General features: G+C 58.1%; 3 protein-coding genes across 3 annotated transcripts in view; 2 read left to right on the top strand and 1 right to left on the bottom strand.

Moving 5' to 3' along the window:
* The window catches only part of SOX18 (SRY-box transcription factor 18), a 3,908-nt gene extending 1,503 nt beyond the window's left edge, over positions 1-2,405 (top strand). The window contains exon 2 of the mRNA XM_054173702.1: positions 1,171-2,405. Coding sequence (XP_054029677.1) covers positions 1,171-2,021 — 851 coding nt within the window. The 3' untranslated portion in view covers positions 2,022-2,405. The remainder of the gene's footprint in view (positions 1-1,170) is intronic.
* A 20,841-nt stretch (positions 2,406-23,246) lies between these two features.
* LOC104301396 (ammonium transporter Rh type A-like) lies at positions 23,247-24,624 on the top strand. The gene is given in 2 exon segments (XM_054173511.1): positions 23,247-24,487; positions 24,489-24,624. Coding segments are annotated over 2 exon segments (1,377 nt in total).
* Positions 24,625-40,518: 15,894 nt separating this feature from the next.
* PRPF6 (pre-mRNA processing factor 6) lies at positions 40,519-64,757 on the bottom strand. Its single transcript, XM_054173510.1, has 21 exons — positions 64,687-64,757; positions 63,453-63,621; positions 62,374-62,492; positions 61,209-61,287; positions 59,966-60,142; positions 59,083-59,238; positions 58,340-58,434; positions 57,507-57,663; positions 57,164-57,326; positions 55,507-55,625; positions 54,915-55,133; positions 52,925-53,047; positions 52,001-52,122; positions 50,733-50,871; positions 49,360-49,479; positions 48,178-48,354; positions 46,867-47,000; positions 46,151-46,242; positions 44,666-44,780; positions 42,273-42,399; positions 40,519-40,997 (listed from the first exon to the last, which is right to left on the bottom strand). The coding sequence occupies exons 1-21, from the start codon at positions 64,755-64,757 to the stop codon at positions 40,845-40,847; spliced, it is 2,826 nt and encodes a 941-aa protein (XP_054029485.1). The 3' UTR covers positions 40,519-40,844.
* Between the last annotated feature and the right edge of the window lie 4,182 nt (positions 64,758-68,939).

Below are 68,939 nucleotides of genomic sequence, written 5' to 3'. Positions count from 1 at the left end.
GGGTTCAGGGGTAAAGGGTATTGGGATTCAGGGATACAGGGCTAGGAGTGCAGGATGAAAGGATATGGGGCACTGGGATGTGTGGTGCAACGGTACAGGGCTGTGGGCTGCAAGGATGTGAGGCAGTGGGACATGGGATGCAAGGCTGTGGGGCTGTGCTAGCCAGGCTCATACAGGACTATGGGATGCAGATTGCAAGGATACAGGGGTGAGGGAGCTGGGATACAAGGATGGGGTGCTGTAGGATGCAGGGATAGTGTGTATGGTGATGAGGATGTAAAGTTAGAGGGCAGTGGGATGCCAGCTGTAGGGATATGGGATGAAGGGGCTGCAGCTGCAGGTCTGTGGGGACATGGGCTTCAAGGATGCAGAGTTATGGGATCAAGGATCAAGGATTGCGGGGTGCAATGCTACAGAGCTGTGGGATATGGTGGGATGGGGGAATATGAGGCTGTGGGTTGTGAGGATACAGAGCTGCTTGTACACAAAATGCCAGGAAACAGGGCTGTGGGATGCAGAGGTGCAGGGCTGTGGAGTGCACAGCTGCAGGGATGCAGGATATGGGAAGAGAGGGCTGCAGGATGCGGGATACACGACTGTAGGATGCGGGATGTGGGAACACGGGAAGCAGGATATGGGTAGAAGAAGCTGCAGGATGCGGGACAACGGGAAGCAGGATATGGCTGGATGGGGCAGCAGGATGCAGAGACACAGGGATGCGGGATGTGGGGACTGGGATTTGGAATGCAGGGCTGCAGGGACTTGGGATTCAGGATAGGAGTCTGCAGGCTGCGGGGTTTGGGGATGGACAGTTGGGGCTGTGGATGCAGGATGCAGGGAAGCAGCGCAGCAGGGACTGGGCTGTGCCAAGGGGCAGCGGGAGGCAGAATTCCCAGCCCTGGCCGAGGACATCTCCTGGCCCCACTGGGCTCTGAGCCCCCTTCTCCTGCTGGACCAAAGCACTGGGCACAGCCTGAGCCTGCTGCTGGGGCACAGGGACAGCCCTACTTGGTCTCCCATTCCCTGACCCTTCACCATCTCAACACTGGGACACCTCTATGCCACTGAGTTCTTCCCAGCCCACAGGCTCCCTCTCCCCGGGCGTCCCTGCCTCCTGTCCGTCCCCAGGCGGCCGAGCTGGTGTCACAGAGCTTCGCTCTCCCCTTGCAGGCCAGTCGTGGAAGGCGCTGAGCGCCAGCGACAAGCGTCCCTTCGTGGAAGAGGCGGAGCGGCTGCGGATCCAGCACCTCCAGGATCACCCCAACTACAAGTACCGCCCGAGGAGAAAGAAGCAAGCCAAGAAAATCAAGAGGATGGAACCCAATATCCTCCTGCATAACCTTTCCCAGCCTTGCAGTGACAACTTCAGCATGAGTCACCATGGCGGCAGCCAGCCGGGCCACCCCCAGCCTCCCCCACTTAACCACTTCAGAGAACTCCACTCCATGGGGTCGGATATTGAAAACTATGGCTTGCCAACTCCTGAGATGTCTCCCTTGGATGTCTTGGAACAGACCGAGCCGGCGTTTTTCCCCCCTCACATGCAGGATGACTGCAGCATGATGCCCTTTCGTGGCTACCACCACCATCACCAGATGGAGTTTCCCCAGGAGAAGTGCATGGGGCGGGACGTGGCCGTGCCCTATGCTCAGACCCCCTCACACTTGGCCGACGCCATGAGGACTCCCCATCCCTCCAGCATATACTACAACCAGATGTGCTCAGGAACTCAGAACGGGCTTTCTGCCCACCTGGGCCAGCTCTCACCCCCGCCTGAAGCCCACCACATGGAGAGCGTGGATCACTTGAACCAAACCGAGCTGTGGACAGACGTTGACCGCAACGAGTTTGACCAATATTTGAACATGAGCAGGACTCGTCCCGACGCCTCGGGACTCCCTTACCATGTCTCCCTGTCCAAAGTGACTCCTAGGAGCATCTCCTGTGAGGAGAGCAGCTTGATATCAGCCCTGTCCGATGCCAGCAGCGCTGTTTACTATAGCCCCTGCATCACCGGTTAGGTCGGTGCCACCACCCAGTGCCCTCACGTGGGAGAGCCCCAGCTCTCCCCTCCCAACAAAAAGCCATCCTCCTTTAACCACAAGCTCCATAATATTTAGAGTATCTCATTAAATGCCTTGCTTGCTTTCTCTGTTTGGTTTTGTTTGTTTGTTTGTTTTCTTTTGAAGGTTTCTGGGGGGGTTGCCTCTGCGGAGCCCCACGCTGAACTCACTGATACGCCATAGAACGATGTAACACAGATGATAGTCGCCTTGTCCCAGCGCTTCCCTGCCCTCCAGCCCTTGGCAGGGTCTACCCACAACTCCCACCACCTCCAGGGGGCATTTCGAAGCCAATCCCAGTAAATCCTGCCTGAAACAACTGCTTCCAGGATGAGCCAAAACCGAGCTGCCCCCCCCTCCCCCCTCCCCCCAGTATCTCAAACCCAAGGGCAGGAGAACTTGTGGGGAGAGGAGTGGAAGAAGGAAACCCAACCTTTGGAGAAGACTTTGCCGGGGCCACGGAAGCGCTGGTGCCTGTTGGGGTGGGCTTTAGGACAGGTTTTTTTTACTGTATTCTCAGCAATATATTTTAATTGGGCAACAAAAGTATATTTTTACTAAGCATTTTTATATATAAAATGGTATTTAATGTCTTTTGGGGGTGGTGGTTTGGTTTTTATTGGACTTTTTAAGGAGAAAAATCAAGGGATAGCCACGAGATCGAAAGCGTTTATGTAGCAAAACAAGAAATGAAAAGGGGGAGGGGAGGGGGAATGGGGAGGGGGAAAAAATGGAGAGGGGGAGAAATGGGGAGGGGAAAAATAAAATGGGGAAGGAAAAAATAAATGAGGAGGGAAAAACAGCAATGGGGAGGGGAAAATAATGGGGAGGAAAATAATGGGGAGAGGAAAAATGGGGAGAAAAAAAATGGGAAGGGAGCTAAAAGGGGGGAGTGGGAAGAAAAAAGGGAAAAAAGGGGAAAAAAGAGCTATTTTGTGCAAAAGGGAAGGACAATGTAAATATTGAGGAACAATTGACTGGAATGATTATTTTTTTGTACAAAAGGGGGGGGATAACGGCTGCAAACACTTTTATTGTCTAGAGCTGTATGGAGAGCAAACTGTTTTATACTGGTTAATTATTAAAACATCTTCATCTAATTGTTCCCATCTTGTGTGCTGCCTGTGTGAACACATTCTTTCCGCCAATGCATGCTGCCCCAGCCATTGCCAGACTTTGATTTGCTTCTTTCTTGGCCCTTTTTTGTTTGTTGTTGTTGTTGGGGGGTTGTATTTTTTGCCTCCCCCCCCCCCCTTTATTTTGAAGCCGCTGCTGAATGCTTTGACAACCTGGCAAATGAATTCGTTTCCAGGCTGCCTCCGGCCCGCCCGCCCTCGGGCTTCCCCCAGCAGCGCTGCTGGGACAAGCCGGCGGCTCCGGTAGCTGCGTGGGGAGGTTGGTGGCCCGCGCATCACCGTGTCGTGATGGCCTTTGGAGGAGAAGCAGCTGTTCAGGGAGTCAGATTTAATAAGCCATAGAATTGTTTGGGTTGGAAAAGACCTCTTAAGGCCGTTGAGTCCAACCATCAACCCAACGCCACCGCGGCCATCCTCCTCCTCCAAAAGGGGTCTTTGCGTGGTTGTTGCTTTGCCACTGTGGTCTCCATGGCTCACCCCATTTTCCCATGGAACCCCCCCCTAGAAAAAACCCCCAGAGCCTGGCTGCTCCAGCAGCTCCACCTGAGTGCTTGGAGCTGGACAAACCCCTCCTATTCAGGAGCTCTTCCACCTCCCAGGCTCTCTCAGAGCTCTGCTAAGCAGCGCATCTGGCTGAGCCATCGCCGGCCTTTGCTGGAGCTCCATCCCACGAAGCCCTTTCATGATTTACAGTCTTTTTGTGTTCAATTTGCAAAGGAGAAATGACAATCTGCTGCCTGAAACCCCGGTGGCATCCGTTCCTTGAGCGCTGGGTGATTTAAACCAGGCTGATAGCACCAAAAAAGGCGATTTGAGGAAAAAAACAACAGCCCCAACCCAAGAGCAACCCAAACCACCCCGACCCAGGCTGGATGGGAGAAGAGTCCTTTTGTTGTTGTTGTTGGCACAGAATTGCCTTTTAGGGGAAATGGATATTTAACAAATGACATTAATTTTCGAGCTTCTCCTAAATTAAATTCACATTAGTGTTAACAGGACTCAATCCTGACTCACTTCATTATTTCACTTCATTTTGGGGGGGGGTGTTGGGGGGTAAGGGGAGGGTTGGTGGTTGTTGTTGTTCGAGGCGAAGCGCTAACAAACGAGGAGCGCTCCGGGGGCCGGCGGCGTGTTCCCATGGAACGCCAGCAAGGCTCTTCATTGTCTTTCCATATACAGCATGTGAAAAAAAAGGAGAAATAAAACACGAAAGAAAGGAGGACTGCATGGAAAAATGACCTCACTACCTACACGGGAGGGCTGGCGGGCGCCCGGGCGGGTGCCAGAACCCCAGGGCCGCGGCAAACAAACACCACCCCAAATGAGAAGCATCCTGTGCCTGTGCCGCTGACGATGACTATGAAAGGAAGCAGCCGGCCGTGAGCTTCATCCCGCTCCAGCCGGGGAGGAAGGAGATGAGGAGGCGGGGGTAGGAGGGGGGCAAAGGAAAGCAAACCCTGACTTCATTTTCCAGCCCCCAGCTTCCAGGTACCTTCCAGGCGAGGATGCGATCACTTCCTGCGCTTCAAAGCGGCGACGCGCGCCGGCCCTCGCCCAGCTGCCCCGCGGGGCCGGATCCCACCGTGGAGGAAGAGTGAAGTCATTTTTCTCCAGCAGAAATTCCCTTCTTTCCCCATAGCTCGGGCTGTGCCAGCTCGCCTCTGAGCCCCGAGCACGGCTACAAATCCTCGGGGTGGGTTTTTGGCAGCGGTTCCTCGCTCTGGAGCAATGTGGGTCCAGTGCCGCCCGGTTTGGGGTGTTTGCAGACACGGGGAGCATGGCTGGGCATGGAGTGGAGGCTTCCCAAAGCTGTAAAACTGTTGAGAATGGCATTTTGATGTAGAAGTGGGGAGAGGGAGTAGAGAGTTGGCTCACTTTGTGGCCAAAGATGCTGCTGCTGTGGAGCTGGGGTGGGTTCCGGACTGCAAACCGCAGGGTGATGGATGGCGACTCCCATCCATAAACACCCCAGGGGTGCTTGTCACTAGTGTGGCCAGCAGGGCCAGAGGAGGGATTGTGCCCCTGTGCTCAGCACTGCTGAGCACACACCTTCAGCCAGCACTCAAGTGTTGAGACACTCCAAGAAGAACATTGAAGTGCTGGTGTGGGTCGGGAGAAGGGCAGGGAAGCTGGGGAAGGGTCTGGAGAACAGGGCTGGGGAGGAGCAGCTGAGGGAGCTGGGGGTGTTCAGCCTGGAGAAAAGGAGGCTGAGCAGAGACCTCATTGCTCTCTGCAGCTCCCTGAAAGGAAGCTGGAGCCAGGTGGGGCTTGGTCTCTTTTCCCTAGGAACAAGAGAGAGGATGAGAGGAAATGGCCTCAAGTTGCATCAAGGAAGGTTTAGGTTTGACTTTAGAAGAACCTTCTTCACTGAAAGAGCTCTCAGCCACTGGTACAGGCTGCCCAGGGAGGTGGTGGACTCACAATCCCTGGAGGTGTTTATAAGCCACAGAGATGCGGTGCTGAGGGCCATGGGTTAGCACCAGGTTTGGTACAGTTAGAGAATGGTTGGACTTGGTGATCTTAAAGGTCTTTTCCAATCAAACTGATTCTGTGATTCTATGCTGGAACCAGGGGGCTGCATCATTGCTATAGCACCAAGTGGGTGCTGTGCACCAGGGCTGACCCAGCTCCATCAGGAGAGCAGAGCCTGAAGAGCTGCTGGCTCCTTGCCAAGCTTTTGCCACCCCAGTTAGCGACCCATGTTCCATTGGATGCCAAATCCACCCTCTCCCAGCTTCACTGGGCTTTGGCTCTTTGGCTTTGCTCAGCTGGAGGATGGTTAAGGCAAACCACAGCTCAGAAAACCCAGCATGGGATTAGTTAGGGTTGGGGCATGGGATGAGCTGCTCCAGCCATGCCTGTGGAAGCTCAACAGTCTCAGCCCTCCCAGGACACATCCTGCACCTCCAGGGCACTGGGAGGACCTTTGTATTTTTAACATCAGCTCCTTTCCCTGCCCCCACCCTCATGCAGCCGTGCTGGGACCAGGAAACCATCCAGTGTTGTATTTCGTGCCGGTGGCTCAGGTGGGATGAGGGACTGGGAATGGATGGGGCTGGAATATTTGGGGGATGATTTCACTGCCGTTATGGCTCAGGCTGGGGCTGTTACCACGCAGCCCCTTCTGATTTTTATGACTTAATCTCTCCAAAACTTGAGGCCTGATGGTTCTGGACTGTGGGGGGGAGGAGCAAGAGGCTCTTAGCAGGTCGTTACAGCAGAAATGTGGAGAAGGCATTTGACAGGTAGATGGAAATGCTGACAGTCCACCCTGACAGCCTTCCCGGGGCTGCCGTGGAGCTGAGATGGGGGAGGCACCACCGAGAGCCTGCCTGGGATTCGTGGGCTGGTGGCATCTGCTCCACATTCTCTGGGCATGTGGGGTGGTGGATGCCACCCAGGGCTCACTGCCCCATGACTGCTTCTGCAGTGACGCATGTGGGTGCCAGCAGCCCCTGTCAGGGTGGCATGTGGTGTCTGTGCCCATGTGCATCCCTGCATGTGTGCAACCCTGCAGGCATCCAGGCCATCCCTGTGCATGCACTCATGTGTGTCAGTGTGTGCATCACTGCATGCACCCATGCATGTGTGTGTGCGTCCCTGGGTATCCATGTGCATGGATCTCAGTCTCTGTGGCCATGTGTGTGCAGCTCTGCATCTGCACAAGTCTGTGAGCATCCCTGTGTGCATTTCTCTGCACATCCAGATGTGTACATGCATGTGGATCCACTTCTCCATGTGTGCATCCATGTGCATGCACATGTCTGTGTGCATCTCCATGTGCACGCCCCTGTGTGTGTCCACGTGTGTATCCATCTGCACATCCACATGTGCCTCCCTCTCTGCTTCCACAAGTGTCTCCATGAGATTTCCCATGTCTGTGTATCCATGGACATATCCAGATGTTTACCCATGTGCACATGTGGGTTCTGCTGGAGGTTCTCCACCCAGGTTTCTGGAGGTTCTGGGTTTGAGGGCACCATAGGGGCAGGATGGCATCACCCAGACATCCCAGGAGCCTGTGCCAGTGGCCCCTCACAGCTCCAGGCTCATCACTCCTGAGGCCAAAGCTGCAGCAGGGACCCGCTGGGAGCTGGGACAGCTGGAGCCATCCTGGCTGGGAGCAGAGCAGAGAGGACACCCCCCCAGCACCACCACACCCCACAGCCACACAGCCTCGCTGAAGTCACCCTGGTGGGGATGTTAAGAGGGAATTAGAGCTTCTCAATCCATGTATTTTGGGAGTTCACCACCACAGCTCCCTGCGGTGGGGACATGGCTGGGAACGGGAAGATGCTGGGGGTGCTGCTTCCCCACCCCACGGCACCAGGCAGCTGCTGCAGGGCTGCTGATGGGATTTATTTTGCTTTCCCCTCTTCCATCAGAATAAAAACCATCCTGAAAATTTATCAAAACCAAACCTGTTGGTGGGAAACTGCTCCAAAAACATTTCCTGACTCGAGAAAGAGAGCTTTGGAAAAAGCCCAAAGTGAAGTTTCCAGGTTGGGGTTTTTTAATTATCACTTTTCAGGTGGGAAGCGAAGTGCTTGGAGATGTGAGCGGAGAGGCTACCCACAGGGAGAGGGCTGAGCTGCAGGGAAAGGCTTCAAAGGCTCCCAGCACAACCTCTCCCGACCGAGCAGAGGGAAAGCTCCCAAACCTTCCCCAGGTCTCTGCGCTGCAGCCCGGTTTGGGAAAGGCAATGGTTGGAGCTCTCCCTGCTGCTGGCAGGACAGGAAAGGCCACACGTCCCCCACGGCCGTGCCCGCGGCGGGCAGAGCAGCGCAGGGTGGGCACGGATGTTCTCCCAGCTCTGCTCCAGAGCAGTTTCCCAGCGCCATTCCCTGGATGCTGGCAGGGGGGCAGCTGCCTGCAGAGAGCTGGGGCCACAGTGTTGTAAATATGAGAGGGTTTGTGAAAGAAAAGGCAAAGAGGCCAGCGAGGAGCCGTGGTGTGCCCTGGGAAGGCTGCACAGCCTGCAAGTCATTTCTTCTGGGGTTCTCTCGCTCTGAGGCTCAGCTTCTCCAGCACCAGTAGAGCTCTGGTTGTGGCTCCCCAGCTCCTGGCATCACCCCCATCAGCTCTCACAGTCCTCCTCCTGCCTTGGGGCCGGCAGCAGCAGCCCCACAGTACTGATCTGCTCATCCAGCACCATGCCTGGCTCTCCTGCTGACCACGGGAAGGCAGGTTTGGTCCTCACTGCATCAGTCAGGGACCAGTCTAGAGACTTCTTCCCCCCAGTGCTTCCCCCCACCAGAGCTGCTTTGTGCCCCTCTTTGGAGCTGAACCAGCAGTGCTGGGGTGCACTCAGAAGCCAAAAGGCTGTGGAAGGCTGGAAGTGCTCTCCAGAGGCCACCTAACCCTGTCCCAGTACAACCAACACAACCAACACCATGCGACCTAATCCATCACAGCCACCACAGCACAGCATAACCTGACACAACCAACGTGACACAGTCAGAGCCAACCCAGCCCAGCACAACCCACCTTAGCCAACCCCACCCAAAATAACCTCACCAAGCTGAAGGCAACCTAATCCAACCAGAGGAAACCCAACCCAAGGGAAGGCAACCAACAACCCATCCAAACCAGCCTAACCCATCCTAACCAACCTCACCCCTCCTAACTCTACTCAACACAACCCAGCCAACCTCCCCCAACCTAACCCATCACAATTAAACCAATCAATCTAACCTAACCTAACCTAACCTAACCTAACCTAACCTAACCAATGAACCACAACCTAAGCAATGAACCTACTCCAACCTAACCCATCACAACCCAACCAATCAACCTAGCCTACCTAACCCAACCCAGCTTCCCCATCACCTCCCTCACAGTTGAGCTCAGCCCTTCTGGGACATCACAAGGGGTCTCAACAGAAATCTCTCCTTCCTCCTGCTTTCAGCAGCCCCTGGGGGGGTCTCTCCCAGCAGAGAGCTGAATCACACCCCCCCAGCAGCGCAGGAGCGTCAGAGGCTGTCTGAGGCTCGTGGGGAGAGTCAGGCCGGGCCGCGCGGGGCCGTTTCTGGGAAGCCATCCAGCCATCCGCTGGAGAGAGAGGAGTCTGCCTAAAAATGACTCTCCTGGCTCCCCTCCACGCTCCGACCATCCCATATGGAAGAAATGTACATTTTCCATCAATTGTTTGTATTTTTCAGTTAAAGAAAGAAGGAGGAGAGAGGGGGGAAGGAAAAAAAAGAAACCCAAAAAACCCAGGGGGAGAGAAGGCAAAGGGGGCTACAGATACACCCCAGTGCCGGTGACAGCAGATAGGCCCCATGGTGGAGAGGGAGAAACCCTGGCTGCAGTTCAAGAGACTCAAACGTGTGGTATGGAACAATAAATTTTCAGGGTGTTTTGACATATTTGGTGGTCGCTGCCTCGCGCTTAATGAGCCTCGGCCCACGGCGGAGGGGAGCCGCGCGGCCCGGGCTGCTTGGCAGCCGCCGCTGGGCTGGGGGTCGGAGGCCGGCGAGGCTGGAGGTAGGCATTGAGGTGGTCCTGCTGTGTGTGCCCCGGGGGGATGTGGTAGGAGGACGTGGTGCTAGGGACCAGGCCAGCACACTCGGAGGAAGGGATGCTGAGGGCACCGTGGCGCCGCGGCGCCCGCAGGGACGAGCGGCGATGCCAGCGCGCAGGAAGCGGCATCAGGAGGTGGGGTTGAGTTTGGTGGAAGTGGACGTGCAACGCAGTGGTGATGTCTCCGGGCAGCATCCCTCCCACCCTCAGAGCCCGGACAACCTGTGCTAACATCCCCAGGCTGGACCTCAGCCAGGCTGTGCTGCTTTGCCTGCAGGGAGACCACCGGCTCCACATCCCCACTGGCACGGGGAGACGGCTCGAGAGGATGGGAGAAGCAGAACCCTCCACGTCCCCTGCCTCTGTGCCAGGCTGCCCAGCTTCCCCCCTGCCCCTCCCCATCTGACAGGGCTCGATCAGAAAGATGGACATGAAAGTGGAGCTTGGCTCTGGTTTCTCTCTCATTCAGAACATTCAAAAACTATTAACTGCGGTGGGGGTAAGCCAGCAGCTGGTTTTAATCTCGTGCTCTTCCAATTGTGCTGGGCTTGGGGTGGGTTGGTGTTTTTTTTCTTTGCTCTCACTGCTATTTGTGAGCACTTTAAGTGACATGGTTACATGTATTTGATTAAAAAGCTGTAATTCAGCGAGTGCCTTTGCTTGTAGCCTACCAAACAGCTTAAAGACACAGCAGTTATTTACGGTGGTCTCCTGCTCCTCCAGCTCTGCTGAAAGAGAAGATGACAAGGAAACCGTGGAGGAGGAGGAGGGGGGATGGAGAGCAGCAGAGAGGGGACACACAATCCCTCCCGGCTCTCCCAGCATGGGGAGCACAACTGGATGCTTTCCTGCGCTATAAAACTCAGCCTGCTGGCACCAACCTGGTCTTTGGGACCATCTTATGGGTATGGAAAAGGAGCTGTTTGCCTCTGGGACCATGGTCCTTTGAAATAGCCTCAAGCTGCTGCAGGGGAGGTTTAGGTTGGAAGATTCTCTTTCCTACAAGAGCAGTCTGGGATTGGAACAGGCTGCCCAGGGAGGCAGTGGAGTCCCCCTGCATGGAGGTGTTCACAAAACAAGTAGATGTGGCACTTTGAGACATGGTCTAGTGGTCATGGAGGTGTTGGGTAGAAGGTTGGACCTGATGGTCTTGGAGGTCTTTTCCAACCTGAATGGTTCTGTAGTTCTAGGGTTAGGTCTCAGCCCTGGCAGAGAGGGGACAGTGAAGAAGGAAGACCTGGGTTGGTACAAACTGGTCCCCATCTCACCCACAGCCAGATGTTGCAGGACCTGGCTGGGACTGAGAGATACTCCCTGCCCACATCCAGCCCCTGCCCTCACAGGGCTGTTGCCAGCTCTGAGGAGCCTGTCCCAAGACAGCAGCTCCTTTTCCTAAGGAGGAAAAAGCCTTTATGAGATCCCAGCAAGGAGCCATGGCCCCATCCAGTGAGAGCCCTGGATTGTCTCCCATTAACCCCAGCATGTCCTGCAGCACAGCTCTTCGGCTCAGCTTCTTCACAAACTGTGCCTTTCACCTCCAAAAGCAGATATGAAGCTGCAGAGGAGGGAAGAGAGAGATGGGGGCTGCCCTGCACCCCCTCAGGAACCACAGCAGACACCTCTCCCTACTTTGCCAGGTCCGAGGAGCTGCGACACAGCAGTGGGGCATGGCCTCCGTGCCCCATCCCATCTTATCCCATCCCATCCCATCCCATCCAATCCCATCCCAGGCCGGCTGCATTCCTCTGCATGTGCCCAGGCTGGGCGGCAGGCATGCCCACGTGTGTGTGTATGCACATGTGTGTGTATGCACATGTGTGTGTATGCACATGTGTGTGTGTATGCACATGTGTGTGTGTCTGTGTATGCACATGTGTGTGTGTGTCTCATCCAGCCTGGCCTGGAACACCTCCAGGCAGGAAGCATCCACAGCCTCCCTGGGCAGCCTGTGCCAGTCTCTCCCCACCCTCACTGCAAAGAATTTCTTCCTCATCTCCAGTCTCAATCTGCCCTCTTCCAGCTCAAAGACATTCCCTCTCCTCCTGGCACTCCCAGCCCTTGTCAAAAGTCTCTCCCCAGCTCTCCTGGAGCCCTGCAGGTACTGGAAGGCTGCTCTGAGGTCTCCCTGGAGCCTTCCCTGCTCCAGGCTGAACAGCCCCAACTCTCCCAGCCTGTCCCCACAGGGGAGTTTCTGCAGACTCAGCTTTGTGGCCTCCTCTGGAGCCTCTCCAGCAGCTCCAGGTTCTTCTTGGGGCCCCAGAACTGGAGGCAGTGCTGCAGGTGGGGTCTCAGCAGAGCAGAGCAGAGGGGCAGAATCCCCTCCCTGTGCTGCTGCTCTCCCTGCTCTGGCTGCAGCTCAGCACTCAGCTGGCTCTGGGCTGCCAGGGACCGTTGCTGGCTCCTGGGGAGTTTGTCACCAGCTGGCACCCCCAAGTCCTTCTCCTCAAGACCATTCTCAAGACTGCTCAATAACAATGAACCCAAAAGCTCTTGCACCTCACCTGCCCCATAGCCCTCGATGTGCAGTCCTGGGCACACGGACACCCCCAGCATCACCCAGAACCCCTCTGAAGCACTCCAGTCCTCCCCTCCATCCCTGCCTGGGGTGGCAGGGGGAGCAGGATCTGCCAGGGCTCTTCCTCGCTGGCCGCTGCCCGGGGATCACCTGCAGTTCAGCTGATTTATGAACGGAGAATTTTTCGAGCTCCGTTTCCTTTCCATTGTTGTTTCAGTTGCTGCGCTCGCTTCCTCCCGCCGCTGAATGCCTCCTGCCACGCTGCGAGCGGTGAGAAAGGCGGCGAGTAAACACTCACACTCGGCCCGGCAGCTGGGGGGCAAGAGCCTTCTCCCCTCCCCGAAATCAGGGCAGGGCATGAGGCTGCCCACCGGCCGGTGGATGCTGTGCTCAGAGCGAGCGGAGCCCCAGAGCGGATCCCTCCTCTCCTGCAGCTGTGATTTGGGATGGCGAAGCGGCATCCCAGCCCCCCCGCCCCAGCAGCACAGCCCCTGGGAGGCGGCAGTTCCACGGGGATGCTGCTCTCCCACGCCTCGGTGGGTGGTGTGACTGGAGGGACCCAAAATAGTTGTGCTGAAGGGAGGTTTACCTCCCCATGGAGGGCAGGGTCCCCCCAGCCTTGGGCTTTGCTCCTCTGTAGCTGGGTTGAGTCATTGTACCCAGCTCCATCCTGGTTCTGGGGCTGAGCACTGGTGCCAGTCTCCATCCCCGTTCCCAGGCTGAGCAATGGTACCTGGCTCCACCCCAGTTCTTGGGCTGAGCACCGGTACCCAGCTCCATCCCTGCTTCCATGCCAGGGTGATGCTCAGGTGGACACAGGCTGTCCTGCAACCGCTGTCCCCTTCCTTGGCACAGAGAGGCTGCTCTGGAGGGACCCTGAATCTCTTGACAGCAAACCCCTCAAAGCAAAAGAAGAACCAACCAAAGGAAAGGGAACAAACCTCAGCTGCAATCTCAGCTCAACGCAGCACCCACATGCCCACCACAGCCACCTGCCAGCCCGTTCCGGGACCACCCAGGAACCCCCAGCCCGCCGCAGACCCCCCAGGCTGCGCGGCGGGCAGCTGCCCATCCCTGCCCGCGCCGTCGTCCTGCCCTTTCGTCCCCGCACCCCCCAGCCCTGCAGCCCCCAGCCCCAGCTCCCCGGGGCCAGGAGGGGGGAAAACAGGAAGCTGTCCCCAGCACGCGGCTGCGGAAATGAGACAAGCAGGCTGGAGCGGCGCGGCCGCGGGAGGAAGCGGACGGGATATTTGGATCCGACCCTGAATTCTTGGCCTTATCTCTGCGCCACAGAGACCCAGGAGTCCTTACAAAACAGAGCCCAGCTGGAGCCAGGCCCGTGGCTGGGGACGTGGCCTCGTCCCGCTGCCGCCGCTGGCACCGCGCTCGCCGCCAGGGCGCTGGGGGCCAGCCCGCTGGGGTGGGTGGGAGCTGCATCCCCACGGGTGGCTGGAGAAGGGACCTTGGAAGCACAGAACTGTTGGGGTTGGAAAAGCCCTCTAAGGTCATCCAGTCCAACCAGCAAGCCAACACCACCATGGCCACCAAACCGTGGCCCCAAGTGCCATGGCCACAGGGAACACCTCCAGGGACTGGGACTCCACCACCTCCCTGGGCAGCCTGTGCCAGTCCCTGACCACTCCTGCAGCAAGGAAATCGTTCCTAGCAGTAAGTAGGAGCAGAATCATAGATTATCGAGCCCAACCCTTCTCTAAGTCTACCAAGGCTGGTGCTAAACCCTGTCCCTCAGCATCACATCTCTGTGGCTTTGAAACACCTCCAAGGATGGGGATTCAGCCACCTCCCAGGGGAGGCTGCTCCACTGTTTGATAAGCCTTTGCTGCAGGGAGGGGATGGAAAGTCCTGGGTGGTCCCCATGTTGCACATCCCATCCTTCAGCAGGGATTTGGGGACTGAGGAACTCCCCAGCATCCCTAAATCTTGGGGAAAAAATCCTGTTGGTGTATGACCCTCCAGGGCATGAGTTCCTCCTTCTCCATGGGGAACAATTCAGTGTCCTGTCCATGTTCTGCACTGGGACATCTTCAGGTGGGGGTGTGATGGGGACACCTTCACCTCCCATTCTGCTCCTTCCTGCACTGGTGGTAGAGCTGGGGTGCAGGAAAAGTGGTGGAAGCTGCATGCCTGGAGACATTCAAGGTCAAACTTGATGTGGCCTGAGCATCCTGATCTAGTTGGAGATGCTGGAAGTGGGGAGATTTAGACCAGAAATTAGGAAGAAATTCTTTCCAGGGCGCAGGCTGCCCAGGGAGGCTGTGGCTACTTGATCCTTGGGGGTGTTCAAGGCCAGGCTGGATGAGGCCTTGAGCAACCTGGGCTGGTGGGAGATGTCCCTGCCCATGGCAGGGGGTTGGAACTGGATGATCTTGAAGATTTCTTCCAACCCAAACCATTCTGTGACTCTGTGCCCCTGCTCCCTGCAGGGGAGTTGGCCAAGATGACCTTTGAGGGTCCCTTCCAACCATGCATGCTGGGCTTCCATGATTCTACGGCACCAGACCCCTGCCCACGCTGCCTTCCTTGCCCGTGAAGGGTTACAGCGAGCCCAGCTTGCTCCATCTCCTCCTTCCAGCTGCTGCTGCTCTCCCCTTTGTTGGGTTTTAATTCTTCCTGGTAACAATGCCCTGTCACTTCATATCCAGCACATGGAACTCGGCTGGGGAATAGAGAACGGCTCCGAGCTGGCAGCGCCCGACCCAAAGGCAAAGGTTTCTGCAGAGCTTCCTAAGAGCAAGCAGGGGAACAGGGCAGGGGTGCTGGCATCATCTCATGGGAGCTAAGGCTGCCACCAGAGCCCAGGGATCCACAGCTGGGCTTTGGTAGGGTCAGCCTCTCATTTGTCAAGTGGTTGTGAAAATGAAGCAGGAGGCCTGGAGCAGGCGCAGGGACACCCGGGGGCAGTGCTGGGAGCAGCTTGAGGTAGGACAGCAGCTTGATGGAGTGAGCCCACACGCAGCCAAGGGCACCCAGGCGGTGGCAAGAAGGTGGCACCTCGGTGGCACCTCTGGAGCTGGAGAGTGCCGGTGGTGTGGGCGATGCCCACGGGCAGGACCTTCCGTGGAAGGCTGCTGCAGCCAGCAGAGCTGAGTTTGGTGGCTGAGAGGGAGGGGGGCAGGGTGTGACAGGTCACCCTGGCACAGGCTGAGACTCCTCCTCTGCGGGGAGGAGGACAAAGGATGGAAGCGGCTGCCCCGTTGCAACACATCCCCGGCGAGCACAATGGAAATGCCATCCCCTCTCTTGTGAAACAGGAACCTCATATGATCTCGCCGGGCGCGGGGCTCTCGGGCTGGGGACGCTCTGAACCACGCTGGGGACGCTGAGAGCTGGGGATGCTCTGAAGGCTGGGGACGCTCTCGTAGGTGTGATGCTCCCCAGGCTCCTTTCTCCGCTCATGGGGAGGAACAGGGCTGGTGGGGGCTGCCCCGGGGTACCCCTGCCCTGGTGCCACCCCCATCACTCGGAGACTCACTGTCAGGAGAAAGATCACAGAATCATCAAGGCTGCAAAGCCCTCTAAGATCATCAAGCCCAACCTTCTACCCGTCACCTCCAGCACCCACAGCCACTCACTGATGCCACACAACCCACACCAGGGGCAAAATACCTGCTGGCAGCCCCCCACCCCCCCAAAACACCACTCCATGGAGGCACTCACAGCCCTGCCAAGCTGACCCCTCCCACCCCTCCAGCCCTGCTCCAGGACTCTTAACCAAACCTGGTTCTCCCTTTATGTTCTTGACCCCAGATTTAATTAGCCCCCCAGCTTCCTGCCTCTATGAGAAATCACTTCCTCAAGCAGGTGGCTGAGACACCACCAGGGCTGTTGTTGTTTTCTTCGGAGGCTCGGGGTGGGGGGAGGTGGTAAATGGGGGCGGGGGGAGAGTTTGTTGTTTATTTTTATATTTACAAAGCACAGCTTTTTCCTGGTGCCGGGCATCGGAAGAGGGGCAGGATGTGACCTTCATCCATCTCCTCCTCGCTCACACAATGTGGCTGCGAGCACCGTGGGCCATCGCTGACATTGTGTCGTGTCCCCTCACCACGCTGCCGCTGAGGATGGGCACCTCCCGCCTCGCCCCGCCGGCACCCGACCCCTGCCGGCACCCAGCCCCCGCCGGCACCGAGCCCCTGCTGGCACCCAGCCCTCGCCGGCAACCGGCCCCCGCCGGCCCCCGGCCCCTGCCACCCTCCGCATGCACAGAGGGGGGAAAAGGGAAAAGAGAAAAAAAAGGGCAATAATAGGAAGGTTGCTGATTTCCTCTCTGCAAAACAAGCAGGAGCAGAGCGTGGGAAGGAGAGAGAGGGTCCCCTTGTGTCCCCTGGGAGCTTCCTCTTCTGTCGGGGGTGGCCAGGGCATGTTGGCCCCTCGTTTGTCCACGCTGACCCCTGCTTTGCCCTGTGCAGGGGGGAAATGAGCTCTTTTGTCCTGGTCCATGGAGCAAACGAGCTCTTGTCTCCCACGTGTGGGGCAAAGGAGACCTTGTCCCCCGTGCACAGAGCAGAAGAGAACTTTGATGGCATCACTGCCCCGGGGAGGGAGGAATTTGCTGCAGCGGGTTACAAAAGCAAAGGGGCTGTCTTCCAAGAGCATCTTCCCTGCCTGGCCCAGGGCTTGACAATCCTTTTGGGGAAGAAATTGTTCCTCATGCCCAATCTAAACCTCACTTGGTACAATTTGAGGTCATTTCCTCTCATTCTATCACTTCTCCATTGCAAGAAGAGACCAACACCAACCTGGCTGCAGCCTCCTCTCAGGGAGCTGTAGAGAGCCACAAGGTCTCCCCTCAGCCTCCTTCACCCCCAACTCCCCCAGCTGCTCCTCCCCAGCCCTGTTCTCCAGACCCCTCCCCAGCGTCCCTGCCCTTTTCTGGACCTGCTCCAGCCCCTCAATGTCCTTCTTGGAGTGAGTGGTCCAGAACTGAGCCAGGATTTGAGCTGTGGTTTCCCCAGTGCCAAGCCCGGGGGACAATCCCTGCCCTGCTCCTGCTGGCCACACCGCTGCTGATCCAGGCCACCTGGGCACACCCTGGCCAGCTGCTGTCACCCAGCACCCACAGGTTCTTTTCTGCTGGGCAGTTTCCAGCCCCTCTGCCCCAAGCCTGGAGCCTTCATGGGCTTGTTGTGACCCAGTCTCAGGGGCCAGCGCTCGTCCTGGTAGTTCACCCAGTCGGTTAATGTATTCTTCCATTCCCCAGCACCTCCTCGTCTCAGAAGCACACACGGGAGCAGGTGCGGCCCCACCGGGGTACAGCACCCAGAGCACCCACAGGACCCCCACCCAAGGGCCTTTATGGGTGCCCAGCTGGGTGCAGGGGAGCCACGGAGCAGCGGGGCAGGCTCCTGCCCAGGCTGCCCGGCGCAGTTGGCCATGGTTAGGTTTGGCAGCGGCCGCTGGCCTTGGGCTCACCAGGGGAGGCAGAGAGCAGAAGGAAAGCTGGGCTGAGGGCAATTTAATAAAGTTCAGCGTTACGAGCTGGGGAAAAGCTGTGGAACACACAAGTGGTGAGGCAGGATTAATCTTCCCTTTAGTCTTGGGAATTATGTTTTCATTAATCCTAATTTTTCCAGATGTTTCCCTCCTTCTACCCTGGCTCTTCAAAGCCTCTGCGGCTGCGGGTTCGAGCGGAGCCATGAGAACGTTTTCAAGGGAGAGATTCAAAGCTTCAATTGCTTCCTTTTTGTTGTTGTTTGGTTTGGGGCTTTTTTTTTTCTTTCTCTTCTTTTTTTTTTCCTACCCCCCCTCCCCCTTTTCTCCCCCCCCCCCCCAGGCTGGGCTGTTGGGGAGTGCATGCCTGTGGGGTCCCCTGCACATGGTGTGTTACACAATGTGCTAACAACATGGAGAAGGCCACTCGGACCGCGTGATGCCGCCGTGACGTCTGTTTGTCTCTGTGTGTCCCCCCCTCCCGCTCCTCTCCCCGGTAGGACCCGGTTGTGAGGGGTTTGGGAAGCAGGCATTGGAAGGGAAGCAGGGGTTGGCCTCCTTCCCACCGCCTGACAAGCAGCGCCGGAGCTCCTGGGGTCAGAGCTGGACCCAGAACGTTTCAGACGCGCTGGGCGCTCGCTGCCGGCTGGCCCGGGCAGCAGGAGGGGGTTTGTGTGGCACCTACGGAAGAGCTGGAGCAGGAGCCAGGAGAAGCTCCCTGGGGTAGCCCAGCCTGACAGCAGGATTTGTAAGGAACAGGGAACTTTGGGGTGCTGCAGGCTGGGAAAGGTGGTGGGGAGAGGAGCGCTGGGGAGGCTGGGAGGAGCTGTCAGCAATTCTCTCCTGACCACCTAGTGTCTTGCCTGGGCATCTGCTCAGTGCTCTGCGTGGCAGAGTCTGGAGGTCCTGCTCCATTCTGCCCAGCAGCAGGTCCTCAGCACCCATCCCTGGCTGCCAGCACCTTGCCACAAGGCTGGAGCACCCAGGCATCCTGCGGGGACTAAGCTGGAATTCCAATTCCTTCTAGCCCAGCAGAACCCTTCTGTGGATGCCAGCCCCAGGCTGGGGGCACCCAACCACCCCACAGGGATGAAGCTGAAGCTCCTGCACCCATCCCTGGGTGCCAGCACATCAGCACAGGCCGGGGGCCCCCAGCGCCACCACAGCATTCCCAAACCTTCCCCGGCCGGCCGCAGCCCTGCAGAGCCGCAGGACCCAGCCGCTGCCGCCGGGGCCGGGCTGAGCGTCCCCTGGTCTGACGCAGGAGGGTCAGAAAAGAGGATCGGAGCAATCCTGCTGCTCTCCAGCGCCCGGGATTCGGATCCATGGACTTATATGGCCTGCCAAGAAAAGGCGGCGGGAGCATGCCCGGCGTCTGGAAATCCAGATAGGACTAGATCCCTTCCTCAGCAGTTCCTTGTCCCTGGCTTTCCAGACCAGAGGGATTTGTTAAATTTGCAGGAGTGTTTGCTCCCAGTGCCACGGACTGGCTGCTGCCAGCTGGGCTCTGGCAGATCCTGTTGCCTTATATGACCCTCGCTTGATTCAGCTTTGCTTTGTATCCAGAGCCCTCAGCAGGGAGCTCCTCGAGCAGCCCCAGCGTGGATCATGTCGCAGTGGTTCCCCAGGCCCCCTCCCACACTGCCCACACAGTGGAAGGGGGCTGTGGGGGTGCAGTTCAATGCTCCCCTCGCCGCCCCAGCCCTTGCCAGATGCCTCCTCAAGCCTAGCTCCGTGGGTGCCCAAGGAAAACCTTTTGTGCCTGGAAAATGCTACCGGAGGGCCTGGACCTCCCTCTCCAGGAGGACCCTGGCATCCCCCTGGCACACCTTGCACCCTGGGGTTAATTATTTGCTCCCTTCAGGGGTGCTCCAGGGCTAGAGGGGACTTTTACCTTCCCAATGACCTCTCAAACTTTGGCCTTTTTTTATGGGTGCCATAAAGGTTATTTGTTAATCTGCACCCCACAGGGTTTACATCCCCTGCAGAGGGTCTTTGGTCCAGGGAGCATTTGGGCATCGCTGCTCTTTGCACTTCATCTGCTCTGGGAACAGGGAGGCTAAATGGGATGGGCTCTGTGCCAAGGGAAGGGGATGGGGGTACCCAGCAGCTTGGCAAAGGGGGAGGTGGGTCCCAAATCCCAGAATGCTGCCCAAGCAAAGATTGCCAAGTGGAAAAAGAGCACGTGTTCAAGGACATCCACTGAGCCTGCCTGCCTTATCACCCTCTGCCTGAGATAAGGAAAGGAGCCTTGGCACCCCCTAGGGCACCCCTGTCCCCAGCTGCCCAGCCCAGAGTGGCTTCCCTGCACACCCCAAGGCAGCATCTGCTGACCCACTGAAGGCACAGCAACCTCCCAGCCCACCCCGAGCTTGCCACCGGGCATGGCTGGACCCAGGAAAGCTTTTAAACCCCAAACCTCCCAGGATGATGCTTGTCCTCTCCATCAGACCTGGCAGTGCTGGGGTCACAAGGCATGGTAGGGGTTGGAATGCACCTCTGGAGATCATCCAGTGCAAGCCCATGCCAAGGCAGGGTCACCTGGAGCAGGTCACACAGCAACATGGCCAAGCAGGTCTGGAATGCCTGAAGAGATGGAGACTCCAGCAGCCCCCTGGGCAGCCTGCTCCACCACCCTTGAAGAAGTTCCTCCCTGTGTTTAATTGCAACTTCCTGTGTTCAGTGATGCTCCAGGAGGATGTGGTCCTCCAGCATCTTCCTCCTCCTCCTCCACAACCTTCCAACCTTGGGAGCACTCTGCTGTTTGAAAGTCCTGCTCCAGAGCTTTCTCTTTTAGTGTCTTGTTTAATTTCACCTTTGAGTGTTCCAGATTGAAGTGGGAAGGGGAGGGCTGAGCTGCTGTGGGGCAGCAAGAGGGGAAGGAGCATGTAGGAGAGGGCACCTTGGTGCCTGGCACACCAAGGTGAGCCCTGCCTCTCCTCACATCCAGCTCCCTTGCTTAGCCAAGACCAAACCTCCTCCCCCAGCTCTTCAAGAGCAGCCCAGCTCCTGCATTTCAGGAGCAACTCCTGCCCTGAGCATCACCCTGGGGTTTTATCTCCCCTGCACCCTGTGAGTAAACCCTCAAAGAGGTTTCCCTGCTCCAGGATATCCTCTTGGAAATCCATTTGGGTTTCTCTGGGAGGGATCCTGGGCCTGAAAGCACATTTCTGTGTCTTTATACCAGCAAAAGGTGGGGGAAGGCTTTGCCTGTGTTCCCTCATCCCATGTCCTCTCATCACTGGTGGAGGTGGGAGCCAGCAGCAGCCATGGGAGCTGGGCTGGATGGTGCCCACAATGCAGGCATGGGAAAGAGCAATGGCAGCATCTGCCCACTGGTGCCAACCCATCTCAGGGGACACCAGAGGGAACCATGCAGCACCCTGGGGACCACAGCCCCACACTTCCTTAGCCAAGGGTTCCCCACAGGAACATTTGCTGCTGTTAGAATCACCAGTGGGGGAGCAGGGACAAGATGATAGAATTACAGAATGGCTTTGGTTGGAAGAGACCTTTAATATCCTGGAGTCCAAGCCTTACCCCAGCACTGCCAGGGCACCACCAACCCATGGCCCTCAGCACCACAGCTCCACTGCTCTGAAACCCCTCCAGGGAAGGGGACTCCACCACTGCCCCAAGCAGCCTGGGCCAGAGCTTAACAATCCTTCTGAGGAAGAAATTGCTCCTCATGTCCAACCTAAACCTCCCCTGGGGCAACTTGAGGCCATTTCCTCTTGTCCTGTTGCTTGTTCCCTGGCAGAAGAGGGCAACCCCCCACCTGGCTCCAGCCTCCTTCCAGGAAGCTGTAGAGAGCCAGAAGCCCTCAGCCTCCTTTTCTCCAGGCTGAACACCCCCAGCACAATCCCTCAGCTATTCTTCACCCAACTTATTCTCCAGACCCTTCTCCAGCTCCACATTGTGGATGAACAAATCCTCCCAGCCCCAGCCCGCCAGCCCCCTCCAGCCTCCCCCTCCGCCGCTGCCCAGGGCAGGGGCTCAAGGCGGCCTCCTCCTCAGCCCTTCCCAGGTGCTGCCTTCCCCGCCCCTCTCTCCCTTCCCCGCGTTTGCCCTCATCCCCAGCACCTCGGGGCCGCAGAGTGGCCGGGGAGGCTTTGGCAGAGGAGCCCTGAGAGAGCTTATTCAACAATTGTTTCCCATTCTGCCCCTCGCCTGCCTCATCCTCCAGCAACAATGACGAAGAGCGGCGCGGAGCCAGCGCCCGCGGCAGGGGTGTTGAGATCAGGGACAGCACAAAAATATCTTCTCTCTGGAACAAATATTTACCAACCCTTCTGCCTTTTGTTCTTGTGGTTCTCAGAGATTTTGCTTTTTCTTTTTTTCTTCTAATTTTTTTTTTCATTTTTTTTAGCCTTTTTTTCTGCTTTTTTTGGGGGGGAGGTTTTTTACTTCTCTCTCCTCCAGACATTCACTGGCAAAATGTCGCCCACAGACTGCAGGGGAGCTGCCCGGGCTGCCCTGGGGCTTTGGTTTGCCTCACTTCTTCGGTTGTTCATGGGCTGCCAGCTGGAACCTGTGGGGAAAAAAGGAGATACAGATAACAGATAAAAGTTGTGTTTCTGGCCCAAGAGTTGGTGCCAGGAAGAGACTGGACCAGGTGCTTGGTGCCATGGTTGAGCTGATTAGATAGTGTTGGGTGACAGGTTGGGCTTGATGATCTCAAAGGTCTCTTCCAACCTGGTCTGGTCTGGTCTGGTCTGGTCTATTCTATTCTATTCTATTCTATCCCATTCTATTCTATCCCATCCCATCCCATCCCATCCCATCCCATCCTATCCTATCCTATCCTATCCTATCCTATCCTATCCTATCCTATCCTATCCTATCCTATCCTATCCTATCCTATCCTATCCCATCCCATCCTATCCCATCCCATCCCATCCTATCCCATCCTATCCTATCCTATCCTAAGCATCCTCCTGCTGCAGCGTGGGGCCGGTGGCGGCGCTGGAGCTGTCCCCCAGGTGGGATATGGCAGAGCCAAACTGGGAGCTGAGGGAAGGCTGAGCTCCCAGAGCCACTCCAGGTGGTCACAGAGCCATGGGAGCATGGAATGCACTGGGTGGGGAGAGCCCTCTCAAGGTCATCCTCTCCATGCCCCCTGCAGTTCAGCAGGGACATCCCTAACCAGGTCAGGTTGCTCCCAGCCCATCAAGCCTGACCTCGACCGTCTCCAGGGGCGAGGCCTCCAGCACCTCCTTGGGTGGTGGAGCTGCCAGCCGCTGGGTGGGGATGTGTTAGACGGCTCGTGGTGCCTTCATCCCTGGCCTGCTGCTCACAGGTCGTCCTTCCTCCTCCTCTTGCCCCACAGCATTTGTGCCCCCTGGTGTGCTCCTGGCCGGAGGAGCTGCCGGCTCGCTCCTGGCGCTGCATTGAAAGGGGGAGGGGCAGAGCCTCCTCCTCTGGCACACCACCTTTTATCTTTGGTTAAAGTTTAACTGTGGCCATAAAAGCCTCGATGCAGGAGCGAGCAGAGCTCACCCCACGAGTGCTGCCAGGCTGCTGCCCCATGCCTGACCACCAGCTCCTGCTGCCCACCTCGGGATGGCCTCACACCCTCCTGCCCGCCCCCGCCGCCTCCTGCCGCTCTCCCTGGGGCTCTTCCAGGGTGCCCTGCTCCTCTTCTTCGCCCTCTTCATCACCTATGAGGAGCCCTCGGCGCGGGTGGAGGATGCCAGCCTGGTGGCCAAGCAGCTCTACGGCACCTTCCCCCTCCTCCAGGACATCCAGGTGATGCTGGTGGTGGGGCTGGGGCTCCTGCTGACCTTCCTGCCCCGCTACGGGCTCAGTGTCCTCACCCACAACTTCCTTCTGCTCAACTTCTGCACGCAGTGGGCTCTGGTGCTGCAGGCCTTGCTCCACCACCTCCACCGTGGCCAGGTCCACCTGGACCTGCACAGCCTCCTCCTGGCCGAGTTTGCTGCCGTGACGGTGCTCATCTCCGTGGGGGCCGTGCTGGGCAGGACCAGCCTCTGCCAGCTGCTCCTCGTGGGTGCCTGGGAGGTGCCCATCTACCTTGCCAGCGAGTGGGTCATCAGCACCCATCTGGGGGTCCTGGACGTGGGGGGCACCATCACCATCCACGTCTTCTCCTGCTACTTTGGCCTGGGAGTGTCCAAGGCTCTGTTCGGGGCGGGGCGGCGCCCACTGCACCCCAAGGAGACCCCAACCCCCGGCTCAGACCTCACCTCCCTGCTGGGGGCTCTCATCCTCTGGGTCTTCTGGCCCAGCTTCGTGGCCGTCCTGTGCCAGCCAGGAGACGCCCAGCGCCGTGCCATCCTGAACACCATCCTGGCCCTGAGTGCCAGCGCCGTGACCGCGGTGGTGGCCTCCAGCCTGCTGGAGGAGGGCAGGCTGAGGCCTGGCCACCTGCAGAACGGCAGCCTGGCCGCCGGGGTGGCCGTCGGCGCTGTGGCCGACATGCCCGTGCCACCCGTGGCCGCCCTGGCCCTGGGCAGCCTCGCGGCCGCGGTCTGTGTCCCGGGCTTCAGGTTCCTCAGCCCACTCCTGAGGAGGAAGCTCGCGCTGCAGGACCACTGCGGCATCCACAGCCTGCACGGCTTGCCTGGCATCCTCGGCGCCGTGGCCAGCGCCGTGGTCATCCTGGCGGCACCCGAGGACACCTCCAGCTCCCCCTTCTCTCAGGGGTCCCCTGCTGGGGCCAATGCCAGCGAGGGGACAGTGGGGCAGTGGGGTGAGCGTGGGGCAGGCGGGCAGGCGTTGTGCCAAGCAGCAGGGCTGGCAGTGGCCGTCGGTGGCTCGCTGCTCGCTGGGCTGCTGACCGGTGCCCTGCCTGGCACAGCCACCTGAGCAGCACTGCTTCGAGGATTCACTGAATTTTGGCATCCAGGGTCAGGCTGAGAGCCTGGAGCCAGCTGGCCCCGTGGAGGAAGGAGCCCTGGCTCTGAAGGAGAGAGTTTAGGCACCAGGGAGGGCAGGGCGAATGGCTCAGGGGTTGGCTTCCTCTGCTCCCAGCACTGGCAGGGAGCAGAGGGCAGGAGGTGGTGGCTGTGCCCACTCACAGAGTCACCCAGAGTCTCAGAACCGCCTGGCTGGAAGAGATCATCAAGTCCAACCACGACCTAACAGCTCCCTGCACACAACTCTTAGACCTCTCCCTACCTCACCTCTGCCTCCAGTAGCTGAGGACGCTGGCAGGGCTGAGGCAGCACCGTGGCAAGGATCCTTCCTCCAGCCCTGTGGCTACAACCCCTCTCCTCTGCCCTGGGCAGCCCCAGGACCCCTCCATCCCCAGCAACATCTGGAGAAACAAACCCAGGACAGCTTATTACCTGTGGCTGTCACAGATGGCCCCACCACAGGGCACCAGCACCAGCTGCTTCACCCTCGGAGGGTGGCATCAGCCACCAGTGCCCATCCCATCCCCTGGCTCCATCTCCTGCTCAGGACTCCCCTGCCCACGGTGGGCAGCATTCAGCTCGCTGCCAGCTCCAGCCACAGCACCAAGCCAGAGACTTGGCCTCCACTGCCTGGAGCACGGCAGGGCAGCCGCGGGGTGAGGTGAGGTGGGCTGGGCTGAGCCGGCCCCGGCGAGGGGTTTGAGGAGGGTTTGCTGAGCCGTGCTGGGCAATCTGCTCTCCAGGATGGCTTCTAAAGGCAGGCAGCAGCTTTTTCGCCGCCAGCGCAGCGCGCAGCAGCGAGGACGCAGCTCGAGCGTGGCAAGGAGCCTGGCAGAGAGCTGGGATGGAGGAAGAGCCCACACCCCACAGCACCCTCATCCCACCCTGAAGCTGGGCGAGCCGTGCCAGCATCCCAGGATGCTGAGGCCCCCAAGGAAGAGCAGCAGCCCCATCCCATCCCATCCCTGGGCAGCCAGCCGCTTCCACCCCGTGGAGGACAAAGCCTGCGGTCCGCGGCTGGCATGTGGCAAAGCTGCGAGCCCGGGGCCGCATCCTGCCCGGGGAGCCAGGGCAGTGATTCACAGCCCCCCAGCACCCGTGAGTCACCGCTGCCCCGATGCCAGCAACGCTCGGGGGAGGTCGAGGCAACCAAAATCCCACCCGGCACTGGGAGAGGAGGGCTCCGGGCGCACGGCTGGGGGTCCCCAGCGCCGAGCTGGGGCTGGCTCCCCAGCGCCCAGCGTGGCCCCAGGCAGAGCGAGGCTGGGGAATTCACCCTCCAATAATCACAAACAGGCTCAGGGGGAGGGGGGCCGGGTGGGCTTGGTTAATTGTTAGAATAAAATATTGCAGAGCTGTTACAAAGGAATCCTGCCCCACAGCCATGCAGCCCCCCGCAGCCCCCCGCAGCCCCCCAGCGGGTCCCCGGGTGCTGCAGGATGAGCGGCAGGGCTGGGGGATGTGGCACTGGGAGGCAGCCTGGCCCCCACCAGCGGGAGCAGGGGACACAGTTGGGGGGGGGCAGCCTCGTCCCCACCAGCCCCCAGTCGATCTCTGGTGGCCCCCAGCTACGTGGCGTGGCTGTGCCCCATGCCAGGGCACCGGCTGGACCCACGGCGTGGAGCAGGAGCGGGGTCTGGCTGGGTGCCCATCACTGCCAGCTCCTGCTGGGCATCCAGGGCCACCGGAGTCGGCAGGCGCCCAGGGAGCTGCAGTACCATCAGGCCTGAGCAGGCAGCAGCCCAGCTCTGCTGGATTGCCTCTGTGCCAAGGCCTGGCAGCTCCAACACCCAGCTCTGGAGTCTGCTCCAGCAGCAGGGAGGAGGGGGAAGAGGGCTGGGGGCACCGGGAGCTGCAGGCCCCACCTCGGGAAGCAGCTGTGGGAAGGGATCACACACAGCCAGGTCACATGCACACAGCCAGGCACACACCAAGCACACACCAAGCACATGCACACAGCCAGGCACACACCAAGCACACACCAAGCACACACCAAGCACATGCACACAGCCAGGCACACACCAAGCACACACCAAGCACACACCAAGCACATGCACACAGCCAGGCACACACCAAGCACACACCAAGCACACACAAAGCACATGCACACAGCCAGGCACACACAAGCACACACCAAGCACACACCAAGCACATGCACACAGCCAGGCACACACCAAGCACACACCAAGCACACATCAAGCACATGCACCAAGCCAGGCACACACCAAGCACACACCAAGCACACACCAAGCACATGCACCAAGCCAGGCACACACCAAGCACACACCAAGCACACACCAAGCACATGCACCAAGCCAGGCACACACCAAGCACACACCAAGCACATGCACCAAGCCAGGCACACACCAAGCACACACCAAGCACACACCAAGCACATGCACACAGCCAGGCACACACCAAGCACACACCAAGCACACACAAAGCACATGCACACAGCCAGGCACACACAAGCACACACCAAGCACACACCAAGCACATGCACACAGCCAGGCACACACCAAGCACACACCAAGCACACATCAAGCACATGCACCAAGCCAGGCACACACCAAGCACACACCAAGCACACACCAAGCACATGCACCAAGCCAGGCACACACCAAGCACACACCAAGCACACACCAAGCACATGCACCAAGCCAGGCACACACCAAGCACACACCAAGCACATGCACCAAGCCAGGCACACACCAAGCACACACCAAGCACACACCAAGCACATGCACACAGCCAGGCACACACCAAGCACACACCAAGCACACACCAAGCACATGTACACAGCCAGGCACACACCAAGCACACACCAAGCACACACCAAGCACATGTACACAGCCAGGCACACACCAAGCACATGCACACCCCCATGCACACCCCCATGCACAGCCATGCACACCCCCATGCACACCCCATGCACACCCCATGCACACTCATAAGCACACCCCCATGCACACCCCCATGCACACCCCCATGCACACCCCCATGCACACCCCCATGCACAGCCATGCACACCCCCATGCACACCCCCATGCACAGCCATGCACACCCCCATGCACACCCCCCATGCACACTCATATGCACACCCCCATGCACACCCCCATGCACACCCCCATGCACACCCCCATGCACACCCCCATGCACACTCATATGCACACCCCCATGCACAGCCATGCACACCCCCATGCACACCCCCATGCACACCCCCATGCACACCCCCATGCACATGCAGCCCCAAGGGAGGCTGCAAACCTCTTGCTGGCACTGCAGCTGCTCTCCAGCATCCCCCACAGTCCTTCCCAGTGCGGCTGCAGCCTCCCTCCCTCCCCGCAGCCTGCAGCACCCAGCAGGGGAGCAGGCACCGGGGATGCAGGCAGGCAGGGAGCTGTGCCAGGGCACACCCCGCCTCTCGGCTGGCATGTCCTGGCACTGCACCCTGTGGCACAATCTGGTCAGCAGATGCTCCAAAACCAGCAAGGGGCCCAAGACGTGATGGGGGTCAGTGCTTCCCCGCTGCACCAAGGGGCCCAGGCACCCAGCATGCCACAGCTCTTGGGGTGGCAGGACCCACCCAGGGATGGCAGAGCCCCAGTGCTCGCCAGCCCCACGCCCAGCCTGCAGCCAGAGGTGGTGCTGGGTGTGCCACCCTGCCCTGCAGCCGCTCTGCAAAGGCTCTGGAGCAGGGCAAAGGCTCTGCAGAGCCCCCAGCGCCCCCCACCCTCAGCCTGGGCTTTCAGCAGCTTCAGGCGGTGTGGGGAAAGGGGAGAGGATGACCCCCTGCTCCGCTCCCCCAGGCACAGCCTGCGGGTGCCAGTGCCCCAGCAGTGCCTGCCAGGGGCATTGAGGAGCCAAGCAGGGGCTTGTGTGGGTGAGGATGCCCCTCGAGAAGCCAGCCAGAGGGGCTGCTGGCACCCCAGGGTGGAGACAGAGCCGGGGCAGCGGTGTTTGGGAGGGGTGGGGATGGAGCAAAGGGCAGAAAGGTGTCTCTGGCATTGGCTCCCTGGAAACTTGGTAGCCACCAGCCTCTGGGCACAGTCCTTGAGCATGGCACCCTGGCAGAGTCTCTGGGCACAATCCCTGGGGATGGTTTGCCAGCAGAGTGCCCAGATGTGATCCCTGGGCATGGTAACCCAGAGCAGCCCCTGTGCACGATCCTTGGGCCTGGTCCCCTGGCCATGGGACCCCAACGTGGTGCCTAGGTACAGTGCCCCGGGCATAGTACCCACCACAGTCCCTGTGCATGGTGCCATGGGCACAGCCCACCAGCACACTCAGCTCTGCTGCTACCTCCAAGCTCATTCCAGAGCCAGCTTGGGAAGCACCACACTGGCCCCAGTAAGAAGCACCCACCCCTGTGCCCATGCCCACAGCCCCCCCCGGAGGGGCCCTGCTGTGATGGCAAAACAAGCAGGGAGGGGAGGAGGCCAGGACTGTGCTGCGTGCCCAGAGGCAGCTGGCAAGGCCATCAGCCACGGCACAGCATGGCAGGCAAAGCCAGAAGCCCCCAACCCCACGCCTCCCCTCATGCCCTAACACCCCCCTGTGCCCTTCAGCCCACAGCATGCCCAGCCTTGCCCACCACATCCCCACAAGCCAGCGGGCTCCCCCCAGGCGCAGGCAGGCGGCAGGCAAGGTGGGAGCTGAGCGGCTGGCACGGCCGGGAGAGGGTGAGGGGGCGGGGAGGGGAGGGGGGGAGGGGGCGGCCCAGGGTGGCAGTGGCTGCTGGAGCCACATCAGAGCAGTTTCCCCCCCTGGAAGCAGGCAGGAGCTGCCCTCGAAGGAAATGCTCTCACTCCCATGTGCTGCACACTTGGCTGTGCCTGGCTGCTATTTTTATTTGCCTCTTTTTTCAGGGCCTGTTTCCTTTTTCCGGCTGTTTGTGCTGCGATTCCACCACCGCCTCGACCTCGTTTCCCCCCACCCCCCACGACCCTCCCCCCACCCCACCCCCCTCTTTCCTTCATTCTTTCCTTCCTTTCCATGCTCTCATTCCTGCCACCCCCTCCCACCCCCTTCCCCATCAGCTTCTCTTCACCCCAACATCCAACCCCCTACAGACAGCTCCCAGCTGGCAGCAGCTGGGCACAGCCTCTCCTTTGGCTTGCTGGCTGAAGATGCCCAAGCGCCCCTCCTGCTCAGGGTGGGCACCAGGTTCCCACAGCATGGCACAACCAGGACCACCACAACGCCCTGATGGGACCCTCCCCCAGCCCCATCCCTGGGCTCTAAACCACTAAAACCAGGATGAAAGTCCCCATGGAGAAAGGGCAGGAGGAAAAGGAGGCAAAGTTCAAGCCCACTCCCCCTGGGTGCTCCCCAAGGAAGAGGATGGAGCCCGCAGGCACTCTGGGGCTGGCCAAGGAGAAAGGTGGCAGCTCTGGGAGGCCACCAGCCTGTCCCAATCCATGCAGGGGACATGTCCCAGCCCCCAGGACCCTGGTGGGACCCCACAAGGGCAGCACCTGCAGCCTATACCCTCAACTGCTCCCATTCCCAAAGCAGGATCCATCAAATCAGGGCTTCATCCGGCACTCTGCTAAACCTTAGGGTCCTGGGGTGTCCAGGGGGAACATCTCCTATCCCCCCAGTCCAGGCACCTTTCCCGGCCCAGATTCCAGAGGCAGGGGGTGGACAAGCAGCTTCAAGCATCCCTTAACCTCCCATCCCTGAATCCCACTGAGGGAACGGTGTCCCTCCATGGCTCATGGACAGGGGTCCCCTTTGCCAGCAGCTTCCACTGCTCCAATCCAGCTGCTGCCCCACTGGGACCTGGGAGGGTGGTCGCGGGGCACTGGGGGCCGTGGTGCAAGCCGGAGCGGGGGGGTGGTCGCGGCCGGGGGGAGAGGCTGCGGGCAGGCTCCGGCTCCGCTCCGCGCACGCAGCGCACTGCTGCCACCTCGTGGCCGTCCCGGGCACCCCCAAGCCACGCAGCCAGCGCGGGCCCTGCCCGCGGCGCCGGAGAGCCCTTGGTGGGCAGAGACCTTTCAGACCGTGCAGCCCAGGCCTGAACCCAGCGCTGCCAGGGCACCACCAAACCAGGGCTTTGAAACCCTCCGGGCATGGGGACTCCACCACTGCCCTGGGCAGCCCAGAGCCTATTTGGTACCCAAGGGGGAAGCAGGGACCCTGGCTGGGGTGCTGGCAGAGTGCAGTGCTGAGGAGGATGCTGCTCATCTCCCCAGACCCCACTTCCCTCCACGCTCAGCTCACTGGGGTGGTTTCCAGGGCACCCACAGTGCCAAGCAGCTGGTCCCTACGTGGTGCTGCCCATCTCAGAGGCCAAACCTTGGCCTCAAGCCCCACAGCTGCTTTATCTGCAGGCTCTGGTGCTCCCCAGGTTTCCTGGGCACCCAGTGCTGCACCCCAGCTCTCCATCCTCCACAGGTGCCCAGGTGCCCTGCATGTCCCAGCAGTGCATCTATGTCCCCATGTCCCTCTCCACAGCACAGCCACCCTCAGAGCCTCGTGGCTGTGCAGTGGTCCCACTCCCAAGCCATGGCCCCATGTGGCCTCTGTCCGCCCTGCACAGCAACCATTGTCCCCAGGAGAGCAGCAGGTGGCACAGGGCCAGCAGCATCACACAAACCCAACCCCTCACCTCCTTTCTTTGGCACCTCCCCTTCTTCTCCCCCATCTCTCTGGTGTTCCAGCTCTCTGGAGCAGCCCTCCCAGCCTGCCAGCTCCCACTACCTGTGATGGAATCAGAGAACTGTTTGGGTTGGCAAAGCCCTCCAGGATCATCCAGTAAAACCAGCAACCCAAGGCCACCATGTCCCCAGGTGCTATGGCCAGAGGCTTCTTGCACACCTCCACGGGTGGTGACTGCACCACGTCCCCGGGCAGCCTGCTCCAGTGCCAGCTGGGACCAGTTCCCAGGTGCTGCTTGCAAGGGCAGGATGGATCCAGCTTGGAGCCCCACCAGTAGCAACTCCACTGCCTCCAGGCTTGAGTTTCCCCCAGGGTTCCAAAGAAGCCACCAGCCAAGGCAGCCTGTCCCTCTGGCAGGTGCCAAGGGGGCCCTAGGAGTGCCGGGGGGCACGGAGGGGGGCATGCAGGGCATAGAGCTTCTCCCAGCAGGTCGCCAACCTCTTCACCTTCCTCCTGATCTCCCGCAGCTGCTTCCTCCTGTGGGCAGGTCTCTGGTGCTGGGGCTGTGCCAGGATGTGTGCTGGGCTCTGTGGGTGGGGAGCCAAAGGAGCAGAACTGGGCATCTCTGCTGGGGGGGTCTGGTTTCTACCCCCCTCAGAGAATGGCTTCGTTTGGAAGGGACCTTAAAGGTCCTCTAGTTCCAACCTCCCTGCCATGGGCAGGGACATCTTCCACTGGATCTGGCTGCTCAAAGCCTCATCCAGGCCTTGAGAACCTCTAGGGAGGGGACATCACCATGCAGGTGTTAGCTGTGGGGACAAAAGCCACCCCCCCCAGCACAAGGATGTGCCTGGGGCACCACCCCCTGCATCCGTGGGCTCTGTGTGGGCAAAGCTGCAGGCTGGGGCATGGCCATGGTGAGGATGTGCTCTCAGGTCCCCGAGGGTCCCCAGAGCTGGCCACCTGCCCCTCAAGTTGGTAGCATGCACCCCACAGCACATCCCCAGCTTGGGTAGATGGCCAGGGGAGGTCTGCAGGCAACGTCCTAGAGCAGCTGCACCTCCATCCCACACCAGCAAACTCCAGCAGGGTTATCCCCAAAAGGCTTCTCCAGGGGTGGCAGGAGGAGAACTCCCGACCCAGGCAGAGCTGCCCTGGGCTTTCCCCTCTGGTTAATGAGTTGCTGGTGGCTGCTGATGGGGATCCTCCCAGCTGGGGTTTCCCCAGGGATGCCAGGGGAGCCCAGCCCTTTGCAGGAGAAATCCCAGCTCCTGCCTACAAGTACCCAGGGTGAGAGCAGGAGTGGGTCAGCCCAGCCACCAGCTGAGCATCCCCTCTGTGCTCCCCTCAGCCATGGCACCATGGCACAAGAGGACAAACCCACTGAGAAGATGGTGGTGAAAGCCCAGCAGGTGTCCCACACTGCCACGGCCAGGCCTCCCCCCCGCCAAGCTGAAAGCTCCCTGGGATGTGCTGCCAGCATCCCCCAGCCTCGAGCCCAGCAGGGACCTCCCCTCGGGCTGCTGCGGGCACAGCCTGGGCACTCCCAAGGGCGCTGAGCAGGGCGGGAAGCAGGGCAGGCTTTGCCCACAGGCTGTGTGCTGGGGAGCTGGGGGGCCCTGGGCAGGTCTCACCTTGCTGAGCCTCCTGCAGTTCTGCCTGAGCACGAGGTCTGTGTTCCTGGCCACCTTCCACAGCGCCAGCTCCTCGGGGCCACGCAGGCTGCCGGCCGCCCCCTCCCGCAGGGACATGCTGATGTTGTAGATGGAGAGGAGGATCTTCTGGTCCTGCAGAGGAGCACAGGGCCCTGGGTGAGGACAGGGCTCAGGGGCTCCCCACGGGCTCAGCCCACAGGATGTCCTTCGGTGCTCACCTTGTTAGAGCGACAGGCTGGCCCAGCCCCTCCGCGCCTCTCTGCTGACCCACTCAGGTTCTTCTGGAGACAGGGAGAAGATCAGACATCCCAAAATGTCAGAGCTGACCCCACGGGGGGCAGGAATCCTCCCTTCAAACACAGCACTCTCCCCAGGATCACCAGCAAAGTGGTCAGCTCAGAATCACAGGATGGGTTGGGAGGGACCTTAACGCTCATCCAGCTCCAACCCCCCTGCCACGGGCAGGGACCCCTCCCCCCAGCCCAGGCTGCTCAGGGCCTCATCCAGCCTGGCCCTGAACACCTCCATGCAGGGGACAGCCACAGCCTCCCTGGGCAGCCTGTGCCAGAGTCTCCCCACCCTCACTGCAAAGAATTTCTTCCTCATCTCCAGTCCCAATCTCCCCTCCTCAAGCTTCAATCCATTCCCTCTCCTCCTGGCACTCCCAGCCCTTGTCACAAGTCCCTCCCCAGCTCTCCTGGAGCCCTTCAGGTACTGGAAGCTGCTCTAAGGTTTCCCTGGAGCCTCCAGCCTGAACAGTCCCAGCTCTCTCAGCCTGTCCCCACAGGGGAGGTTCTCCATCCCTCTGATCATCTTGGTGGCCTCCTCTGGACCTCATGTGTTCATGCTGGGGGCCCCAGAACTGGAGGCAGTGCTGCAGAGGGGTCTCAGCAGAGCAGAGCAGAGGGGCAGAATCCCCTCCCTGTGCTGCTGCTCTCCCTGCTCTGGCTGCAGCTCAGCACTCAGCTGGCTCTGGGCTGCCAGGGACCACTGCTGGCTCCTGGGGAGTTTGTCACCAGCTGGCACCCCCAGGGCCTCCACGTGGAGCTTCCCAGGCTTATCCATTCCCGCCCGCATGCCTCAGCAGGGCTGCGCGCAGGGTGAGGAGCCCAGGGCAGCGCTCACCAGGCTCTGGATCTCGTGGAAGATGACTGCTCGGTACTGCCGCAGGACCGCGGCGATGCTGCAGCGCCGGCCCCGGCCCAGCACAGCCAGCAGCAGCAGCAGCAGCGCAGCACAGCAGAGAGCCCGGGGTAGAATCTGTGGAGGGAAGAGCTCAGGGTCAGCCAGGGGGAAGCTGGGGATGAAGGGATGCTGCAGGCTCTGTCTTCAGCACCTCGCCACATTGGACCTGTCCCTGAAGAGGCAGCGTGTGCAGGACAGGGCTCGGCTGTGTACTCTCACCGAGGACATCCTCCTAGCAAAGCTCTGGAGACCCTGCTCCAGCCCCAGCCCGATCCAGGCAGCCCAGGAGCCCTCTTTTTTGCCAGTACTTTGCAGAATGAATCACACAGTCACAGAATGAAAGGGGTTGGAAGGGACCTCCAGCCCCATCTGCTTGGCACAGAGCTGTGTCAGGGACCTTTGCAGGTCTGCAGGGTCTGTCTCTGAGCTCTCTGCCCCACCATGGCTCCCAATAGCTCCCCAGCTGGAGGAACTGCGAGGCCAGACCCTCAACCACCAAACGTGGAGAGGAGAAGGAAGGGCCCTGCTCTGCATGGCTGAGGAGTGGGGGCAGGGAGCTGCTTTGTTTTCTCACCAGCAGAGCTCCACACCTCACAGAATCCCAGAGCTGCCTGGATTGGAAAAGACTTCTGAGGTCATCGAATCAAATCCTCAGCCCAGCACTGACAAGTCCTTAACTAAACCATGTCCCTCAGAACCACATCCACAGGACTCCTACAGACCGCCAGGGATGGGGACTCCTCCCTCCCCCCGGGCAGCCTGTTCCAGTGAGGAAATTCTTCCTCATACCCAACCTAAACCTCCCTCCGTGCAACTTGAGGCTGTTTCCTCTTGTTCTGTCACTTGTTCCTCGACATGAATGGTTTCACCCTCACAGGGCTGCTCTCTCCACAAGCCCAGCAGCACAGACGCTGTCACGCAGCGTTTCCCAGCTCCTGCAAAGCCCTGGCTCGGCCCCGGCTCGGATGCCCTCATGCAAGAGCCAGAATGAAGCAGCACAAGCTCCTGCTCCCACCAGCACATCCCAGCTGCCTCCCAGCCTCCTGGCTCCCAGCCTTCCCAGCAGCCCTGAGCCGGCTCCAGCAGCGTGGGGAAACTCAAGAGCTGACATCTGAGCTGGTGGGAGCACAGGGAGGGAGCGGCTCGACCCTTCGGAGGATGAGTCCTGGGACTTTGAAGCAGGGCCAGCACGACCTCAGATGACCTGGGACGTTTGAGCAGCCCCGGAGCAGCAGGGGGACACCGCAGGGGGACACAGGCACAGCATCTGCCTGCAAAGGAGCTCTCCAGGTCTCTGCATTGCTGAGCCATGCCACTTCTGGCACTGGGGTCCCATCCTGGCACTGGAGTCTTCCTATCCTCTGCCACTTGCAGGAGCAGCCCCTCAAAATCCTCCCCCTCCAACCTCCACCCCCATCCCAGGTGTCAGGCCTGGGCAGGCAGAAAGCAGCTCAGCACCTTCCAAACATGCAACCTCTGCACTGCAGTCGAAGCCTGAGCGAGGAGGAAGGTGCAGACAGCTCTGCCTGCTGCCAGCATCTGCCTGCCCCAGCCCCCAGCTCACATCTCAGAAGGTTCTGTCATAGTCAGGTCTGGCTCTTGGGCTTGGACTTTTGCTTGGAGAAGCCAGAAGGAAGAAGTTCCCTGGGTGAAGTCCAAGCCCAGGCAGCCACAAGCACTGCAGGCTTTGGTGGGAGGAGGGTTTGTCTGTAAACCCTGCACCTGCTCTGTGCTTTCCACTTGACCACGGGCTGGTCCCAGCTCCAAAAGGATGAGGAAACCTTTCCCCACCCTCCTGCAGCTCAGCTGGAGCCATGGGGGCTTAGCACAGAGACCCCAACACACCACAGGGCGCAGAAGCATGTGAGGAGGTGAGCAAGGCCCTGAGCAGCCAGAGCAAATCCCACTGGGCTCTTCAGCTCCCATAATCACCTTCCAGTAAAGCAGTGCTGAGCTCTATCCCAGGGCTGGGACTTGCAGGGAAGAGCCTGCCCCGGCTGCTGGCTTTGCTCTCTGTAAGCCTGCAGAGAGATCTCATCCCAGGGGGGGTTCAGCAGAGAGCAGAGGGTCTGATCCTCAGGGCTGCTGAGGGAGAGCTCTGCTTCCACGAGGACACCCTGGCCAAAGTCTAAGGGCTGTTCTCAGGAAGCCTCCTCCACTGGGAAGACATGAAACTGGGAACGACTTCCCTGAAGTGGCTTATTAAACAACTGGGACCAAATTCCAGGAGCAAGCACACCAGTGACAGCATTTCCAGGCAGCCCAGCCTGGCACTGGGCTCTCTCAGCAGGGGAGGGAGCACAGCCTGCAGCTACAGAAGCCCAGGGAGCAGCTGGGACAGGAGTCCGAGGGTGCAGTGGGTGCTGCCCACCCCCCCCGTGGTGAGCAAGGAAGCAGCAGTGACAAAAAAGGGATGTGGGGAGAGATGAAGCAAATCCCAGTCCTGAGCATTGCTCCCCACCCTTGAGAAGGGAGGCAGAGCAATCCAGCAGCTGATCTGGGGCTTTTCCTTCAGCCCTTGCTCCCATCCCTGCAGCAGGAGGCTCCAGCTCTGGTCCCTTCCCGCGGGAGGGCTGGAGGCAAGGAGCAGCCCGAGGAGCGTGGGTGCAGGACGGCCCCAGCCTGCTCCACCTGCCAGGAGAAGTTAATCTCTTGCTCAGCTCTAATCCTCCAGCAAACAGCAGGAGATAAGGGAAATCACCATATTGATAGGGCAGCTTCTGGTGGCACTCAGGCTGGCCCCAGCCACCCAGGGGCAATGCCAGCCACCTGCCTGGGAGCCCCATCGAGGTCCCCAGGTCCTTCCAGCCAGGTGGGCCTGTCCCACACACCCTCCTACCCAAGGGGACCTGGCACCAGGCAGAGCCCCAGCACCTGCTGCAGCCCTGGGCAGGGAGAGACCCTCCAGCCTCCCCACTGGCACCAGCCAGGTTCAGATCCCAGCCCAGCCAGGTCCAAGCCCCATCCCAATCAGATCCAAGCCTCATCCTAGCCAGGTCCAAACCCTGTTCCAGTCAGGTCTGAGCCCCATCCCATTCCATCTCATTAGCCTGGTCCCTCTGGACCATCCCTCCCAGCCAGACCAAAGCCCCTTCCTCACCGACTCTCGGCTTCATCCCACCGCGACCCAACCTGGCCCAGCCCAGCGCCGTTCCAACTGCTCCGAGCCCTTTCCCGTCCCGACTGGCCCCACCTTGACCGGTCCAAGTCCCAGTCCCGGCTGGAGCAGCCCGTTGCCGGCCGGACCGGTCCCTCTCCCGACCGATCCAAACCCCATTCCAGACCAACCAGCCGCGTCCCGACAGTCCCCAAGCCCCATCCCGGTTGCTGCGAGTCCCGGCCGGACCGACCCAAACCCGGTGGGACCGGGGGCGCCGGTCCAGCCCCCTCCGCTCCTCCCCCAGCATGGGGTACCAGGGACAGGGGAGGTCGCCGCTAAAACCCCAAGGCCCGGTCGGGGAAGGGGCCGCGACCCCGCTGCACTCACCATGGAGCCCGGCGGGAGCTGGGGGGCCGCCGGCGCGGACCCAGCGGCGGCTCCCGGGGAGCCCGGCCCGGCCCCGGCCCCTTCGCCGCGTCCCGCTCCACCGGGGCCCGCGGTTTGAACTTGGCTCCACGGTGGGAGGGGACGGGCGGTTGGGAGGGTGGGGGAGAAAACGGGACGGGACACGGCGGCCACACCGCCGCCAGCCCTGCCCCGGCCCCCGGCATCGCCTCCCGGGCACGGCCCCCCCTCCCCGGGGCACCGGCTGCTGCTCCCGGGGGAGGGACAGCGAGCGCAGGGGGTCAGGTCTGCGGCTGGAGGGCCGGGTCCTGCTGAAAGGAAGGGTCCCGAGGCAAGGGTCCTGCTCTCGGTGAGCAGCTGCGGATGGAGGATCGGGGGAGAAGCTCCACCTGCCCTGACGAGCCCAGCAGGGACAGCACCCCCAGGTCCTACAGCTCGTTGGGGGTTGGAAGGGACCTCTGGAGATCGCCCAGTCCCAGTCCCCTGCTCCAGCAGGGCACCCACGGCAGCTTGCCCAGGAGCACAACGTTCAGGTGTGTCTGGAAGCTCTCCAGAGGAGACTCCACAGCCTCTCCAGGCAGCCTGCTCCAGGGTTCTTAGCTACCTGGGGAGCCAAGGGATGCAGGACACAGGAGGCAGAGCAGGACTGGGCCTGCATTTCACAGTGCAAAGGAGTGGTGGAGCCCAAGGGTGCAGAGCACCCCAAGGTTTGGGTTTCTGTTGGGTTTGTGCAGGTGGTTATCATCTTGGATTCAGGCTCATAGGACTGGTGTGGTTGGAAGAGCTCAAGATCATCAAGCCCAAGCCTTACCCCAGCACAGCCAAGTCCACCACTGAAGTGTGTCCCTCAGCACCACAACTGCACCCCAGGTATGGCAGGAACAGCTGTCCCCAGCAACTCCCAAAACACCACCACACAGCACATGGGGTCCCCATGCTCGCAGCCAAAGCCCTCTCCTGTCCCCCCCCAGGTTCTGCACAGGAACATCACCACCAGCAAGCAGCCTGGGCACAGAAAGCTGCCCCAGCTCCACTCCAACTGCTTCTGTGCAAGCTGCAGTGGGGAAACAACCATCTGACAGCAGCAAGGCTCCAGTGAGGAGCTGAGTGTGGGTGTTTCAGTGAGAGATAAAGCTAATGACTGCATAACCCAGCTCTGCTCAGCCACAACCTTCCTCCAAGCCAAGTGGGAACCACAACCTACACAGCAACACTGCTGGAGGCAGGCCCACACAGCTTGGTTATTGAGCTATGGGCAGTCTGTAGGTGCCACGATGGGAAACCATTCCAAACCATCTCTTTGCTCACCACCACCCACAAAGAGCAACTCTCCTCCAGCAAGTCCCTCCTGGGTGGTTTCTCCATCCCTGGGCTGCTGCCTCCTGAGCACAGGGCAGGAGAAGTGCACACCCAGGATCTGGCACCCAGGAGTTGGTGCACACCCAGGATCTGGCACAAGGGAGATGCTCCATGCTGGGAGTCTCTCCAGTGAGAGTCTGGTCCCAGGTGTCCTTCCCCACCTCAACTCCACAGCCACCACATGCCAGCATGAGAGCAGAGGGATTTGTGGCCCAGCTTCCCCTGTGGCCCAGCTTTGCCAGGCACATCACGACACCAAGAAGTGCTGCAGCAGCCCAAATGCCACATTCCCTTCCCAGAGGAGCTGAACAGACCCCAGGTCCTCACGGCACAGAGCAGCCCAAGCCCTGGGGGAAGCACAAGGACCTTGAGAAGCATTGGCAACTCCCTTTGAACCTTTCTGTCCTGCAGTTCCTGACTCAACCTTGACACCATGTTCCCTCCCCACATGTGCACCTCCTCCCTTCCACCAGACAGATGTCTCCATTCTCCTCCCCAAACTCCCCTCCCTTTCCAAGGGCCTACAGAGAGGAGGGTGCCAGTGACGGCAGGAACCCCTGGAGCGAGTCTCTGCACTCCCAGCACCTCACTCACCTTCACACAGCCACAGCTCCGTGGACATCCGCGCTCTGCACCCTCAGGGAACGTGCAGCTCCCCAGCCCTTCACCAGCTAGTCAGGAGGAAGCACAGGAGTTTGTTACAAACCCAAAGGCAGAGCCAGGGGTCAGCTCCAGACACAACTCTTTCTGCCTCGGTGCTCAAAGGCCTCTCACCCTCTGCTGGCACACAGCCGGAGCCCAACGTAACCACCGCTGGCAGCGCCGGGCCCAGGGTGCCGGGAGCCTGATAAGCTCAAAGGCTTCTGCTATCAAAGCTCTCCCCAGAGTCAGAGTCAGAAAAAAATGTAAGGAAACAACCAAACCCCAAGCTGTATTTTGTACACACCACCCAAACAAGGGATCAGAGGTTTGCCCCTCCAAGCCCACACGGCGGGGAATGCACACAGAGAGACCTGGAGCTTCTGCCCTAGCCTGGCGTGTAACACTGCAGCTCCTCCGTCCAGTGGGTGCCAGGAAGTCAGCTTGGGAGGGACAAAACAACACAGGTCACAAATGCAGAAGACTGAAGACAGCTTAGAGAGTCCCAAACACGAAGGTTTTCCTCTGAGGGATCTGAGGAGTCAGCCTCAGTGTCCCAAGCGAAGGCAGTGGCCGCTGCAGAGTCTGTCGGTGACTCTCCAGGAAAGGCTGCTCAGGGATTGCTGAAGTTTGCTCTGTCACCTTAAAATGCCACTGTGCTTCATCAGACCAGACACCTGAGAGACTAAGGTTATCCTACACACATTAGAAAAGTTGAGAAGGTCTCTGAAAATATGCTCTTGAGTCTCACACCAGGCTCCACCTGCTCGCCCCTCAGGGGTACTTCAAGTTGTGCTGCAGCTTGAGCGGAGGAGATGGAGCTAAGCCAGGCTGGTGGCACAAAGCTAAACCACACAGGGGCCTGACCAGCTCTTCCCCATGGCTGCTCCTCCCCCAGCAGAGCTCCCCTTGCTTCCTTCAAGGACACCCAAACAGCACCAAAGCAGCTCTGCTGAGAAGAAACCAGCATGTGAAGGGGCAGACACGATGGGGCCTGCACAGAGGGGCAGAGGCACATGCTGGGGGAGAAACAGAGGAACTGCCATGTCACAACTCATGCCACTCATCAAAGCTGGTATTCAGAGGGGAGCCTCACAAACCCACTCATCTCTGCCCCATGACACCAGCAGCCACCTTCACACGAGCTGCACAAGCTGCTGACCCTGTGGTGTGAGCCCAGAGCACTGCGGCTGGGGAGAGCAGGAACAGGGAAGGAAGCAGCTTCTCTTTCCTATCATCACCACCAAACCCCTGTCCAGCAGCAGGGCAGGTGCACTGCAAGCAGGGAAGCAGACAAGTCCTACAGGGGGGCTGCAGCAGCTGAAGGCAGCAGGCTCTAGAAGGTGTTTTTCAGCTTGGCTGCCACGAGCACAAGAATCTCCCCAATCTTCTTCTGCCAGTTCTCGATGTCCTTGGAGACGTCGCACCACAGCTCCCCGTGGCGCGGCTCAGCGTTCTCACAGCGCTTCCTCACCTCCTCCTGCTGCTCCTGCAAGGGAGAGAAAGGACACTCTGCAGGACTCTGCAACCTGGCATCCAGGCCCTGGAGTGTGTCCAGGGAAGAGCAGCGGGGCTGGAGAGTGCTTTGCAGGGCCTCTCATACGAGGAGCAGATGAAGCAGCTGGGGTTGTTTAGGCTGGAGAGGAGAAGGCTGAGGGGAGACCTCAGTGCTCTCTACAGCTCCCTGGCAGGAGGCTGGGGTGAGGCCAGCGTTGGTCTCTCCTCCCAGGTAACTAGTGACAGGATGAGAGGAGATGGGCTTAAAGCTGTGCCTGAGGAGGTTTAGGCTGGACATTAGGAAAAACTTCTCTGCTGCAAGAGTGGTCAGGAATTGGCCCAGGCTGCCCAGGGAGGTGGTGGAGTCCCCACCCCTGGAGGTGTTCATGAATTGTGTGGCCATGGCACTTGGGGCCAGGGTTTAATGGCCATGGTGGTGTTGGCTTGAAGGTTAGACTCAATGATCATAGAATGGGTTGGGTTGGAAGGGCCCTCCAGAGGTCACCCAGCCCAGCCCCCTGCCCTCAGCAGGGACATCCTCCCTGGGAGCAGCTTGCTCACAGCCTTCTCCAGCCTCCCCTTGCACAGCTCCAGGCATGAGGCCTTTTCCAACCTTAATGATTCTATGAAATGTAACCATTCCTTTCCCAGTTCAGACACTGCCAAAGCTCGGGGTGAGGATCAGTTTGGGTTTTTAGAAGCTGTAGGAAAAAAAACCCCTGAGCCAAAAGTTGAGAGGCAGCAGCAGCTTTGCTGCCCTGCTGAACAAACTGCCTGAATTAATCACACAAGCTTTGGCTGCAGCAGAGAAACTGCAGCAGAAACTTCCCTTTGTGCTACCACCTGCAGGAGGTCTGTCAAGAGAGAGGTCTCTCTGAAGTCAGGAGATAGAACACTCCCCTCATTTCAGTCCTATCAGGCAGTAAAACCTGCCCTAAGAGATAAGGACAGGCTGTTCCCTGGCTGCGCTCACGTGCAGCCTGCACTGCACACCTGTGAAGGCACAGGATGGGCGACACAGGAGGATCTCCCAGGCCACAGCTTGTGCTTTCCACAGCAAGACTCATGCTGTGTATTTCTGCACCAGCTAACATGGCTGTGGGCAGCAGCTCAGCCTGAGAGACAGCTCAGCTGCAGCCTTTTCCTACCCCCCCCAGGCCTGCTCCTGCCCGGGACAGCCTCAGCTCCGAGCCGCAGCCATCGCCGCAGCCAGGGCTCGCCGCTGCCCTCCCCTGCCCTCCCCTGCCCCCTGTCCCCAGGCACCCACCTCTGTGCCATGCTGGAGCTCAAACTTGTAGAAGAAAGCCCAGGCATCCCCCAGGTCAGAGTCTATCTTCACCGTGCGGTGGAACCACTCTCGGGCCTTGGTGATTTTACGCTCGCTCCAGAAGAGCCTGCGGGGAAAGCACAAACAGCTCAGCACCAGCTCCAGCAAGCAGCCCTCCAGCAAGCAGCCCTCCAGCAAGCAGCCCTCCAGCAAGCAGCCCTCCAGCAAGCAGCTCACCAGCAAGCAGCCCTCCAGCAAGCAGCCCTCCAGCAAGCAGCCCTCCAGCAAGCAGCCCTCCAGCAAGCAGCCCTCCAGCAAGCAGCCCTCCAGCAAGCAGCCCTCCAGCAAGCAGCTCACCAGCAAGCAGCCCTCCAGCAAGCAGCCCTCCAGCAAGCAGCCCTCCAGCAAGCAGCCCTCCAGCAAGCAGCCCTCCAGCAAGCAGCCCTCCAGCAAGCAGCCCTCCAGCAAGCAGCTCACCAGCATGCAGGCTCCACAGGGCCCCCTGCTCACCCAAGAAGGGAACAGGAGATTTTGTAGGGATCTTGTCCCTGGGAAGGGCCAAGGACAATATCCCCAGAAGGAGACAGACACTTCTGAGAGGGGAAGTTATTACTGAGCTCCAGCTGGGACACTCTGAGCCCAACCCTGGACACTCCTGAGCCCAGCCTTGGACACTCCTGAGCCCAATGTTTGCCACCCCTCAGTTCCTTAATGCTGCTGTTCAGAGCTGGTGTAGAGCCAGGGGGAGCTGCCTACATCTGCTTCCCTTCCTCCCATTTCTTGATTCTGTTTCCCCTCCTCCAACTCTGTAATTTTCCAAGTGGATTTCAGCACCTAGTAACTAAATCACTTCTAAAACCTGAAGCACCCCACAGCTCCTGGAGCCATGGCTGCATGCACTCACACATTCCCATCCCTGAAGCCTTGTCTGGAGGAGCAGAGCCACCTCCAGCCCCACCTGAGCAGGAGAGGTGAGCAGGAGGCTTCCCCACTCAGCCAGCCCAGCCCAGCCCCCAGCCCCTGCAGAAAGCAACTCACAAATCCTGACATTTCTGCCCAGTAATGAACTGCCTGAGTCAATGCCCTCTTGCTTTCATTTCTCTGCACTCCCAAGAGTTCATCTGAGCTAGGAAGGTCTTTATCAACTCAAGCAGCCAGCCCTCATAAAGAGCTTAGCCAGCCATAAAGTTATACAGCTTAGGTGATTGTTTTTAAGCCCCATAATACTCTTGATTGTTCCCTGTTAAATAAACTGAGATTGAAAAGAAGGAGAATGACAGCAGAGGCTCAGCACCTGCAGGCAGAGGCCATCCACACCTTCAACAAAAGCTCCTCAGATGTGTGACACTCTGGGTGTTACTGTGGCTGGGGGCAAGCTGGGATGGGAGGCAGGAGCTGTTTGTGTGGGGATTAGCTTGCTGAACTCTGAGGCTGCACCAGCAGGGGCCTGGAAGCAGCTCCCACCCGGCACAAGTTAACATTCTTCTCCCTTGCTGAACAAGTCAGCTGTCAGGAGCTGGCAGGAGCCAGCAGAGCAGTCACTGGAGTGTATCCTACAGCTTGCTTTGGCTTGTGGAAAGGAATTGTGAAAGAATTGGGCAACGTTTGGGCAAAAAAACCAACCAAAAGCTTCCTGTGTTAACCTCTTCTGGTGCTCACAAAGGAAGAGAAGTGAGGTGGTTCCAAGCACAGCTGCTGCAGAGCTGCTCACACATCAGACCAGAAAGGGTAAGGTGTGAGTCACATCTGAGAGTGGCTTTGGGAAGCCTCACTACTGCATCAAGGCAATTCCTAATGGATTTATCTTCCAGTGTCAGTCCAGTGTGCCTGGGAGTTTGCATCCCAGGAAGAGCCAAAGAAAGGCAGCACAGAGCCTGGCTCAGGATTAACAAAAAACCTGAGAGGAGCATAGAACAGTCTGGGTTGGAAGGGACCTCCAAAGCTCATCCAGTCCAACCCCCTGCACTCAGAATGGGGAATGGAGAGAAAGGATGAAGAATCCAGTCAGAGACTGAAGAGTCCCCAGCAGAACCTTGCCTCAGTTTCACAAACACTTCGACCCTACCCCACCAGACTCCACTAAAGCCTCAGAGCACACCCAGGCCCTCCAAGGGACAGAGACTTGCAGAGTGCCACTCCCCAGCGCTGGAGAAGAGCTCAGTGTGAGCATGGTGCTGCCTGTGCTGCACCAGAGCCCGAGGGCAGGCTGCTATCTCCTGCTATGGAGCAAAGGAGAGCTCTGCCCAGCCGCCAGGAGCCGGCTGGAGAGCTGCTCCTGGATCCGAGGCTCAGCAGCAGCCAGCAGCACGCAGCCCGGCTGCGGCACAGGGTTTCGGCCTGGAGGCAGCACAGAGGCACAGGGCATTCTGACTCCAGGAAGCAGAGGAACTCACTTGGCCACTGCCAGCAGGACATGTGGGTCATGTTCACACTTCTTGAGAGCATCCACGCTCTTGGTCTTGCGCTGCGGTCGCGCTTCAAGGAAGATCGCCTCCGACCACAGGATCCCTTAAACGAGGCCAGAAGCACAAAGCCTGAGTGGTGCTGAGCTTAACCCTCCCCAGCCCATCTGCAGCCCTGGGCCCTCCAACAGGAGCAGCACCCCAGCCCCCACCCTGGGAGTTACCCAGGCCCCAGCCCCATCCTGGATCATTCCTGCACAGACCGGTTTGGGTTGGAAGCGATCCTGAAGGGGGTTTGGCCGCAGCCCCCTGCCGTGGGCACAGACAGGGACAGCTCAGCAATGCTGACCCATGTCTGAAGGCTGGGGGGCAAGAGGATGGGGCCACACTCTTCTCAGTGATGCCCCAGAACAAGGGGCAGAGGACATTTTCCAGGCCTGCTGAGGACCCAGCACCATCCCAGTTCAATTCCCTCTTTGTGCACCAGCCTACACCAGCCGTGAGCAGCTGGGAGTCAGTTCAGCCACCCATGGACAGCAGCTGCTGGTCCTCATGGCTGTAGGTGTCCAGGAGCTGGCTCCTCCAGGCTTTTATTTGGGTCTTTATGATGAGTCAGCAGTGATTTCATCTAAGCAGAACCTGAAATCCTGGTGCCCACTTCCACAGCAACAGGCAGGCTGCACGAGGAAGAGATTCTTTCCAGTGAGGGTGGGGAGATACTGGAATCCTGGAGGTGTCCAGGGCCAGGCTGGATGAGGCCTGGAGCAACCTGGGCTGGTGGGAGGGGTCCCTGCCTGGGGCAGGAGGTTGGAACTAGATGGCCTTTAAGGTCCTTTCCAACCCACCCCATTCTGTGGTTCTGTGAAAAGCCTGTGGTGGCAAACAGCCAGGCAGCATCAGGTCATTCACAAACCAAAGTGGGGCTGGGGGGGTGCTGCCTTGCTGCCCCACCAGCGTGGGGAGCAGCTGGCAGGGAGTGCATCCTGCCATAAAAGTCACTCAACCCCTAATGCTTTCCCTGGGACTTCAGCAGTCACCAATTAGACATCTTTCAAAAGGCAGCCTGGAGGCAAGGTCCCAGAGTAGACCATGACCCTTGGCAGCTGTGTGCCATCTCCTCCCCAGGATGCCCACATCCTTCAACAACTCTGCTCTGGTGAGAAATAGGAAGGGTGAGGAACTTTCTCCTCCTGTCCCAAAAGGCCTTTCCACTGCTGGTTAGAACCAACTGACTTCTGTAAGAGCACAACCAGCACTGAGGGGCTGGAGCAGGGCCAGAGAAGGGCAGGGAAGCTGGGACAGGGTCTGGAGAACAGGGCTGGGGAGGAGAAGCTGAGGGAGCTGGGGATGGGAAGGGTTGACTCCCCAAGACAGAGGATTCTGAGACCTGGCCAGCAAGGGTGTCTTGGAGAATGCAGTCCCTGTATGAAGAGGGCAAAACAACCCTGTTCTAGGCAGAGAGGAGATCCAGCTCACCTGAATTGGGGCACTCTTGCAAGGCCTTGGCCATCAGGGTGTTTGCAATGTTCTTCAGCCCAGCTCTGTACTCCAGCCGCACGGACTCCAGCCTGGGTGAGGAGAGACTCAGTGATGCCTTCTGACACCAGCCAGCACGTGGAGACAGAGTCACAGGGGAGCCACTGCACACTGCAGAGTCTGAATGTGTGCTAGGTGACTGATGCCCTCCCACTGCTCTCCCCACACCACAGCATTGCTGCTCTCCAGAGAAATGAACCACCCCCAAAGCTCTTAGGCCAGCAAGGGGCCTCAAGTTATTAGCCCAGAAGAAACTCCAGGATAGATTAGAATAGAATAGAATTAACCAGGTTGGAAGAGACCTTCGAGATCATCATGTCCAACCTATCATCCAACACCACCTAATCAACTAAACCATGGCACCAAGCATCCTGTCAAGCCTCGCCCTGAACACCCCCAGCGACGGCGACCCCACCACCTCCTGGGGCAGCCCATCCCAGTGGGCAATCACTCTCTCTGTGTAAACTTCCTCCTAACCTCCAGCCTAAACCTCCCCTGACGCAGCCTGAGACTGTGTCCTCTTGTTCTGGTACTGGTTGCCTGGGAGATGGGCATGGCCAGAAGCTCCAGGCTCAAATGTCTGAGCAGATGTCAGGGAGCTGGGCCTCAGAAGGCCTTGATTTTGTGGGCAGTCAGCTCAGCTGCACACAGCTCACCACAGGTCTGGGTTCTTCGGGTTCTTCAGGCGGGACTTCTCCAGGATGGCTCTCGCCCTCGTCAGCTGCCCAACCTTCTCCTCCAGCCTGGACAGCAACAGCCACAGGGGTATGGAATGAGGACACTTCTTCAGCTGGTTAAAACCAAAACAGAAAACAAAGACATTTTAAACCTCCAGGCAAAAGCCTTTCCTCCCTAGATCCTCCTGAGGAGTAAAGAAGAGAGCCAAAGCCACTGAAGTCACTCAAGCATCTCCTACACAATCTTAGAGCACAGAAGCTGAGTTGCCCAAAGCAGCTGGGGGCATCAACTGTGCCTGAGCTGCCCCAGCAGCAAGAGAAAGAATCCTACCTCTACAGTTTGTGCTGCATCTGGAGATGAAGAGCACCCACACCATGGCACCAGGGCATGCAGAAACCCTGGGCAGCCTCTGAAGGTGCAGAGGTCACCAGGCCCTACAGACCCTGGCAGGAGCCTGCTCCCTTATCACTGGCATTTCAGCACCTCCCTTACTCCATAGCCAAGGACACCAATTACCATTTAAAAGAGACAGCAGTGCTCTGCAGGCCACCTCCTTTCCCTGAGTGCATCCAGGAGCTCACCAGGAGGCTTTGCAGGCCTCACAGGAGTACTGTGCAGTGACTTTCCTCCTCCCCTGAGGAGCCAAGCACTCAGCAAACTCAAGCCAGGAAGTGAATTCTGCACATGGGCACTGGCCAAGAGCAATTTTTGCTGCTCATTTCAAGGTCCTCATTTTTCTGGTGCTTTATCTTGTTTCAAGCAATGACAGAGGGAACAGAAATCATCTCTCTGCTTCCTCTGGGACAGAGCCCTCTCCATCTGCATAGAATCACAGAATGGTGAGGGAGGGACCTCCAGAGCTCATCCAGTCCAAGCCCCTGCACTCAGCAGGGACATCCTGCCCTGGAGCAGCTTGCTCACAGCCTTCTCCAGCCTCACCTTGAATAACTCCAGGGATGGGGCCTCAGCTCCTTCCCTGGGCAACCTCTTGCAGTGTTCCAGCAGCCTCTGTCTGCCTGGAGCCATCTCTTCTCCAGGCTGAACAGCCCCAGCTCCCTCAGCCTGTCCTCACAGCAGAGCTGCTCCAGCCCCCTGAGCATGTTCATGGCCTCCTCTGGACCCTCTTTATCAGGACCATGTCCTTTCTGTGCTGAGGGCTCTAGAGCTGGATGCAGCACTGCAGGTGAGGTCTCACCAGAGCAGAGGGGCAGAGCCAGGGTGATCCCAAAGCAGAGATCTGCCCCCAGCAGAAGCACAAAGCAAGCTTGCAGCACCAGCCACTCACTCACCCCTTGGTTGTAAGCCTCTCTTGCTTTCTCCACCAGCTCCTTCTGCTCCTCAATTTGTCCTTTCATCATCCACAGTTTGGGGAAGTCCTCGTAGTGCTTCAGGGCTTCTTCACAAAGCTCCTGGGCTGCAGCAATATTCCCCAGCACCCATTCTAACTTCACTGACTTCATGAAGACCTGAGAAACAACCAGAGCTGTTTATTGCTACCAGCCACTGAAAATCCCTTAGCCAGGCAGGGCTCTGGGTTGCCCATTTCAGAGCACACTGGAGCCTGCACAATCCAATCTGCTTGGATCCAGGCTACTAAAGAGCACCTAATGTCATTTAAGACTTCAGGTCACAACTGCTGTCCTGCTACACAGGTTCTGCTGCCCCTAAATGCCTCTCCTTTGGCTGCACATGGTAGGTACAGCTGGGAGAAATACATTACAGACCAAAGGTTGTTTCCCTGCTCTCAGATCCCTGTCCTCCCCATTCCTAACCTTCACAAGAGAAGGGGCAAATCTGAGACCAGGACTCCAGTCCCAGCTGGAGAAGAGAGAAACCCCCTCCCTGGCTGACAAAAGAGGAGGAGGAGAGTGTTAAAGAGCCAGGATGAAGCAAAAACTGGGGCTGGGGGCCAGCAGGAGCAGACAGCAAACTACTTTTACTTGAACAAGTTCCAATGGGTTTTACAGGAAGAGCTGAAAACTGACAGTTGCAGACCAGAAGGTAACTCCAGAGATAAACACCAGGGTGTTTGAACACTTTAAGCACCAGTGGAGCAGGGCTGCCTGGAGCCCAGCAGCAGAGGTGAACCCTCTGGGGCAGTATTTGCTCCAGGCTCCTCTGCACCACGGACACCGAGCACACAGCTGGGAGCTGGGAATTCCCAGGCTCCTGCCATTTGGGGAAAACCAAAAGCAAAGCCACCAGAACACCACACCAAAACCCAGCAGAACCCCCCCCAAAACTGAAAGCCTTCACTTGCTCCTGGCCTCCTTCCTGTCCATCCCCCTCCACGCCCCGAGGCCGAGTCGCAAGGCGCCGGAGCAGCAGCCGCAGGCCCCCAGAGGGCAGTGGGCAAGGAGCCATCAGGTCAAGCGCCGAGGCCACAGCGCTGAAGGAGCTTCTTCCACCTCAACTGCCCCACGGGCCCAAGGGGCTCCTGCATCTCCCCAGCCTCCAAAGGCCATCCTCACCCTGGCAGTGGGGGCACTGCTGCGAGCCTTGGCCAGCAGCCTCCTCGCTCGCTCGTACTCATTGTTCTCCGACTCCAGCTTGACGGCAGCCAGCCAGATCTCCTCGCTGTTGGGGTTGGCCTGCAAGAGGAGGAGAGAATGACAGACAAAGGCAAGCAGGGAATCAACAGCAGATTTAATCCTTTGTTTGATCCAGAGTCAAGCTGGAGTCAGAGCTCCCTCCATCAGCACCAGGACTGATTGATATTTTTTGAGGGTGTTTTCAATTTATTTATTTTTCAGCTCAAGCTCCTCCCAAATCTTCTTGGACCTTTCTGAAGCTGAGAGAAATTCTCCAGCCCAGATGGGCAACAGAAAGCTCTGTGCCAGGTTAGGCAGCTGGATGCTTCTCAGTTGTTGAAAAGTACTAAGGTTTGATCTTCTGAACTGCCAGCCTCAAGGCTGCAAGGATCTTAGGCTTTGCCACAAGGAGACCCTCGGTTTATGAGCTCTGAAACTGAAGCTTCCACTTCCAGCTGAGGCCTGGGAGCACTCCTCCAGCAGAAGTCATTTCAGTGGCAACCACGTCCAGAAGTCTCCAGAGTGGTAACAGAAAGCACCAAGAATGATTCAGGAAGGAAGCTCCCTGGGCTCTGCTGCTAGCTTCCAGGCCTCGCTGCGGGCGGCAGAGCTGCCCCATCCTGCACAGCTGTCTGCCAGCATCCAGCAGCCTCCAGAATCACTTAGGGTGGGAAAGATCTTGAAGATCATGGAGTCCAACTACTGCCCCAACAGTTCCAAGTCCACTGCTAAACCATGGCCCTCAGCACCACAGCTCCATGGCTTTCAAAACCCTCCAGGGATGGGGACTCCCCCACTGCCCTGGGCAGCCTGGGCCAGGCCTGGACAGCCCTCAAGGGGAAGAAATTGCTCCTCATGGCCAACCTAAGCCTCCCCTGGGGCAACTTGAGGCTGTTTCCTCTTGTCCTGAATTCCCTTCATTCTGCTGTGGATGGATGGGCTTGGTCCCAGTCACAGCAACCTCACTGATGAGGACAAACCTCCAACCTTGTTACTGAGGAGCCAGGTGACACAAGACAAGGGGATTCTGAGCCATGATTAGGGTTGGTGTGAGCCAGGGCAGCAAAAGGAATGGCTTGGGAACTGAGAATCTGGAGTTGTGCTTCCAGAAGAGCAGCAACACAACTCTTGCTTCCACCTTCCTGCTGGTTCACAGGACACTCTGCCACATAAAACAACCCAGGGACAGCTGAAGAAGTGTCTTTCAACATCACTTTGAAAGGCAGCAGGAACTGGGTGCTGACAGGAAAAGCCTGCCCTGTGTTCATTACCAGCTGTACTTAACACCATCACACAAGGCTGAATGTACCCACCTGGAAAGCCAAGGCCAAAATACTTCTGGCTGCTGGCACATCTCCTGCCAACCACTTTGACTTGGCTCCCATGAGCCAGAGGACTTCTGCTTTGGGGCAGTGAGCAACAGCTCTCTGCAAGAGAGCCTCCAAGGATTCTCTGGGACAAGAAAGAGCAAGTTCCAGTCACTGGCAAGGCTGCCAAAGGCAAGCTCTCCCACACCACTTCCACTATCACTCAGTGGGGCAAAGTCCAACGTTGTAAACCTTGATAAGTGGTTTCATAACCAGGCAAGGGTGGGACCTGCTCCTCAGGAGGGCTGTGAGATGGGTGCCCCACAAACAGTTCATTGTTCAGACACCTTTGTGTGATAGCCTCTGGGAGAGCCTGCACACAAACAGCTCAGCCCTCTGGGGCACAGCACTCCAACTGCAGCAGAACTGAGACAGAGCTTCTTCAGGATTGGAGAACCCTGGGACTGTGCAGGCTGGAAAAGACCTTGAAGATCATCAAGTCCAACTACTAACCCAACACTACCACATCTGGTAAACCACGGCCCTCTGCCCCACATCTCCATGGCTTTCAAGCCCCTTGAGCAGTGGGGACTCCACCACTGCCCTGGGCAGCCTGGGCCTTGGCAGCCCTCAAGAGGACATAAAATTGTTCCTCATGTACAACCTGAAGCACCCCTGAAGCAACTTGAGGATGCTTCCTCTTCTCCTACCCCTTGTTCCTTAGGAGAAGAACCCAACCCCCACCTGGCTCCAGCCTCCTTTCAGGGAGCTGTAGAGAGCCAGGACTCCCCTCAGCCTCTCTTTCTCCTGGCTGAACAACCCCAGCTCCCTCAGCTGCCCCTCACAAGCCCTGTGCTCTGGGATTCTCAAGCCCTGGAGCAGGCTGCCCAGTGAGGTGGTGAAGGAACCATTGCTGGAGGTGTTCACCAGACGTGTGGCTGTGGGACTGCGGGACATGGCTTGGGGGCAGCGGCTCGGCAGCGGTGGGGTTGTGAGCTCCAGGTGAGCAGTGGGACTTGATGATCTCAGAGGTCTCTTCCAACCTCAACAGTTCTGTGGTTCCATTGCCAAGTCTTTTTATGACTTTATAAACCCCAAAGGTGTTCTGACCACAAGCACAACAAAGCCAGGCAGGCATACAGAGACTCCCACCCGCCACAGCAGCCCTGCACGTGCACCACCACCTCTGAGCTTCCCTCCCCTCTGTCCCAGCAGCCTAGGACCCCCCAGAGAAGGCTAAATCCCCCTGCCCAAGCACTGTGCAGCACACACACCTGGTTCCATGGTTCTTTTCAAAGTATGCTGCTCTCAGCCACACGCTCTTCTTGCTGGGGAAGACTTGCAAGGCGTAAGCATAAATGGCTCGGGCGCACTCCAGGGCGTTGTGGGCAACACACTGGGGAGAAACAGAGCAGGCCTGGATCACCTGAGGGCTGCACTGCCATCAGGTGCATGGAAACAGGCAGAATTCTACAGTGACACATGAACTGGGGCACTATGGATCACAAAACAGTTCATGTCAGCCTACTGAAAGGCAGCAGGAAGGTTTCAGGCATCCACCTGTCAGGGTATGAGGCTCACAGGGCAGTTTGAGACACCCTGTGAGACCCCACCACAAACACTGCAGCCAGCTCTGGTGGCCCCAGCACAAGAAGGACACAGAGTTGCTGGAGCAAGAAGAGGCCACAGAGCTGCTCAGGGGGCTGGAGCACCTCTGCTCTGAGGACAGGCTGAGGGAGCTGGGGCTGCTCAGCCTGGAGAACAAAAGGTTCAAGGCAGACCTAAAAGCAGCCTTCCAGTACCTGAAGGGGCTACAAGAAGGCTGCAGAGGGAGTGTGGAACAAGTTCTGCACCACGAGGGTGCTGGAACAGTGCAACAGGCTGCCCAGGGAGGGAGCTGAGGCCCCATCACCAAGGTGAGGCTCAGGGCAACCTGCAGGAGGTGGAGGTCACCTTCAACCCAAACCATTCCAGGATTCTGTGCATGCTCCCAGAATCCCTTGGGAGCTCAGGAACAATTCCCACCTGCACTGCAGGCACCGCCTGAAAGGCAGCGTGGCCCAGCACAGGCAGGCCTGGTGGGAATCACCACCTCATGTCATCAAATGGTTTGGCTTGCAAGGGACACACTTCCCAGGCTCCCACTTGCCCTGATCAGAGGAGAGCCCAAGGCAGGGCAGCAGCCCAGCTGCACATACACTGTCTGCATCCTCCATCCAGGTGTGCTTCCGATCCTCCTCCTCGATGCCGATGCCGATCACGGCTCGCATGATCGCCTGGCAGGTGGCCACGCTTCCAGCTTTATCACACTCCTCAGCATCCTGCAAGCAAGAGCCAAGTCCTTGGCTTTGGGAGCCCAGCACAAGGCAGCAGATGAAGGAGCAGCAACTCCTCACAGGCACACACAGAGCCAGGGTGGCTCAGGTATCTCATCACTGCCACCGCCTGCTGAGCCCTCGCCCGGAGCCCACCAGACACTGGTGAGAGCACAGAGCCCAGCAGCTGCAGCCACTGCCAGGCAATGGATGTGCCACAGTGTGACCTTGCCAGCCTGAAAACACCTCTCCTAAAGCTTCAGTGACCTGCCCAGGGCTGGGCCAAGCAGGGACCTGGCCAGGAGAAAAATCCAAAAGCATTTGAGAAGAGAGAATTCTGCCTCTGCTCTGCTCTTGTCAGAGCCCACCTGGAGAACTGTGGCCAGCTCTGCAGGCCCAGCAGAAGGAGGACAAGGATCTGTTATAGAGGGTCCAGAGGAGGCCAGAAAGATGATGAGGGGGCTGCAGCACTTCTACAAGGACAGGCTAAGGGAGTTGGGGCTGCTCAGCCTGGAGAAGAGAAGGCTCCAAAGAGACCTTAGAGCAGCATTTCAGTATCTGAAGGGGAGCTACAGGAGAGCTGGGGAAGTGTGGTGACAGACAAGGGACAATGCTTTGAAGCCAGAGCAGGGCAGACTTCAGCTGGACATTAGGAAGAAGTTCTTTACTGAGGGTGGTGAGACACTGGAACAGGTTGCCCAGAGGAGTTGTGGACACCTCAGCCCTGCAAGTGTTTAAGTGGCTTTGAGCAAGTTGGTGTAGTGGGAGGTGTCCCTGCCTTGGGCAGGGGGGTGGGAACTACATTATCTTAGAGGTCCCTCCCAACCAAAGCCAGTGACCTCCTTTGGCTCAATTCATTCAGCCTTGGGTTGATTCTCACATCTTTGGTTCTTAATCACCAAGGTTCAATGAATACCCTCTCACCCTGAGCTAAGGTAAGGCTGAGGGGCTCTCCCACCAGGGCACACATGGAGCTTCCTGACACACAAAGCTTTCAGAAAGCCAAGCATGTCTTGCTTCAACTTGTTGAGAAGCCCTCTGATCAGGTAACAGGAAGGGAACAGTTCTGTCCTGCAAAGGAACCTGAGCAGACAACAATGCCCAGGCTGTGGAGCCAGTCCTCTTAAACATGCTGAAATTAACCTCTCACTGGGTTACTGCTGGGAAGGTGTAATGCAGAGCCACAGAACGGCTCAGGCCGTGGGGACCTCACAGATCATCTACCCCAACCTCCCCACCATGGGCAGGGACTGCTCTCAACCAGACTTGGCTGCTCAAGGTCTCATCCAGGCAGGCCTTGAACACCCCCAGGGAGGAGGCATCCACAGCCTGGGCAACCTGTGCCAGTGTCTCCCCAGTGTCTCCTGTTCTGGTGGAGCCCTTCCCTCCAGCCTGCCAGCCACAGCACACAGCTCAGTGTGTCAATGCACATCGTGTCAGCTGTGGCCACGACACAGCCTGAGGACTGCAAGCCACCAGAGGGCCAGCAGGGTGTTTCCTGCTTGCTGCACATGTGATTTTGTAGGGACTCCTTACAGCACTCCCTGACAAAGGCTCCTCTGACAGATTCCTCTTGAGCCAGAGGAGACATATGCAGAAAAGCCCTAAATCCTTTCCTGGAGGCTCTGCCCTACTTCAAGCAGCAGCTGCTTCAACTTGAAGCTGGTTATTTTCCAAGACAGAAGTCAACCAGACATTCCTCAGCTCCACACAGGCAGCATTGCCCCAGTGCAGCACTCATGGCCTTGGCTCTCCTCAGCTTCCCAGCCTCAGCGGCGTGGATCCTCACGGGGACCCGCGCCGCGCGGTGCAAGATTCCTCTCCCCTGTCTCCCAGCAGGAGAGCTCATCCTGGGCCCCAAGCAAGCAGGTACCTGTATCCATTGCTCTCTGTTGATCTCCACACCGTTGGCCCTCAGGGAGGTGATGGCTCTGTCAATGATCTTCTCCACCATCTGGGTGTTGCCGTTGGCTTCCTCCAGCTTGGCGGCGGTGATCCAGATGTGCCGGTCAGTGGGGATGTTCTCCCGGGCCTTGTTGAGCACCTTCCGAGCGTTCTCGTAGGTCTCCAGCCTGGCCAGAGCCAGCCACAGCTGGGGAGCAACAGAGGATGGATGCTCAGACCAGAACGAGGGGAGGATGCAGCATGAGCAGGCTGCAGAGCATCAGAGAACCATAAAGGCTGGAAAAGACCTCCAAGACCAACCTTCTACCCACCACCTCCAAGACCATTAGCCCACGTCCTGAAGTGCCTCATCTGCTCGTCCCTTGAGCCCTTCCAGCATGGGGAGTGCACCACCTCGCTGGGCAGCCTGTGCCAGTCCCTGACCACTCACCACACCCTTCCCACCATGGCATAAAGTGGGTGCTAGAAAAGCTCCCCCTGCACTCAACTCTGCCTTCAAAGCTTTAATCTCAGCTCAGGTGGGGTGCAGGGAGCTGGTCTGTGCCCCCCCCAAAGCTCACCTCCACGCTGGTGGGGCAGCACTCCACAGCCCGGCTCAGCATGATCCTGGCATCCTCAGGCTCCTCCAGCTCCACCGCAGCCTTCCACAGACGCACCGAGTTTGGAACATGCTCGAGGGCTGGAGAGGCAAAAGTGATTGGCAGCCAAGACACCAAAGACCACTGCAGCTTTTAAAGATGGCATGCTAAGGGCTTTGTCCTCTGGGACATGGAGCTTCCTCACAGAGCAGGGAGGGGACTGCAGAGATGGAACTTCCTGAGAGAGAAGGGAGGAACTGTGCTTGCACCACCAGCCCCTGCTCCAGCAGTGAGAACTTCAAGCCAGAAGACAACAAACTTACTACAGAGCTGTAATTGGAAACAGGTTTTGGAGAGCCAAAGGCTTTTCAGCTGTACAAGCAGTTAAGTGCAGCCTCTCCAGTACAACACCCAGCTGAGCAAAGCTCCCACCTCAGCAAATGAGTCTATGCAGGACCTCCAGAATCCCAGAATCACAGACTGGCTTGGGTTGGAAGGGACACCTCCCACCAGCCCAGGCTGCTCAAGGCCTCATCCAGCCTGGCCAGTCACACAGCCCTGCTCCTTTGACATTGAAACTGTCCCCTCACAATATAGCTTCCCTGCAGCAATCTCCTGACAGCTTCAGACACCCCACTTTAGCTTCCCCAGAAATTATTGGCTCACCATGCAAAAAGCAAACAGGAGGAAGTATAAAAGCTTAGAGGCATCCCTGCCATTCACACCCTCAGCCACTGCATCCAAAGTGGTCTTTCAGCAATCCCATATGGGCTCCATCTACTTAAGAGTCCTTGAGGCTTCCTTAATCTTGTCCAAAGGTTGGCTGCTGCTGGTAGAACCTGTGACCTCTGCAGCCTGTCCTACATGCCGTCTGGAACACTGAAGTATAAAGAGCTTTTCTCAGCCTGTACCTTCATAACCTGGTGCCTTCCAGATGCACTGAGAAACTGAAGGGGTAGCTGCAGCCTTTTGTCACCACCACTCACACCACAGATCACCACTAGCAGCTGCATTCCACTGTTAGTTTCCATGGTGACTGTGCACAAATGGGCTACAGAAAGAGCACTGAGCACATCCCTCTTCAAGAGAGCAAGAACATCTGCAGGGACACAGAAGAATGAGAACAGCCATCTAAACCTACTCTGAAACCAACCAGGCTTCCAGGCAAGGCTGCTCCTGTAGGCATTCATTAAACCACAGAATCATTCTGGTTGAAGAGTCCTTGAAGATCAGTGAGTGCAGCCACAACCCCTGCCCTGCCAGGGCACTGCCCAACCATGGCTGCCAGCACCACGTCTCCATGGATTCGACAGCCCTCCAGGGATGGGGACTCCACCACTGCCCTGGGCAGCCTGGGCCCAGAGAAACAAGAAATTGCTCCTCATGTCCAACCTAAACCTCCCCTGGAACAACCATCCTTCCTCTTGTCCTGTAAGTTGTTTCCTGGGAGAGGAGACCAACCCCCACCTGGCTCCAGCCTCCCTTCAGGGAGTTGCAGGAGCCAGAGGCTCTCCTCTCAGCCTCCTTTGCACCAAGGATGCAAAAAAAAACCCTTAAAACATCTGGGCACATCTTGAACCACACAGAGTACCCCCAGAGGGAGAGCCAGGCCTGGCCCTGGCCCAGCAGAAGCTCTCACCTTTCCTCAGGACACGCTTCTTGGCACGGATGTCTGTCTCCAGCTCAGCCGCTCGGATGTAGATGCGGACAGACTGTGGCAGGTGGCGGACGGCCTGGGCCACAACAGCCTTGGCTGTATCCCCAGGCTGGAGCCTAGCAGCTTCCAGCCACACATCTTCACTCTGTCAGGGAAACAATCCTCCTTCACATCACACCCATTTAACATCACAGCTCCTAGCTAAATGTGTGCAGGCAGTGGAGCTGTAGCAGGCACCACTCCTAACAGAGCTGCTGCTCCTCGTCACCACAAGTTTTTCCCCGGTGTCCTGCAAGGACCAACAGGACAGCAAAGTAATTCTGACCTTGGGGCACATCTCTGTGCCTTTCATGATGAGGTTTCGAGCCACCTGGAGCTTGCCAGTGACCTCCTCCAGCCGGGCTGAGGCTATCCAGGCAGGGGGGTGATGGGGGTTGGTCTCTCGTACGGACTTCAGCAGCAGACGAGCTTTCTTGATGTCACTGGGGCAGGAGGAAGGGCAGCAAAAAACATCAGCAGGCAGCAAACACTCCTCCTGAAGCTGTAACTGCTTCACAGCCACACTCAGAAGCACAGGAGCTATGACCTTAAACATTTCCATTCTGGTGACACAAAAGGCACACTAACAAAATGAGGTCACAGACAGACACTAAGGCAGCAAGATCCCAGTGACAGCCAGTCAAGGGTTTAAGGTTTCTTAGGACACTTGCAGCTGGAAGCTAACAAGCACAAGAGTTGGTTGAAGTCAAGTATTAGCATCAGTGTCTGCACACAGTGCTATGAACCAAGTGCCAGACTTCAGGGCCAAGATGGTTTCCAGAGGTCAAACAAGCCTCGATCAGCAGGACACGAGGTTCAAGCAAGCAGGTTACTTCCTGGCTGGCAGGCTGCCACACCATGCCATCACCCTGGCATGTCAGCCCAAGACAGGGTAGAAACAATCCCCATAACTGATGCATCCAGGTCAGATGCTAAATGAATCAGCTGAAAAGCCTAAAGCAGATCTCAAGGTAAAAGAACTCCCCCTCAAAACCCCCTCCTTGTCTCCTGCAAGTTAAACACCGGCTGGAAGCCACCCAGCTCAGACAGATTTCCATGGTTATGCAGGATCAGAGTCATTGCTAAGAGGATAAACCACTTAATCCTCCTTAAACTTACTTGATATCCCCTCCATGTGTGGGAATCATGGAATTCAAGTCTGTCAAGTATCCTTTGGGGTCCACTACAGTCTGGCCGCTGACAGAGTCCGACACCTGGGGAAGTCAAGCCAGCACGCCTGAAATGACCTCTCTGAGCCCCCAGGTCTGCCTCCACACCCCCCAGACACCAAAGCCCCACCCTCCTTATTTACCTGTTACCACAGCCAAGGAAGGAGGAAAACATAAAGCCTTGCTTGGTAACATCTTTCCACTTCTAAACTACCCAACTTGAACACTCCAAGCTGAGCAGCACAGCACAGGCAGGGCACGAGCAGCCTGGGTGGCAGGCACCAAAAGGTCTTGCAGCCCTGGCCCATCTTGGTTTTAGTTTAAACCAGATTTAGATGGAAAAATGATGAAAAAGGAGAGAAAGGAACAATTTAAGAGTATCTCATGCTGCATCCCACAGAGGAGAGAAGAGATGCTTGCTTTGGTCAAACTGCCAGCACTGTCTGCCTGGTGTCCACCTGTGGTGTCAGAGGGCAGTTGGCTCTCCCATAGCAACCAAGACTTCCAGGGCCAAACTTATTTCTCAGGCAGTTTTATGAGGGTACAGGATGTGAGATCTGAGCAGGAGGAGTGCAGCATTAGCTCCAGTCACAGCCAAGCTATTTGCACCCAAGAGAGTGACAGAATTCTGTGAAAGCAGGACCTGAACAGCAGCACAGCACCATCTCAGAGCCAGCCCTTCAGCACCCTTACCTGGCTCAGCCTCATGTCCATCAAGGTGTTCCTGGCTTGCCCAATCTTCCTCATATCCAGTTCACCTGTCCCAGGTGTCATCAAGCCTGGAGTCATTCCTCCTGGATATGGAGTATTCAGACCACCTGGATATGGAGTATTCAAGCCACCAAATTGCTGTAAAACAAGAGAGAGAAGTGCTAGAAACCTCCTCAGGATTTCTAAGCTAATTCAAGCTGTTGGCTGCTCTGCTCTCTTCCAGGGCAGAGATGCCAAAATCCTGCTCTGGCTTCCCTGAATTACTGCTTGGTCTTGACAACCCTGAAAGTCTTTTCCAACCAAAACAGTTCCATGATCCCATGATTTCTCTGGCAGTGGGTGTGCACTGAAAGACTCCAGTGAGCTCAGGAGTTAACATCCAACAATTCCTTGCTGGATGTTGCTTCACAACCCACAGCAATCCTTTTGGTCAGATACCTTCTCCCCCCCAAATCCCACTGAAGCCTAAAGAAGAGGAGGCTGAGAGGAGACCTCACTGCTGTCTACAGCTACCTGAAAGGAGGCTGGAGGGAGGCTGCTGTTGGCCTCTTCACCCAAGTAACTAATGACAGGACAAGAGTGGCATCAAGTTGTGCCAGAGGGGGTTTAGGTAGGATATTAGGAAAGATTTCTTTGCTGCAGGAGTGGTCAGGGCCTGGCACAGGCTGCCCAGGGAGGTGGTGGAGTCCCCATTCCAAACCCGAGCAGATGTGGCACCGGGGGACAGGGTCTGGGCAGAAGGTTGGCCTCGATCCTAGAGATCCTGTCCAACCTCAAGGACTCTGTGATCCTCAGAGCTGCAGCCTGCAGCCCTCCTCTCCAGTGCCAAAGCAGAAAGCAGGGCTCCACCAGGCTCTGCACTCACCGTCTGGCGGGGGTCCACAGAGGTGTGGTTCTCCCCCGACTGCAGGTGCTTGGCGAAGAAGCTGTCAGGCACCGGCGTCAGCTTCTCGTAACGGGGGTTCCTCTGCCGCTTGTTCCTGGCGTCCCCCACCTCTGGGATGCTCAGCCACTCCTCCTCTGTCACCTCTGCCAGCTTCCTCTGTCAAACAGGAGTTGGCACCATTACTGGCTGCAGATACCTGTCTCTAACTCCGCTAAGTCCCTAACTGATTGATTGATCGATTGATCGATCGGTTTTGCTGCTTGGAAGAATTTCAAGCAAAAGACTTGAAGGCCAGAGCTCATCTCTTTGGTTGGGTTGGGGTTTGGTTCCTAATCCAATGTATAAGAAGAATGAGATTCATTTCATTTAAGGTGGTTTGAGTCCAGATTGAGAGTCCCAATCTCTGCCCTGAAACTCAGTGCTACAAACCTGACTCTCAGGGCCGGCAGCACCGAGTGGTTTATGTCTAATCATTAACCAACAGCTGAAACAACACACTTCAGTCAGCAGAGGCTTAATTTAACTCAGCTACTACTCCAATGGCAACAAGTTCTTTACCAATAGGGTAGCAGAACAGCCTGCCCAGGGAGGGAGTTGAGGTTCCATCCCTGGAGATACCCAAGGTCAGGCTCAACAAGGCTGTGGGCAGCCAGCTCTAGTGGAGGATGCCCCTGCTGGCTGCAGAGAGGCTTGGACTGGATAACCTCTGGAGGTCCCTTCCAACCCAACCCATTCTATAATCACCAGTCCCTCAAGGGCAGAAGAGCAGCAGCCTCAGAAGAAGCTGCAAATAAAGCACACCAAATAATCCCACTATCAAAACTGGGATGAATTTCCCTACCCTGTGCATCCCCAAGCAACAGTCTCTGTGCTCTCCCATACGCCTAAGCATCAGCTTGTCAACTGCTTTATAAACACCCTGAGTGCAACTCTGAAGCTCTGCTCAGTGGAGGTTCCATCCCCACTGTGATTTACACCACCAGCTGACTGCAAAATCGTACTGGGTTACTGAAGAGCTACAAACCAAGAGGCTCTGCCCTGCTGGCTGCCAGCTCTGCATTGGTTTACTTCTTTTTCCAAAGGAAGGCAAATTCACTCTGGAGAACATCAAAGCATTCATCTGTAGCACACACCATGAACCCAGAGACAGGCAGAACACACAGGCACCACCTCTGCCAGCAGGGTACAAGTCACAGTTCAGATGTTTGGCTTCTTCCCTTACTTTCAGGTCTGAGAACTGCTGCTGAATTTTGGGTCTCTCCATCCGGTACTTTTCTATCTCCTCCTTCTCTCGTTGTTCCCTTGGGAAAAGGAGCACTGAGGTTATTGTTCACAGCAACACCCAGCATGGGTTGGGATTACAGGGAAAAGAAGTGTTGGAGCAGAGCTAAGGCATTTTAAACCCCCTTTTTTGGCTCCTTTTTCTTCCAGGCCATGATTCTCAGCACTATGACAGAGATTTTATCACATATTACAGCACAAAACCAGGTGGCTTCAGCCAAGTGGACTCCAGTCTTCAACTCCCTCTTACCTGCAGCCCAGAGGCAGTGTAACAAGTCAGTGACACTCCTTGGTTTACCAGAGACCTGCATGACAGGATTTTGGAACACATTCCAGTGGGATGTGTCCAAGCCCAGCCACTCAGCATCTCCCCACATCATCTCGTGGGGAGATGCTGCTAGAGCGAGTTCACAGGAGGCCACAGAGATGACCCAAGGGCTGGAGCAGCTCTGCTCTGAGCACAGGCTGAGGGAGCTGGGGGTGCTCAGCCTGGAGAAGTCTCCAAAGGGACCTCAGAGCTGCCCTCCAGTACCTGAAGGGAATTTACAGGAAGGCTGCAGAGGGACTTTTCATGAGGGTGTCTAGAAATAGGAGAAGGGAGAATGGTTTGAAGCTGAGGGAGAGCAGGGTCAGACTAGAGCTGAGAAAGAAGCTCTTCAGTAGGAGAGTGGTGAGGCTGGCACAGGCTGCCCAGGGAGGCTGTGGCTGCCTTCTCCCTGAGGGTGTTCATGGCCAGGCCTCGAGCAGCCTGCTCTAGTTGAGAGGTGTCCCTGCCCACGGTGGGGAGGTTGGAGTAGATGGTCTGTGAGGTCCTTTCTAACCTGAGCCATTCCATGGTATCAATGAGCTACAGTGACTCATAATGAACTGCAGTGAAGCAATTAACATCAACAGTCAGAGCAAGGTGTGCAAAACATCCATCACCCTTAAAACTTGGAGCCACAGGGTCTGAGTCAGGGCATTAAAACACACAAAAACTGAAAGGATAGCCAGCAGAAAAGTGTACCCAGGAGAAAAGCTGAACTGGACAATGGGAGTGGTAGAGCACAACTTCAGCACACCAAGGAGGCAGCAACCCCCCATGGCAGTGTTGGGATTCACCCTACCTCCTCTCCTTCCTGCGCTCATCCATCCTCTTGTCCAGGGCTGCATAAATAGCATCTGCTTCCTCATCATCTTTCTCATAGGGCCCACTTGAGAACAGGCTCCCAGCATAGCCATTGAACTGGGAATGTGGAGGGGGAGAAAGGAGGGGGAAAAGAAAGGCAAAACGCAGTATGCTCAGTTTACAGCTCCTGTTGTGCTCTGTCACAGCCAACACTCTCCCAGGATAACAAGAGGGAGGAGCAGGCTGCTTCTACCAGCACTGCACCAGACCAACACAGTCCTAAAGGAGAGCTGCTTTCTTCTACCCCCCTCCTGCCTGCTGTCCTGCAGCATTTCAAAAGCAAAGCTGCTGCAAAGTGCTTCTCTCCCAAAGCTGCTCTCACTAAGCAGTAAGGCAGATCCCAGCCCAGAAAAGCCTTTTCTCCCCCTTCTTTAAAAGCAAACAAAAAGAACAACCCAACATGTACCTAACCAACCTGGGACTGAAACACAAGGGACTACACAGGCCACATACAACCAAACACACAGCACAGCACAAGACCTTGGCTCTGTGCAGGGAGAACACAAAATGCATCCCTCAAAGTCCTTAAGCATTCTGTGGATGGATCTCTGCCCAAGGCTGTCAGAGCTCTGCACAGCAGCACTCTGCAGCGTGGCTGACAGGCTGGAGGTTCTTCAGCCCCGAAAAGAGAAGGCTCAGGGAGACCTTCTGGTGGCCTTGCAGTGCTTCAAGGGCTGATCAGAAAGCTGGGGACAGACTTTAGAGCAGGGCCTGTCGGGACAGGCCAAGGGGGGATGGTTTGAACTCAAAGAGGAAGAAAAGGGAGGAATGTTTGACACTGAGCACGGGGAGAGCCTGGCCCAGGTTACCCAGAGAGATTGGAGGTGCCCTGTCCCTGGAACCATCCCAGGTCAGGTTGTTTGGGGCTCTGAGCAGCCTGTTCTAGCTGCAGATGTCCCTGCTGAGCGCAGGGGGTTGGACTGGAGGAGCTCTGGAGGTCCCTTCCCACCCAAACCATTCCGTGACTCCCCTTCCACTCGAGAAAATACATCCCCAGGGCGAAGCGAGCCCTGTCACCTCGTCATAGTTGGTGTCATTCAGATCTTCATCATCATCATCAGCCGTCTGGTTCTTCTTCATCTGATCCCCAACCGTCCTCTTGCCCGGCGGCGCGTGGCGGTCGTCCACGGGGTCGTTGGCGTCGCGCGCGGGGCCGATGTCCGAGCGCGTGGTGAAGCCCGTGGCCCTGGGGGGAGGAACCAGCAGCAGGGGAGGCTGAGCCCCTGCTCCCTCCTACACAGGCAGCCTGCCAAAAGCATGACTTGGGACGCCAGAAGCTCCGCTGCTTGGTAAGAGGGCATCAGGCAGTCCCCACCCCTACCGTCCATAAAGCCTGGGGGAAACCTTGACCTGCAAAGACCCTGAACCCCCCAGCTCCACCACCCACCCTGGGCCAAGACAGCTTTCCCTTCTGAACCCTGCCTCTCCATCAGACACAGTAAAAAAGTGCCTCTTTCTGGCTGCAGGGCACTGTGGAGTGTGGCTCTGGCACAGGGATGAGGTGCCTGAAGGTTGGCCTTGGAGAATCAGAATCCGTGAGAAAAGACCAACAGGAGCATCGAGCCCAAACATGCGCTCAGCACCACCATGGCCACTGAACCACGGCCCCCAGGGCCACATCCACACCTTTCTGGAATACCTTCAAGGATGAGGACTCCACCACCTGGACTTGATGACCTTAAGAGCTCTTTTCCAACCTCACTGATCCCATGACTGGAGCCCAGACACCCCACATTCACCCAGCCTGCACTTCCCTGTGCACAGAGGGCAGAATCACCCCAGTGCAGGGCACCAGCACAGCAGTGGAGGGCAAACAGAACTTACAACCCCCAAAGGGTGACTCCAAGTGCCACCCAAACCTGCCTCCAAGAGAGCCCCACGGACCTAGGGTCACAAAATCAGAGGGGGCACAATCCCTCCCCAGCCAGCGGCATCTAAAGCACCCAAGAATTTATCCCCGCTTCCAGGTTCGCATCTAAACAGCATTTAAACCTCCATCCCCGCGATCTGAAGAGCTGAGGCGACTCGTCTCCTAGCAGTAACCCTTGAGAGGCCGAACAGGCCACGCAGGGCCTCCGGCCTGCCCCGACGGCACAGAGACCGCCGAGGCGGAGCGATCAGCACGCAACAGCGTCCGGGCGCGTCCCCAGGCCCGGTGAGGAGGGCGGCCAGGCCATGAGGGGGCAGCCCGGGCGGGACAGGCCTAGGCCGGGCCCGCGGGCGGGCCGGGGGAGCACGAGCAGCGTCTTACCCGCGGCCCAGCCCCGGCACGTAGCCCAGGGGCGCGGGCATGCCCAGGAACGGCTTCTTCTTCTTGTTCATGGCGGCGCTGGCGGCGGCGGCGAAGCGGGAGCGGGATCGGGAGCGGGAGCGGGAGGCTCAACCGAGTCCGGCAGCGGCGGAAGCGGCGGCGCTGGGGGCGGGGCTTAGCCAGGGGCCGCGCGGCGCTTCCGCTCCGGCGGGGCACAGAGCGGCCCCCGGCGGGGCACAGAGCGGCCCCCGGCGCCGCAGAGCGCCCCCTGGCGCCACGACGGATCCGAGCGCGAAGGGGAATGGGGCAGCAGCCCCGCACGCCCCTGCGCCTCCCCCTGCACGGCCGCACACGCCTTTGCCCCCCGATGGCACAGCTTCAGCGTCCTCACCACCCCAGCATCCTCATCACCCCCAGCATCACCATCATCCCGGCACCCCAGCACCTCCAGCATTCCATCAACCCCGTTTTCTGTACTACCCCCATCAATCCCATCACTTCATCACCCCATAACCTCACCATCCCCGTCACAGAACCACAGGATCATTTGGGTTGGAAGGGACCTTTCAAGGTCATCTATTCCAAACCCCCTGCAGTCAGCAGGGGCATCCCCAACTAGACCAGGTTGCTCAGAGCCCCATCAGGTCTGAACCTGAATGTCCTCATGGTTGGGCCTCTGCCACATCCCTGGGCAACCTGTTCCAGTGTTCCATCACCCTCATAGTAAAGAACTTGTTCATAATGTCCAAATCATCCTCATCATCTCCATCACCACCATCATCCCTTTCACCCTCATCCCCCTGATCCCCACCCTCAGCAGACCCTGCTGCGGGCAGAGCCCACTCAGCCTAAGGCACCATCTGCTCTGTTAATTATGAATGCAGAGAGTGGTCACGTTTGTAACTCATCAGCAAACAATCCCTGTTGTTCAATGCCCACACAGGCTTTTGGGAGCAATGAGGATGATGGTGGTGATGGTGATGATGGAAATAAGGGAGGGGATGAGGAAGCTAAAGCTGTGCTCTCATAGCATTCACATTTTCTGGCTGCTGTTGTTATTATCATCATCATCATCATCATTATTATCCTTATTACTGTTACTACTATTACTACTACTATTACTATTAAGAAACAAGTAGATACTGTGGATGGCTTGTAACACCCCCAGCAGTTGAGTGTCTCTGCTGGGGAGCAAAGCCAACAGCCTCCAGCCAAACCAGGGCTAAAAAGGGACACAAGGGGCTGGGAACATCCCAGAGCTGGCCAAAGCCTCAGAACTGCTCCATCTCAGCCCTCTCAAAGCCACTGCCCCTCCCCTTGCAGGTCTGTGCTGTGCCAGCCTTGCTCTCCCCTTCTCTCTGTTTCCCAAGAGAACTTCCCTCTGGAAGCACAGGCAGGGCTCTGTGCTACTCCCCTCCCCAGCTCAGGGGTCTCTCACTCCCTGTTCTGCTGTGTGGTGGCAGCAGGGATGGCCATGCTGAGAAGCCATCTCCTGGGGCTGGCAGATGTCCAGCTCCTCCTCCCCAGGCACCCACGGACATCCCAGGGGCTCCTGCCTCAGTTTCCCCTGCTGGCAGCACTGGGAAGGCTTCTCTCAAGCCCCCACACTGAGGGTCTCAGAGTTCATTTGCTGTCATTCAGCAAAGTCTCCTTCATGTGAAGTCTTGATGTGAAGACACCTTCAGGTGAAGACACCTGGGATCTGTGTCCACCTGGAATGGAGAACCAAAAGGTGTCATGAAACACAAGGGCAAGGGGGGAGCAGAGGGCTGTGAAGGGTCTGGGGATGGCTGGGGGGAGGTTGTCCACATCCTGCAGCCCCCACCCAGCGCCCAACCCTGCCTCTCACTGCCAGCCCTTGCCAGGTTTCCAAGGGCTGAAGCAGAACCCAGCTGCAGGAGCAGACAAACAGCCCCATTTTGCATGCTAATGGCAACCCAGCCCCCAGCCACTTCCCAGCTCTATTTTTGGGTTCTGAGGGAGAAAAAAATGAAAAGGAAAGGGAAAAAAACCCCACTTTTGCCAAACAGTTGGGTGGCAGGGGGGAGGGAGGCTGCAGCTCCTGCCTCTCCTGGAGGGGCATCCTGGAGTGAGGACAACGCCTGGGGGAGCATTCTTAGCTCCAAGGAAGGCTGTGGGAGCCCCTGGCCCCCCAGCCCCACATGGGCTGCCCTGAGTCTCCTGGCTTTGGAATATCCTTGCAGTCTGCCTCCATGCAGCCATGCAGCTGGGGACCACTTCCCCTCTGGGGCAGGATTTGGTCCTGAAAGAAGGCTCCATCAGCCCTCACCAGCTCCTGCAGCTTCTTGGTGGGGCCAATAAAAGCTATTGCTGCCCAGCAAGCCTGGCCTCCTTTGTACACCCTGAGTGCCTCCGTGCTGCACCCGTGCTCCTGCACACCCCACAGGGCAGGGTCCAGCAGCTGTGTGCAGGGAGAGCTTAGCTTATGGTTGGACTGCAGGATCCGAAGGTCTTTTCCAACCAGGTGATTCTATGATTCCATGATTCTGTTTCATCAAGCCTCAGTTGAGGGGCTGGATAAATTCTTGTCCCTGCCAGGGGATGGGAGATGAAGAGAACCAGCACCCACCAGCCACCCTCCCAGCCCAAGGGGAGAAGCTGTGGTAGGGAGAGGGAGAGCAGGGAAGTGCTGGCTCTCTGCTGACACCAGGACAGCTGCAGGAATTCCACTGAAAAACAAGGGATAACCCTAAAAAGCCTGAGGGGAGGGCTGGTGGCAGGGTGACCCCAGCAGGGAGGTGCAAGGGTGGTGAATCTTCCCTCTCCAGCCAGCGCTGGCACAAATCCAGGCGGGAAGGTCTCCCACCTCCTCTCTGCAGCACACACACCCCAGCTGAGGAGAAGAGGCAGCATCATTTCTAGGGTGAGGAAAATCAATAGTAACTGATTTTTGGTCTTCACTCTGCATGGACCTGTGCTTTGTTTCGTGCTGCTGGCTCCTGGGGCAGCCAGCAGCCACTGGCCCTGCGCGCTGCGAGCTCCAGCAGAGTCGGAGCGCAGTGGGGATGAGCGGTCCAGGATCTGCCCCTTGAGCATCCTTGTGGGGTCTTTGGCCCCCCCAGTGGATTTCTCCTGGGGTGTCCCTTTGCTATCCCAGCCCCAGCACTGAGCTCTTCTCAGAGAAAATGAAAAATAAGCACTCAGATGGAGCACAAGACCCAGCTCAGCTACTGGGGACCCCACTGGGAGCTCAGCACCCAGCCCCAAGCGAGGAGCTGGGCAGCCCAGGGCTGCTGAGGAGGGGTTGGGGTCACCACTGCCTCCTTGCTCACACAAAGCCACTTCTGTGGCCCTGGGGAGAGCAGAGGCTGAGGCAGCATCTCCTGGGACAACGGGAAAACAAACCCCCAGGCTCTCCCAGCGCTGGGAATTCATGGCCTTAAATATCACACAGCACAGCAGGGCCCAGGGCAGGCTCCAGTCCAAGCAGCATTTCCCACTGCCTGCCTGCAAACCTCCTGCCTGTAAATCCCCTGCCTACAACTCTCCCCTGCAAATCCCCTGCCTGCAGAACTCCTTCTCCAAAACCCCTCCTGGGAAATGCCTGCCTGCAAAACTCCTCCTGCAAGGCCAGAGCAGAAACCCAGCCCCATGCCAGCATCACCTGCCCGTGCTGCTGGGGCCATCCTGGGGGGACCGAAGCAGAGGCTGCTGCTGGGTCCCCGTCGGCTCTGCTGCTAAATTAACACTTTTTGAGCCTGTTCTCACTTGATTATCACCCTGTGCAGCGAGAGCCTCTGAAGAGAGGATGTCCTACTTAGTGAAATCAACTCCACATCAGGTAAATATACTTCCTGAAATTTTAATTAGTCCCACCTAAGGACGTGGAGGGGCCCAGAGGATGCATCTGCAGCATCTGCTCTCCAAGCCAAGGACCCACACACAGCAGGGAGCTGCTCCAGAGCTGGCAGCAGGCAGGTGCTGAGTTCCCACCGCAGCTGGGATGGAGAGAGGTGCCTTTGAATGCCTGCCCTGAAGCCATCTTAGCTCTCAGAGGCAATTGATAGAGGTTGCTAAAGGGGTTCCAGCACAGAGCTTGCACCCTTAGCAATGGGGAGAGCAGAGCTGGCATCAGCTGGAGGTTCACTGGGTGTAATCCTCATGTGGGAGAAAGCTCAAGAGTGTGAGCTGCTCACCAGCAGCGTGCCAGTGGTGGTACCCAAATGGAGCTCCTTCAAATCACCTTCTCATCCCACAGAGTCTAAAACCCAGAGCTCCTGGAGATGGACCGA

This window comes from Dryobates pubescens, chromosome 26, assembly GCF_014839835.1.
Source record: "Dryobates pubescens isolate bDryPub1 chromosome 26, bDryPub1.pri, whole genome shotgun sequence".
Taxonomy (NCBI): domain Eukaryota; kingdom Metazoa; phylum Chordata; class Aves; order Piciformes; family Picidae; genus Dryobates; species Dryobates pubescens.
Note: the sequence above shows the minus strand (reverse complement) of the source record. Positions and strands in the feature narration are given on the sequence as shown.

Bases quoted from the DNA above. Each gene is read 5' to 3' on its own strand.
- PRPF6 (XM_054173510.1), bottom strand. From the start codon at position 64,757: ATGAACAAGAAGAAGAAGCCGTTCCTGGGCATGCCCGCGCCCCTGGGC. The intron at 59,239-59,965 runs GTGAGTGCAGAG...CTTGTTTTACAG, and splicing joins CTGTGGACCCCCGCCAGACG to CAATTTGGTGGCTTGAATAC. The intron at 44,781-46,150 runs GTGAGCTGGATC...GCCTCGTTTAAG, and splicing joins GCAAGAGTGCCCCAATTCAG to GGATCCTGTGGTCGGAGGCG.